The sequence below is a fragment of the Caloenas nicobarica genome, chromosome 15, assembly GCF_036013445.1.
Source record: "Caloenas nicobarica isolate bCalNic1 chromosome 15, bCalNic1.hap1, whole genome shotgun sequence".
NCBI classification, from domain to species: Eukaryota; Metazoa; Chordata; class Aves; order Columbiformes; family Columbidae; genus Caloenas; species Caloenas nicobarica.
The window spans coordinates 9,120,547-9,180,154 of NC_088259.1; the positions used below are offsets into that span (position 1 = coordinate 9,120,547).

Genomic DNA, 59,608 nt, shown 5'->3' on the forward strand with positions numbered 1-59,608 from the left:
GCTGTTGGCCACTGTTCCCGTCCCCTTCAGGGGCTGGGGACAGCTGGGTGTGGGGAAGATAAGGGGGGCTCAACTGCTCCTGCAGCCCTGGCCATGAGCCGGTGCAGAGCCGGGCTGCCATGCCCAGTGCCGCACAGGGGGATGCGGGGGTGATGCCATGGTGACAGCCAGTGTCCCTGTCCCCTTTCAGCAGTACCTCATGGACATGAGGAAAACAGGGAGGCGAGAGGGATGCTGGAGTTTTAATACATTTATTTGGTATTAAGCAAACGGAGGAGCTGCTGCAGCAGCTTGGTGTCAGCCCTGCAGGGTCTGTGCAGCCCCCGCAGCCCTGACAACCCCCCCTGACCTGGCTTCCCCCTGCCCACTGCAGGGACGAGGTGTCTGACCCCAGAACACCCCCAAATACAGAGATGCCTGTGGCTGGGGCAGCAATTTGCACCAGGTGACATTTATGAGGGGCTGCGGTGGGTCCTGGCCGGGGGATGCAGGAGGCAGTAGCATCCCCTGCCCGGGCTCCAGCAACTGCAGTGTGTGCACCCCTTGTCCTGGACCAAACCTGGCCAGAGCCACGCCGGTGGGGAGAGAAGCTCCTCCAGCCCTTCTGTGAGCCTGAGGACGGCAGGATTTGGCGCACGGTTGTGCCATTGAGCACCACGCTGGGCTACCATGACCGATATCATCATCCCCAATTGGGTGTCAACTCTGGGGGTCCCACCACTCTTCGTGACAGTGGCTGAGGATGGGGGACCCTACCCAGCACCCAGAGCAGCTCGGTGGTACCCCGTGCACCCCAGCACCCCTGTGCAAATGGGGCCCCATGGGGACAGAGCATCTCTCAGCCCTGGGGGACAGTACCCAAGCAGAGATGGGGTCCGACCCCGGGGATCAACCCCCATCCCACCCATTCAGAGCAAGGGAAGGGACTGAGAAGGCTGGGGGAGAAGGAAAAAACAACAAACACAAGAAGCCACCCCTTCCCCGAGCCCCGAGGCATCGCTTTGGACACTGCAAATTAGATTTTCTGAAAAGGAAATGTTTTACAGGCCATAAATTGTCTCAAAAGAAAATGGGAGGGGAGGGGGGAGAAAATTGTGCAATTTTTTTTTGTGGATGGAAAAACAAGGGCGATGTGGCTGGGGTAGCATGGTGGGAGCTGGTTGGGATCTCTCCATGCCACCAGCCAGTGGCACAGAGAGCTCCCAACCAGCTCCCACTGCGATTCCCCGGCTCTCATGCTGGTTTCGCTAGGTACCAACATGCGGTTCTGTCTTCGGCTTCTTCTGCCGCTTTTTGCCTTTATTTTTGGGTTCGGTTTTCTCTGGAAGAGAAGAAAAGGAGGAGAAAAGGAGGGCTCGCTTGTCGGCTGGGCAGCAGGATCCATCCTGAGCCCCATCCACGGGATGCGGATCCCGCATCCTCCCCCGGGTGTTAGCACAGGACCCGCTTCTTGATTTGGGGGACCCCAGAGCCCCCCTCCAGGTCACCAAACAGCAGCGTGCGTCTGCGGGGGGGCCAGGAACACTGATGCATTGTTCTCCCGGCTCCCATGGCTGGACTTTAAATCCTGATACTCCCCAAATGTCCAGGAATGGGCTGGGGCCACCTCAACCAAACTGAGGGGGCTGCCCGGAGATCCCCCAGCTTCTCTCTGAGTGAGGACTGGGAGTGTCGGAGCCGGACGGTGGCTGCACCAACACCCCAAAGTGATGCTGCGGTGATGCCCGGCTCTGCCCCGGTGCGGGGCCATGCCTCCCTCTGGATCAGCTGGTGCTGCCCACCACCGCGGGCTTGTATGGGACCCAGCAGGGTCCCCAGGAAGGTTTGGGTACGGTAGGAGGTGGGGTGGCCATGTGTAGGTGGGGATGCTCTCCGTGGGGATGCTCCCGGTCCAGGCAGCGCAACCCCAGTAAGGCCTTGGGACCCAAATCTCTGCGCACCCCAAGGGGCTGCCCCGAGCACCCTCCAACTCCCAGCTCTGCTGGCCAAGGGGTCAGTGTTGTCACCAAACAGGGACACAGGATGAGCCCCGCTGTGCCACAAGCTCCGATGGGGAGAGGAGCCCCTGCTGGGGAGCGGGACAGCTGCACGAAAACCTGCAGCTTTGCCTCCACTTCTACTCCTGTGCCTACTATGCACTCTGCTCACCCCCAGCTGGGTGACACAGGGGTGTCCAGTGCCACTGTCCCTGTATGAGGGGTATAAGGACAGCGACCGGCCGGTGTGGTGTGTGCCAGGGCTGGTGTCACTGATCCTTTCTGAGGGCTCCAGCTCTTTTCCTGCCTGGCTCTGTTTTTCGGCTCTGATCTCCAGACAGTTGCCACCCACCACGGAGAGGGCACAGCACAAATGCCGAGCGTCTGGAGAGCGCGGCAGACACACAAGGCAGATTTACAGCAGCGCATGGGGGTTTGTGCCCTGGCCAAGCGCGGGTGCTTCTCCCTTCCAGCTGCCGAGGACAGCTCAGAAGTGGTGGCACAAATCTCTCATCACACGCTTGGGTCCTTCCCCAGCTCGTCTCGGCTGCATCAAGTGAACTTGCCATCCTCCTCCAGCATCTGGATCCCATAAGGCAGCACTTGGTCGGGCGGGCAGGAGCCGGGAGCGAGGGCAGACGCAGGCTGTGCCACGGCGGGGACGCCCGGAGCTGCCAGACACGGAGGGGCTGCCCTGGCCGATGGGACAGTGGGGGCTGCTTGTGGGGCATGGATGGGATTTCCCTCTGCCATCTCAGGGCCAGACCTGGCTCCAGAGCTGGTCCCCAGTGAGCAGCTTGAGCAAGGAGCCCTGCCATTCCCTGAGCCCATCACCATGGCCTTGGGGCTGCGCACAGAGCGGGAGACTGAGCGCTTAGCCAGGGTGCCGTTGCCTTCCCAGACACCCCATGAGATGGGACATCGTGATGCGCCAGCGCCATGGTGCCGGCAGGCCCCGCCATGTGCCAGACCCGGCGCCACAGGCACCCGCCCGGCACTGCGCCGCAGGACACCGCGCTCCGGAGCCGCCTGTCCTCGTCCCATGCCAAACTTGCCACATCAAACTGTCACCAGCTCTCCGGGTACGGAGCCAGCGCAGCCCGGCAGGGAGGGGAACATCCCCAAAATCGATGCCACCTGGCGCCCCGAAGCTGCAAATCGGGGCCAGAGCAGGGATGGAAATCAGCTCCTCTCTGCTGTCAGCGGGAAAATATGATTTATGACTGATGGTGCTGAGATCGAGCCGCTCTCCTGGCTCTGTGGCCTCCGCCCAGCACACACGCCTCCTGTTATTGCCCCCCTTTCTCCATCCCTTTTCTATCCCTCCCAGTCCCTTCCTCTGCCGCCCTTGGCCCCCGCCACACTGGCGGTGCCGGCCGGCACGTCCCTCGGCACATGGTGTCCCTCAGCACACGGCAAGCCCGCAGCTCCGCACGGCAAAGCCCTGCTCGGCCGGGGCAGGCAGCTCAGATCTCCTTCCAGGCCCTACAGCTCTGTATCTCATGCAATTCCCCCTTTCTGCCAGTTCTGGAGTGGAGATTTATTAGAACAGCTTCGGTCCAGCCGCCTGTATCCAAAAATGACATCAGCCGCCTCCTGGTTCCCACTGCCAGCCACTCACCCTTGCCCGAGCTGTGGAGAGCAACCCTGCCCTGGGGGTGTCCCCCAAAGCTTTGGCCACCAGAAATCCCCCGGGTGATGCCCTCCAGCTCCGCGAGCACTGATGGTATTTTGGGGGCTCAGGGGTTTTTGTGGGCGGGTTTCAACCCTGGTTATTCGCAACTGGGAGGCACAAAGCCCTGGCTGTGCCTTTCCGTTCACCGAAGCCCAGCAGTCCTGTCCCCCTGCGGTGGCTGACGCCAGCGCCCGTCCCAGCTGGGTGGCAGAAGGGGACACCGGCCGGTCCCAGGCAGTCCCAGGGGCTGCTCAGCACATGTGCCTGGGACGGCGGCTTTCTCCAGAACTGCACGGTTACAGCCACTGGCCTCAACATGCCTGGGAGTTGACACCAGGCTCGCCAGCCACCGTCGGGCTGCCGCCACCACCCCCTCCCATGGCACGCCGTGGGGCACGCTTCGGAGGGACACGAAGCCACCCCCGGGGCAGCGGGCAGGGGGTGCTCACCTCCTGGGCAGTGCTTCCTCATGCGGCACCTCCTGGTCTCCAGCAGCGCGGGGCAGGAAGCCCCCTCCTCCCGGGCAGCCCCCGGCACCTCCCGTACCCGCGTCTCCACACCCCACTTGCAGCCACTGCTCTGGCTCTCATGGGTGCAGGCGCTCCACTGGCTCCAGGGCCCCGGCACGCACGTCTCTGGGGGGAACAGGGGTGCATGGGGGAGACGGTGACTGTGCAGCACCCGGCATGTCCCCAGGGACCAAGGGCATGGGGTGCGGGTGCTGCTTACCTTGGCACTCGCGGGTGCTGGGCTGTGCTGCGGTGCTGGGGGGGCACTGCCGAAAGCACTGGCCCTTGTGCAAGTAAAACTTGTCTTTGCACTTCATGCAGAAGTCTCTGCTGAAGCAGCTCTCGCAGCTGGGAGACCTGCACTCTGCCAGGAAGGAGGGCTGGTCAGCCGCACCCGCCGAGAGCTGGCAGGGAGCGAGCCAGCAGCCCCGGTACCCGCCGGGGAGCCAAAGCCCTTGGCAAATGTGCAGGGTCCAGGCTGCAGCTCTGGACAAAAGGGGAGGCAGCCCCATGGCCCGGCTGCCCTCACCAGGGATGCTGCAGGAAATGCAGCCATCGCCCTTCCCACAGCGCTGGGACCGGTGGGGTGGTGAGGGGACACAGGGACACAGGGACAAGCCAGGGGGCCCCAGCTGTCGCAGGACGTACTTGTGCATCTGTTGACCTCCAGCCCCCGCACGCCGAAGTAGCCGGGGGGGCAGGTGTGGACGCACATCCCGTACTGGCGGATGCCGTCCCTCCAGATGAGCAAGAAGAGCCGGTGGTGGCAGGTGATGCAGCCATTGTCCTCCGAGCACAGGACGCAGCCCGTGCAGTTCTCCAGCAGCCCGGTGCTCGCTGTGGGGACAAACGATGGAGAGCATCTGTGTCACACGTGCATAGCACGGTCGAGGCTCTGGGGACAGTCTCAGCCCCATAGCAGCCCCTCTGCCACCCACGGAGGTGACAGCAGCGTCCCATCTCCCTGCGGATACGTCCCCACCTTCCTCCACGCCCCAAATCCCTGCTTCTCCCCGGGCTGGCAGCAAGGGGGTGCACAGAGCCATCGCTCCCCGCTGCACTCAGCTTGGGCACTGTCACCTCTGTCACCCTGAGAACCAGGTCCAGGGGTTCACCCTGTGCCCAGGGGTGCCAGCCTGTCCCTGTCCCTGCGCCAGCCGTGCCCATCTTGTGCGAAGCATCCGAACAGGAGCTGGGCAACAGCTCATCAGCGGGCAGCAATCTGCTCTGACCTGGATTAATTAGTTGATGCCTGTTAAGTGTCAGGGGACAAGGAGCCTTTTGGGAAAGCTCAAGAGGAGCCAAGATAAGGATCTGTCTGGTTGCTCAAGAGCCTCCTCTGCCTCCCTGGCTGCCTTTGCTGTGCTCGGGACCTGTGTGACGGTCTCTGCCCCGAGGTGGGCTCTGCTCCCAGGGACCAGGGACGAGGACGGGGCACCAGCCTCCAGTCCCTACCACCCGGTCCTCTCCCCTGAGCCACCTCCCTGCGCCCAGGGAGATGCAGCCCAGAGAGATGCTCCTGGCGCAGGGACACTTTGGGACCGCAGTAGCTGAGCCCCCAGCACTGGGGGTTACCTGCACCCCATGGCCTTCTGCACCCCCAGCCTGGCTGGGCATCTCTGTAAGTGGCCACCAAGCTCCTACGCGCAGGTGGCCGATGCCTCTGCTGCGCCCGGCCGCATTGGGAAGCGTGTGCTGGGTGCAGGTTCCAGCTCTGGGCAGTGGTGACAGTGCCAGCAGTGCCAGAACTGCCTGCTCGGGGCCCAGGCTCCATCTGCCAGCAGACTTTACCGTATGAAGGCGATTTTTTGCACAAAGCCAAGGCCTAAGGAGGCGGCTGCACCATGCAGTGCGGCTGAGAGGCTTCATTAGGGCTGCAACTGCTGGGAGCGTGCTAACAAAGCACCTTGGATCCATTAAGTTGTTATGGTCTCCGTTACATATTTACCAAACGCTGACAACATTTGTGTTCCTGGCTGCAGCTGGAGCCGCTTCCCTGGAGACCCAGGGATTTACGAGCCTCTTTCCCTTCCCTCATTCTTTTTGATGATTTTTTTTTTTGCCGCGCTCTCTCCAAGCCCCAGCTGGGGCAGGGAAGTTGGGGAGCCCTGTGCAGGCTGCGGGACCCTGCGCTGCCACCGGCCGATGCAGAGACATTCCCGTCACCAGCTCTGCCATGGGGAGGAACACTGAGGAGCTGCTGCAGAGATGGCTGTGTCGCGCAACGGGACCCGGCTCACACTAACACGGTGGTGCTGGCAAAATTAGGGACACCTGATGGGTTTGCCTCCCCTGATGGGTGCTGATTTCAGACCCAGGGTGCAGGGCTGAGCTGGGATGGGCACTGGGCAGGGGGCACAGGGGGTACAGGGGTGCTGGATGCCAGCGTAGCATCACCCATCGCTGCCCGTCCTCAGCCCAGCTCTGCCGCTGCGGGCTCTGCAGGCACCGGGAGCCCCCCAGACAGTCCCTCTGTGGCAGCAGGACACGGCTGGAGGCAGCTCCCGGGGTGGCTGTAGGGTGCTGCAGCATCTTCTCTCAGCTCCCAGCCACCAGAGGCGATGCTGGCCCTTCTGCACTAGTTATATAGGAGATACAACACACATTCCAGGCAGGGAGTTGTGGCCAGACTCCTGGGTGCTGCCAGGACCTGTGGCCCCTGTGCATCCCGCAGCATCGGGCCGCTCCGCATGGAACGGCAGCAGCCAGAGCCCTGGCACCGCGGCACCCGCAGCCCCTCTGGGTGCCTGGCTATTTCCGATCGGGGGGTTTCAACAGCCAGCCCAGCCACCGCGTAACCACACATGCTCACTGACTCCATGCATCTTTAACATGCACCAGCCACAGGGAAACTGTCCGGGCTTCAGCCTCCAAGGTCCTTGGTCCTGCCAGGTCCTGTCCCTACCCTGGCATGTGCCAGTTCCAAAACCAACCTGCTCCCGGTGCAGAGCCAAGCACCAGCCCCGGCCCCACTCCTGCAGCCGACTGGCTCTGCCCAGTGTGGGGACACAAGCCAGTGCCCAGCGGAGGGTGTGGGTACCTCAGCACAGTCCTGGCGCACACCCTGCCCTGGCCCTGGCACCGGGCAGTGGCTTGGCTGGTGCCTCTGCTCGGGGAAGGATGGGGCAGGGGAAAGGCGATGCCTGCGGTGGCTCTGAGCATCCTTCCAGGAGGTTTTACTCCTCAAGCACTTAATGTGTGAAGCAGAGGAGAAAAATATTGGAAAATCAGCTCATTCTGTACTATCCCCACTGCACTCACTGCTCCTGGAGTTTGTACAGCTCATACCAATGCCAGCCAGTGTACCCCTGTCCCCTGCCAGCCCCGAGGGCAGCGCTGCGATGGGGCAGTCAATGCCATGCGGCTGGGCACTGCCTCCTCCACACTCTGCTGATCTAGCCCGGGCCGTGCACCCAGAGGGTAATGCGGCCAGGTTAGGGATGCTGGTTCCCAGCTCCTTCCAGCCCCGGGTGTCGATCAGCCCCGGCGCACACCTCCTGCGCGCTCGGTGCAGGCAGCACCAGCAGCCCCAGCACTGGCAGGGAAGGTGGGGGCCGGCAGCCCCATGTCCCCAAGCTGCCCCACAGCACCTGAGCACGATGAGCCGGCCACACGCATCGTACCTTGCTTCTTCCATCGGTTCTGCGTGAGCATTTCCATGGAGCTGATGAATAACAGCAACATGAATATTATCCACTGCATCTGGGCAGGAGTGATTTCGGGCAGGGAAGAAATCAAATCATCCAAGCGGCTGGCGGGTCCGGCTCCAGCCAAGGGACGGTGGGTGGGGGGGAGGAGAGCGGCTCACACCATCCCACCCCGGGATGCAGCTGTGCTCCACGGTGCCATCAGCCGGGACCCCCGGGGATGCAGGGGTGTCAGGCCAGGGCAGCGCTCATGGTGCCGGGGAAGCGTCGGCTGCTTCGGGGAGCTCTGCCTTTATAGCCGGTGCCAGCCCCCCCCTTGCCACCCCACGCTCTTCAAAATAGTAATAATAATAAAATATCCCCCAGCAGCAACAAAGCGACTCGCAAACAAATTGGCTGGAGTCTCCTCCCGCCGGAGCGCTCCAGCCGCCACCTCGGCTGGGGACCGTCCCGCTGTCCCGCCGCGGTGCGACTGTCCCGCTGCCATCCCAGCGCCGGGGTCACGGCGAAGCCCCTGCCACTTTTTGGGGGGGTGGAGCCAGGTGGGTGACGCTGCCTGCGCCAGCCCCACCCGGGCTCGGCCCCCCGGCTCGGCCCCCCTCGGCTCAGCCCCCGCTCCGGCCCCGGCAGCCCCGGGCCGGGCTGAGCCCCCCGGGCCGGGATCCGCGGAGGGTCCCCGGCCGCTCCGGCGGCGGCTGCGGATCTGCCCTCGCTGTCCCCGGGATCGCATCTGACTCTGATTTTCCGAACGCTTCGTAACTCACCTCCCTCCGAGCTGCCGGAGCTGCGCTGAGCTCAGCCGAGCTGAGCCCAGCCGAGCTGAGCCGAGCCGAACTGAGCCGAGCCCAGCCGAACTGAGCCGAGCTGAGCGGAGCTGTGCCCAGCCGCACTGAGCCAACCCGAGCAGTGCCGAGCCGAGCTGAGCTGTGCTACACTGAGCTGAGCTGCACTGAGCCCTTCCCGGCTCCCACGCAGGCGCCCACCCCCTTGCCCCATGCAGGGCTCCCCAAAGTGCCCCCAGGGCGGCAGCACCCCCATGTCCCCTGAGCACCCCCGGGGCATGTGCTGAACCCTCTGCCGTCCCAGCTGGCTGCAGGCACAGGGAAATAAAAGGGCCAAGAACTGGTTCCCATCTTTTGTGGGAAAACCCAGCGTTTCTTGAGCTGTGCTCGGTGGCTCTGCCAGCTGCTGTGTCCCTGCTTGCTCCAGGGAGAGGTTTGGGTTTGGACCTCGGTCCTGATGGCTTCTAGTCGACCAAACGAGAGTTTCTGTCTGCTCCACTCTTGCAGGCTGCACCGATTTTATGGGATTTGCTCCTGCAGACAAGGCTGAGGGCAGCCGCAGAGGGTGCGTTCCCACCTCGGGTACTCTGGGTCTACTGTACTTTGGAGGAACAAATGCATTGGGGGATTGCTGAGCACCAGCAAACTCATTGCACTGGGGTGGGCTGCCCGTGGGGCTGCAGTGGATGTGCCCCTCAGTGTCCTGGGGCATCTGGCCATGCCCAGGGAAAACACATCTGGGTTGCGCTTCCCTGCTCCCCCAGAAATTCCCCCCTCCTGCTCCCCCTCTCCCCACCACTCCCATCCAGCCTCACCGAGTTTCATTCCCAAAGAGTTAATGATTCAGACAACAAAGGAGCCGTTTCAGACCCCTTTGGCTTTGCTGTAGGAAATCGGGAGTAATGATGGTTGGGATCGCTTTAGGATTTTTTTTTTAATGCCAATGTGAAAGAAATTGAAAAATTACCCATAAAATGCAGGTTTTCAGCATCTGGCTCAGCCTTGCTTTCCATAAACAGCCAAGGCCACAACACAGCATTCCCAGCGCGGATCTACGTGGGCTGGGGGGGCTGCGTGGGCACAGGCAGGGTGGCATCATCCAGCACAGGAGCTGACAAAAATAGGGATATGAGAATGGCAGCGGAGATCCTGGAGTATCTAGAAATCATGGTTGCAGGCGGCTGTGCCGGCGCTGCCGGTGACAGGTGCCCGTGGCTGCGGGTGCCCGGCTGGGTGGCAGCCTGGCGGAGCTGGTGGCAGCTCCTGGCACTGCGGCAAGGCCAGCCCAGCTCCCTGGAGCCGATTGGGAACTGTCATTGTCCAGGCCTGGAAGGCAAACACTATGCGAGGGCCAGGGAAGCGCCTCATCCCCGGTCCTGCCTCTGGCTGCTGGCACAAGCCAGCGGATGTCGTCGCGAGCCCTGCCAGGGCGAGCCCCTTGCAGGAGGAGCGCACTAATTAGGTGGCTCTCATTAGTGCTGGGGCCTTGGGGACAGCACGTGGCAATTTGCTCAGCTCATCTCTGGGCTGTGCAATAGCGGAGCCTTTGCCAAGGCTACGGAGCTGCCGGTCCCGGCTCCTCGCCAGTGGGTGCTGGGTGGCCCCGAGGGAGCAGAGAAATCCTCTCGTTTGCCTTAATTTGGCTATTTATGACTACACCTCTGAAAACTGTGGTGGGAAGGGATGATGCGTTGTCTGTTGATTTACCAGGCGCCTGTGACCTCTCTGTTGTGCCAGGAGGTGTTTCGGGGCACCGAGGCGGGGGGTGGGGAGCTCTGCTGGCTGTGCCGGGGCGGCAACCGTGGTGTGACTCATGGGTAATGCTGGGGAGAAGCACCTCACACCAGTGTGGAGGGAATGCAATGTTCCTCTTCTGTCTTCCAAAAGAACCCGGGAGAGAGTGTCCAGGAAGATAATACGGAAAGTTTGTTTGACACTTGAGCACGCTTTCATCTTTGAAAAAAAAATCTTGGTGACCCTCCAAGGCAGCACCGCCCGCTTCCCGGCATGACCGGCATCCCGGATACGCACCCATGGCATGAGGGGCTGCTTTTGGGGTGCCTGGGGCTCTGGAGGGGACAGTGTGACCCTGACAGAGCTGCAGGTCAGCCAGGGATGCTGGCACAGGGATGCTGGCATGGAGATGCTGGCACAGCGATGCTGACACAGAGATACTGGTACAGAGATGCTCCTGGACCAGGCAGCAAAGTGAAAATGAAAACGGCTGGTGCTGGCTGGCAGCAAGGGAAGGGGACAGCAAGAGGCAGTGGGACGGAGGGAGCCCCTGGCCCAGGGTTTTCTCCCCAGGTACAAGGAGCTTCCCACAGCTGCCGGGAGGGAGATCTGCTCCAGAGCAGGCGCCCTCGTGCATCCCAGGGGGCGAACGTGGGTTTGATCAGAGGCGGGTTTGAGCGGATGGTAGTGGATAAGGAAGAAAAATATTTGGCATTCCTCTCCCATCATAACAAGCCCAGATGCTTGGACGGTGGCAGCCCGCTTCCCACAGGCATGGAAAGTCACAGCCGCTCCCCAGGCCAGCTCAGCAGAGGCCCTTTCCCCCACACTTACGAAATGCCGGCTCCACCTAACACTGCACCACGGCCATCACTGGGCACCCGTGGCATGGCCACCTCTGTCACCCGCGTCCCTAGCGGTGACACTGCCCATGACTCCCACTCCAGAAGGGACACAGCTTGGAGCTCGTGGGAAACCTGCTGGGAAAGGCCAAACTGCAGATTTGGTGTTGGTGCAGGAGCCCGGTGCAGCTGGGCACTGCTTCCTTCGTGCCAGCACTCTTGCTCTCCTCCTCCTCCTCCTCCTCCCACCACACCTTTGCTCATCCTGGGTCTGTGCCACCTGCCGATCCTGCTTCTCTTGGGGGGATGTGGCACCCCCAGGAATGGAGCAGAGATTTGCCTTAAATCACATCCTTCATCTCGAGGAGAGCACCGGGGCTCCCGCTCCCTCCCGCCGGCGCGGCTCCTTCAGCTCCGCTCCGGCCCCCACGGCGGCTGCGCAGCCTCCGAGCGCTCCGACTGCCAAAACAGAAGCAAAACCCAAAGATGGAATCGGCGTCGAGCGGTGCTGAGGGGCAGTGGGAGGAGAGGGAAGGCGAGAGGCAAGGTGGGAGGGAAGGTTTGGTGTCGAAAGCAGATTCCTGCTCTGCGCCAGTGGAGCAGATTTCCAGTGTTTATTTTATCTCTTTCGTCGAGCCTCTTTGAGGCAGAATATATTGAATGGCTTGACTTTATATAATGGCAATAATTGAAACAATACTCCTGCTTCCCAGCTGTGATTTGCCATGATTTCAGCCAAGACTGGCCAGCCTCCTCTAGGTGGTGGGGACAGCCGCCGCCGTCGGCACTTGTTCCCTGATTATTGGTGACACATGTCAGCGCCGCCCTCCAATTTCTGTACAGATGTCAGAGCGGGAGAACCAGCACAGCGGCTTGCGCAGGACGGGCTTGGCGCCGGCCGGCACCGCTGGGCTCATCGCCGGGCTGCGGGAACGGCATCGCCAGTGCTGGGGCTCGTCTGCTGTACCAGGGCTGGTGGTTCTGGCTGAGTCAGGATTTCTCGGGGAGATGTGGGGTTTGGGCATTGATCGCAGGGAGCCAGGGGATGAGGATGGCGGAATGGGATGAGCTCTGGGAGGGGGGAGGATGTGCTTGTGAACCAATGTGCCGAGGTCTTGGTATTCACCGGAGAAGGTGAAAGGAGATGGGCGTGGGGTTTGGGGTTGTTGAAGGTTCTATTCACCCCCTCCCCAGCAGCTGGTGGGTGTTGGGAACAGGGTCTCTCCAGAAAACCCCCCAGCTCCAGCATCCCCGTGGACGAGGGCTCACACCGACCTCCATCCTCACAGCTAACATCAATCTCCATCCCGCATGTGTCACAGAAACTGCCACCTCTGCTTGTCCCCTGAGGAGCAGCTGAGCTGGCTGGACAAAACAAGAGCAAAGATGATGGTGAGAAATCCCTGATGCTGAACTGGGCCATAAACCAGCTGCCCGCTCTGCAGCACCAGGGGGTTCCCTGTGGGAGCTGACAGGAGCTGAAACTAAAAGCAAAAACAGGAGAGCTCTTTGAGGAACTGAGACATGGCAGAAAAAGGGCTCAGAAATCTCTTCCTGCCGTTGCAGCCATTCCCTCCTCCCCAGCCCACCGATTCCCACAGCAGGACCAGGCTGCGGACAGCCTGGAAACCTGAAATTGCAGCATTTCTGCAGATTATTTTGGGAGCCGGGATTCCCCAGGGGAGGCGGGTGCTGTCACCATGTCCCTTGGCCCTGGCACAGCCGGCACTGGTCCCACAGCAAAGCCAGAGCATTGGTGACCGCGGAGCATCCTCCTCACAGCTATCAGCTGGCTCCAGCTTTTCTAGCGGCGCAAATCATGTGTTTGTTACTGGATGGGTGCAAGCCAGTGGTATTTTAATAGCTGTGCCTGTTCTGCTCTCCTAAGAATCATTCATGCCAAATTCCAGTTGAATTTCTTTTAATATTTGCGCTATTTAAGGAAACTATTGAGAAAGACAGATGGAAGCATCAGTCAGATGGATGTTCCTGGCTCCACGTGAGACAGCACTTAGAACTCCCATCCTTTTTCAAAGAATTCTACTGTGACTACATGGTTCCCTCTTGCACATCATTCCCCAGGAGAGTAAATCCTCTGACTCCTTGGGATGAGTCTTACTCGCTGGAATTCAGCAGAAGACAAAGGCTTTGGGTCAGCTCCTGGATGGGGAAATTCATTCCCCCGGCAGCCATGGCTCCCGGTGCACGTGCCACTGGCGAGAGGACGTGGTGCAGGGGGTGACGGTGCCTCGGGGAGGCAAGCGGGTGCCCATCTGGGTGCCCATCTGGTGACAAATTCTGGGTGTGTGGCTGAACCTGCATCCCAGCAGAAGCCAGGGCTGAGAGCATTGGTGTTGGCATCGCCTGGCTGCCACTCAGCTGCCGCAGGCTGTGCTGGCTTGTCTGTGCCGAAATGTCTCTGTGCCAGAGCTTTGTTTTAAACCAGTTTGCTTAAAATCCAGCCTCCCTGTGTCAGCTCTGGTCACCACCGTGGGTCCTGCTGGCAATGGCTGAAGTCGGACCCTGCTCAGCAAACCCTCGCGGACCTGCTGGATCCGACTTGTGCCGTGACCGAAGCTGACGGCTCTTCCGTTCCCGCCCGTCCTGACCAAAACTGCTCAGGTGTGCTCCGGCTTTGGGCAGCGAGCCAAAGGGAAACGGCGTGTCCTGAGGGCTGTTGACAAGTCCATCCCTTGATGGTCTGTGCTGCATCAGCACATGGATAAAAGGCTGGATTTCATGCAGCTGAGTGAAGAGCCCAGCACCTGCTCTGCCATCGCTGTAAATGATGAGGGACATCTGCCAGCGTCCCTCAGCAGCAGCAGCAGAGCCACCCGGCACATCCCCTGTCCCCAGCTCATCCCCTGTCCCCAGCGCATCCCGCTCCATCCACAGCAACAGGGCTTTGGGTGTCTCACGGGGACACAGGTCCCTCCTCACCCCGCCAGTCCCAGGCTCCATCCTCACCCTGGTGACATCCCAACTCCTGGTCCCTGTGTCCCCTGGGCAAAGCCTCCTGTCCCTCTGGCACAGCCCGGGGATGTGCCACAGACCGTGGTCACTGGCTCCGCAAAGGCTCCCAGGGACACAGGGACACAGGGGCAGGAGCCCGTCACCACCGAGGGGCTGGCGGCCGTGTGTCACGGTAACTTATAAAGGCTTTTCCCAGAATTAATGACAGGAGGGACAAAAATCTTTAATATTCTCAAGTGAAAATAGAGTGATAATTCTATTTAGCTGACATTCAGGAAAATTATTACCGCCTGGCAGGCGGGTGACGTCAAAGAGCACCATAAACCACCGTGGATTTTGGAGAACACCATGAAAAAAAAAAAAAAGAAGGAAAGAGCAGAAGTTGCAAAGGGCCAACCTGTGTGTCCACCAAACCCCAAGGGTCAGGAGCCGCCCCGGGATGCTGGATGGAGCCGCTCCCTGGGGTCTGTTTGCCATTAGGGAGGAGTTTCACTAATGAACCCAAGTGTGGGGATGTGGTCCCACAGGTCGCTTCCTCCATCACCAGCAAAGCCATAGACAAAAATGTTCCCCTCTCCTTTTTCTTTTTTTCTCAGCCTTTTATATCCTGTTTATGCCACTAACAAATTAAATTTTCAGGAGCTGGAATAACGACAAAGCCTGAGCAGTTACAAACACTGTTGGGTTGCGGGCAGCTCTGATGTCGAAGCTTCAACATCATCCCAAAAAGCACCAGGAGTGGGAGGAAAAGGGGGTCGGGGTGAGCAAGTGGAGCCAAAGCCCGGCCCAGGGGGTTCAAGAGGGGCTGATGCTGCCCCGACCCTTGCGCTGGTCCCCGAGCATCTGGGGCTGGAGGAGGGATGTGAGGACACGGTCCCCGGCTGGTCCCCAGTGCCCACGGCTGGGCACAGAGCTACAGCACATGGAAAGAATTCTTCACTTGAGAATTTGAGCAAAAAAAAGATTAAATGAAGGCAAAATATACGCAGAAAAAGTACATTTCCAAATACCCCCGGCCTCCTCCCAGCCCCGCACGCACAGTGTGCCGTCTCTCCTCCCCATGGCTCAGGGATTTACGGCTTGTCGCCCAGGGGGACAGCTCTGTCCCAGCTCAGAGGGGACACCATGACTTAGCACCCTTGTCCCAGCTGCTCCGTCCTTCCTGGCTGTCCCCTGGCTGTTTGTCTGACAGTGCAGAGCTGTCACCCATCATGGGGGTGAAGGTCCAGCACCTTCCTGCAGGCAGAAGGACCCTCCTGCCATGTCTCCCCCACCAACCCAGGGATGCTCGAGGGTGCAGAGAGTGAACCCACTCCCAAGGGACCTGGTGATGCTCAGAGCAGGCACAGCCCCTTGGGGATGGGGACAAAACTCATGTCACCTCTTTTCAGAAGGAGGGATGACTCTGTGCTGGGCTTTGGTTCGGCTTTCTCAGACACCCCCAAGAACAGAGGTCCCACGAGCGCAGCTGAGGTGACACCCAGGGGTGGGGGTGTCTGGGGTCCTGACATGGTGGCACTTGCCATTGAGAGTTCATCTGATTCCATTTATTTTGGGGAAAATACCATCATATTGTGATGAAAGAGTGATGTGTGGCATGGCCTCCCCCGGGTGCAAAATGCCTTCTCCCCTGGGGAAAGGGGCTAATTAGAGGTTGCCGATGTTTTCAGCTCTTTAGCAATGCTGCTTTGCTAATTTGAGCCCCCCCCCAGAAGACCACACAGCAAAGCTGGAGCTCCCAGCAGGCACCCCCTACACCCTCAGCCAGCCCGGCCAGAGTGGGACCAGCACCCAGTTTCGGTGGAGACATGGGGACATCCATCTGTCCCCACGTGGGGATGAGCCCCAGCTCATGCAGCTGATGGCAGGGCTGGGTGCCCCCGGATTTGCAGCAGATTTGGGGTGTGCACAGTCCATGATCATCCCAACAGCATCACGTTGAGTTCCAGACTCAACCAAACAACTGCAGACCACTGAGACCACAAACAAATAGGATATTATTTGATTTTTTTTTTACATATTTTTTTCCTGAATAAAAAACAGAGAGAAGCAGAGAACTCATATTTCCTGTTCATGTGAAAGGAATTTGCTGGAGTGTGGTGGAGACAGTGATGCTGGGCATCCCTTAGCCCGAAGAAGCCATCACCCTACATCTCCAGTGACAAAGAGGGGCCAGGAGGTGTCTGTCAGAGGTGGCTCTGCACCTGGACACCTGCAGAGGCACACAGGACGGGGACACCGAGCCACGGCAAAGGCTCCAGCTCCCTAAACCAGGGTGCTGGGAAGGACAGGATGGCATCGCCTGGCCAGGGCTCGAGCCCCAGCGCTGCCAGGTCTAAATGCCTCGGCAAAGAGGCAGCAGCTTTCGGCCAAGGATTTGGGAAGGAATTTCAGAAAGTTCTTGGTGTGGCCTCCCTTTTCCTAGAACAGATCAAGAGCTGGGCTCTGCTCGGCTCGGTAATCCGCTCCCGTCACTCTGCCAAGTTCCTCAGTGGGGCCAGAGGAGCTGAGCGGAGCGGAGCTGAACCAAGCTGAGCTGGGCTGAGGAGGTCTCAGCACCCTGGGGCTGGGGAGAGGGTCTGCATGGGCAGAGGGGTGTGCTGGTCAGAGGGGCCATCAGGTCAAGACTTGCATCCCTGCATCCCCGCATCCCCGCATCCCCACATCCCTGCATGTGTCCCAACAACCCTGCATCCCCGCATCCCTGCATCCCCACATCCCTGCATCCCCACAAGTCAGTGTGCCGAGGTCCCATGACAGCCAGTGCCATGGACCTGGGTCCAAACGTCCCCATGGAGCAGTGGCAGGAGGCCGGTGCCACCCTGGTCCCTGTCCCCATCCCCGAAGCGGGGCCCTCCTGTGTGTCCAAGGGCCACAGGCAGCTGCCGGGTGGAGCGGAGCAGCAGCGTCAGTGCACGGCCAGTTCCCAATTTGCACCAGCCTGAAACAATGACGATGACAGTGGCAGAAATAAAGAGATGAAGAATGTGTCTGTGATTTTAACAAGGTGGAAACACCCAGCGCAGGGGACGGAGGGATGGGAGGGCGGCTCCAGGCCAGCCATCGCCACCACGCCTTGCGCCCCGGCAGTGAAAGGGGTCCCTAATGCTTCCAAGATGTGGAGCCCTTTGTGGGGGACGGCTTGGCTTTCCACACCAGTGGCAGCTCAGGGGAATAATTGGGAAGATTATCGCATTGGAAATTGCTCGCAGGGAGGGTGGTTTGCTAGCCTGGCCACAGGTTTTCGTGTTGGCACCGAACAATTGCTCTAGGTTGGAAACGTGGGTGCGGGGTCCCCCACAGCCTCATGTGAGGGTCCCTGCCCCAATCCGGCACCGGGAGCAAAGGGAAGGGAACAGTTGGGATGTGCAAATGGTGGGAACAGACTCGGCAGACATGGGGTGGCAGGTCCCGCCACGTCTCTCCCAGCCCCAGTTCCCTGGTGAGTGGTAGGGCCAGGACAGAGGGGACCAGGAAGGGACATCTGTGCCAGACCGTCCCCGGCACCTGCAATAACAGAGGTGGCAGCGGCTCGTCACCTTCTCAGGCTCTTCTCTTTTCTTCCTTGGGATTCTGTCCCACTTTTTTTTTAATTTAAAATTTTTCATAGTCTTTTAAACGCTGTAAAAATTTAATACAAAGGAAATTAAAAAACCCAGAGGAACTATTCTCAAAATAATTTCACAATCCGCACATATCCCTCAGCAAATTTAATTTGTAGGAAATAAAGAACAAAATATGACAATAAAGGGCTTCTAAACAAGTCCTAATGCTTTACATGTGTAAGTGCAAATGCCGTGCCTGTGTGCAGGCGCCCGGCGGAGGTGGGTGGCGTGGGGGGCTGGGGGCTCTGTCACCCCCAGCCTGGGCCCTGCTCCCCAAGGGGGGCTGGCAGGAGCCAGGGGGGGCGGTTTTGCTGCCCCAAGCATCACATCAAACCACGGCCCCCGTCTGAGTGCATCTTCCTCATGTCCCTCCAGCTCTGGCGGTGATGCTGAGAGTCTGTCCCACTTTCCCAGCCGGGATCCTGCCCAATTTGGGGCAGTTTCCTACCAGTTAATGGGGAAACCTTCGAAGGATGCGGATCAGCCCTGCCGGGGTGTCACCCCACCAGAGGATGCTCTGGTCACATGGGGTGAGCTGGGGACCTCCTGCCCCACAGTGATGCCCAGGACACGGCTTCCTGGGGGCCATGGGGACACAGGGGTCACTGCAGCCCCTGTCCTCACCGCTCCTCAATGCGCACCCAACACTGCCTGACCCCACAAATGTGTCTCCTTCCCCATCTGTTCTTTGTCCAGCTTGTGGCCCTGCCTCTCGCCCTTGGTTTTTTTCAGCTTCTTTTAATAAACCCAGCACCTGGAAGAGAATTTTCCTTTTAAACACCCAGCCTCACATTTTAGTGACTTTTATTCTGCGTCTTAATTAGCGAACTGGAAAAAATGTCCGTTATGGGCTGCCACGGGCACACATGCACGGCCGGCTGTGATGGCAGACCTGCTCCCGCAGTGCTGGTCCACATGCCCTCGGGGACGGTGAACGCTGGTGGCACAGGCTGCATCCCCACCCTCAACCCAGGTGACAAACCCCCCGAGATGGGATTTTGCTGCCTCCATCCCCTTCCCAACAGGGCTCGGTGTCTCTGGGCTGCCAGGTCGCTACTCTCCAGGTGCCCCGATGGCTTTTTCCCGGCTGCATCAGTGATGCTGTGGTGTCGGTGGCCTCGCAGCAAGCCCGGGAGCAGGGCCAGAGAGGGGCACAGACCTATTTTGGGGCACAGGGCGGGCTGTGGGTGGTGGGGCTGGTCGCTGGGGCTCAGCGTGGCTCCCTGCACAGGCAGACATGGTCCTCCCCGCTCTGTCCCGTGCTGAGGGTCACAGCACAGAGTCACCTCAGCCCTTTGCTAGTGGAGAAATATTTGGAGTTTTGCACCCAAACTGCTGTTGTACTTCTGCACGGGCAGCACGTTTGCTGATTCCACTGGGGGGATATTCACCATTAGCTCCTCAGAAGAATGGTGAGTGCTTACCCAACAGCACTGGGAAGCCGATACTCCCCGAGAACATTGCCTCATACCATCCGTTCGTGCCTGGGATATGGAGAAACGCCGGGGAGCTGCAAACACCATCCAAAAAATAAATGTACTGTCTGCAGCAGCGGCGCGGCAGCAGCCCGGGGGAAGCGACCGCCGTGTGTCATGGAAGGAACTGCAAAGGAAAAGGGTCTTGTGAGGATAGTGGGGGCTGCGCTGCGGCAGCACGCTGTGCTGGCCCCGCGGCCCTGTCAGCTTCGCGCAGCCTCTGAAGTGCTCCAGGACAAGCTCAGGATGGGACCGGCTCGTCCTTTTCCTCCTCCTCCTCTTCCCCGCAGAGAGAAGATGCTCCCGGGATGCTGGAGCAGGATCCTGGCCCCAGGGCAGCATCTGCTCGCTCTTGTCTTTGATGCTTTCTGCAGCCGACGTGGCTGCAGGCATCCCCCATTGTACCCCAAGCAAGGAGCAGTTTTGCATCCCAGCTTCGCTGCCTGGCCGCGGGCAGCGGGCGCAGGCAGGGCCCGCGCAGGCAGCACAGACAGGCAGCTCGTGGGCAGGGCGCTGCCTGTCTGGTTCCCACTTTGATGTGGGGTCCCTCCGGCTCCGCACAATGCAACCGGGCTAGGGCTGCAGACTGGGGTGGGAGTGAAGCAAGGGTGATTGATGGCCTTGTTTTTGTTCCTCCAAGGCTGTCCAGGGCCGCTCAGATTCACATTCGAGGTCCCCCGAGAGGGAGGGGGGACAGCAGCATCCACGCAGACTGCAGGGATGGGGCTGGTGGGGGGCAGGCTCTGGTCGGGGGGTCCGAGGTTGCTGCTGCCCTCCAGGCTGCTGGCATAGGTGGTTCAAGCACTCTGTGCCTCAGTTTCCCCATCGCCACTGTCCCTTAGGAAGGTGTCAGTGTCTCTGGATGACACACATCCCATGGAACTGCCCCATGCTAATCTTGGGCGTGTTGGGCATCCTCTGAATTCAGGGAGATGAAGGGAGCACAGGAGCCCCACTGAGGCTAAAGCTCATCAGGACTCGAGTGTGTTGACCTCTGAAAAACCGAGTTTCGCTCCATCCAGTCGATGAGTCACGACTGTGTTCGTGCATCACGCTCCCTGCAAGCAAGGTTTCCACTGCAGAGCTAACGGGCTTTTCTGGGAAGCACAGGGGCTCTGGCCTTCCTCATTATTTTCAAAGCCTATTGGCAGCCTCGCTCCGACGGGGATTATCCCTGCTCGAAGCACAGCACTCAAGCATGTTCTGAGCCCTGAAAGTGCTAATTGACTTTACATTTGGCCTCGCTCATGGGCCACTCTCTCACAGCCCCAGTCCCTCCTCCTGCTACTGCGGCGAGCCCATCCGCATGTGGTTTGAATTTCTCCCCTGGAGAAAAACCCCCTTTCTCCTGCCTTGGTGTCATCTTTCCCTGGAATTGAACTTGGGAGAAATGAAGAGGAGGCCAAATTTTCACGGAGTGACTGCCTCCCCTCTCACAGCAATGACGGAAGCCCCATGAAATTGAGTGGCGAAGCCAGGAGCCAGCAATGCCTTGTCTCACCCCATGTCCCTTGGCATGGTGATTTCGGTCACCTGCAGGTGGCTCTTTATGTGTCACTAAGCCCCGGGCAGTTGAGCAGAGCATGGAGGAGGCTCCGCTGGGGGATCCCTCCATCCCTCCAGCTGTGCTGGGGAAGCTTGGATGGGCTTTCCCATCCATGGGCAAGGACAACAATGAGCTGACCCCGAGGCAGGGACGATGCTCTCAAACAGCCTGTGACACATGAACACTAGCCGGGGATTATCCACGTCCCTCTCTGCCGTCTCCTGCCAGGCCATACCTGGTGCACATCTCACGGCACGGCTGTGGCAGCTGCCATTCCCGGCACGGAGGGGCGGGCAGTTGGGAAATCTGTTTCTTCTTCTGCTCGTTACAACACCACCGTGGGCTCGTCCACCGGGAGCAGTGAGGCAGCAGGAAAGTATGAAGGTCAGAGGAGGCTGTGGTTTGTCTGACGGAGGTGATGCAGCCTCTACCTGCTCCAAGCACCATGGCCCTGCCGGGGTGGCTTCAGCCACTGCCACCCCGGGATACCGTCCCTGTCCCCTGTGGGGAGCCGCACGGCCCCACCGATCCCATCCCCTCATAAAAGAGGGAGGAAAAAGGCCACATGCAGCTTCTCCTGCATTTCCACGGGCAGGATGGTCAGCACTGTCTGCTGCAAGAGCTGGGCTCACATCCTTATGAACGTGTGCAGGCATCTGGGGCTTCGGCTGCTCTGGGGATTCACTCGTTCTCACAGCATCACCCGGCTCTCAAGGCATCGCTCCTCTCCTGGCTTGGCTCTGGCTGCTCCGACAACAGCACCGGTGTGCCCGGCAGCCAACGTGACGCACTTGCCTTGCAGCACTAATGAGCTGGTTCTGTAATTCTCGTCACCTCGTTACTGACTTGGCTGCTGCATCCCAGCCGGGGCCGTGCTGCCCGCTGCCTCCCACGTCGCCTGCAGACCCCCAGCTTGCGCGAGGGGAGTCACTTTCATGTGGCCAGAGGTTTTCATCATCAGCGAGCCACAGAGCGAGCGAGAGGCTGGAGCAAAGGAGCCGATGGGGAGCCAGGCCAGCACGGCGAGGCACCGCGGGCAGCTTTGATGTAGCGGCAGCCAGCCCTGGGGCCGTGGGCTCAGGTACAGCGGGGTCCCAGCTCTGAGGAGGGTCCCGTGGGGAGGGGACACATGGAGACATCCCGCTGTACCCCGTGATGTGCCCACAGAGGGGCTGATCGGGCCAGGGGGTCTTGGCACCACAAGTCACCCCTCATGTGTGGTCTGAGGCAGCCGGCGCGACACGGAGGAGGGAAAATAAACTCAGGATGAGCAGAGGTGAAGCCACAGGAGGATGAGCCAATGGCTGGATGGGAGCGCGCGGTGATGGGTGAGAGGGTGGACAGGGATGGCAACAAGTTGGATGGAAAAACAAAAGCTTGGTAAGAACTTGGCACAGCTTGTGTGCAATTCCTGTTGCCTCTTGCCCCACCGAGACACTGCCGGCTCCCGTGGTCGCTGATCCCAAACACCCACGTGCTCCTGCACCTGCAGTGGGGCCACAGACAGGCAGGGGAACTCTGTTAGCGGTGCTGGGATACAGGATTTAGGATTGGGTTTCTGGAGGAAGACCCACAATTTCAAATCCTGCCTCAGGAGGGGTGATTCAAATGAAGCTATCGGTGCCCTCCTCACCCGCCCAGGGACAGGCTGTGTCGGGAAAGTGAAATGTGGATGCCGTCAAAGCCTGCAACTGCGGCTGCCGCCGCCGGGAGCGAGCTGTGGGGTGGAAACGCTGCCTGCTGCTGTGAATCACAAGCCTAGCACTGGAAAAGCTCCAGCTGAGGCATTTCCTGCTGTTCTCATCACATCCCCATCCCATGCCTCTCTCGCAAAGCTCCCGTGCCGAAATCCCAGCCCCACGGAAAATCAGCAGTAGCTTTCCTGCCGAGTCCGGCACGGCCAGTGCGGCTCACTCGGCTCTCAAGCTGTGGCCGTTTTCCTTGGAGCTGGAACACTGGGAGATGTGGCAGCTCCCCGGCCAGCGCAGCGATGGTTCGTGCGAACGGGCAGCGCGGAGGCGTGGGGGCTGTCGGTCTGTGGTCGATTGTTCAGCCTCAGTGACTTCTTGAGGGGGAAATGGAAAGAGCAGACGGTGCGAGTTAATTAATTGACGCATAATGAAGTCAAGACGAGCGTCCCCAAGGAGCTGGCGCTCGGATTGGGAAAGCAGCAGATGATGGTGTTCCCCGGCATGGGGCTGCTTGATCCTGAGCCGCAGCCTCCCACCAGCACAGAGAGCTCCGGCTCAGGGGCAGCAAAAAAAAGCCCCTGAGTACCTCCCAGTGGCAGCTTTAACAAAATTTAGGTGTTACAAATACTGTCGCCCAGAGAAAGGAGCTGTGCAAGGAATGAAATACCCCTGCCAATGGCCATTCTGTGGTTTGGTGCCTTCGGTACGGGGGAAAAGGCTCGTTACGGCAGCGCACGCAGACCCTGCCCCAGACCTAACGCTTTTCTACCCGCTGCCGAGGAAGAGCGGGGGCAGGCGGTCGGGCAGACCCCAACCCCCGGGCTGCCGCTGGGTAAATGGCCCCGCACGGGGGCTGCCGGCGGGCGGAGACCCCTGAGCGCTGCCCGTCCCCCCCGCTGCGGGAAGAGGCGTTAAATCCCTGGGGGGGGAAACTCGCCCCCAGCTCCGGCCGGAGCCCCCGGCCCTCGGGGGAGGCGGGCCCGGCGTTGCGCAGCGGACGGGGGCCCTCTAGTGAGGGGCGGCCCGGGCTGCCCGGTGCGTTGCTCCGCTTCTGGCAGCGGCCCCGGCGCGGCCTTGGCGGCCCTGCCGCCCGTGCCCGGGCGGTTCCCGGCCCACCCGCGCCTGCTCGGTGCGGCGCGACCATGGCGGGGCTGGAGCTGCTCTACGCCTGGGCGCGGGCCGCCGTGTCCCGGCCGCAGGACGCGCTCATCTGCGGCGTCCACTGGGAGCTGGTGCGGCACGGCTACCGCTGCCTCGGCGCCGGAGACCAGGTACGGGCCGGGCCCGGCCCCGCCGAGCTCCTCTGCCGCGGAGGCCGAGTAGGCCGCGGTTAATCCCCGGCCTTTCCTAGCTTCGCTCGCCGGCGCCGCTCGGCCGAGCCCGGCGCCCGCTGCCGGGGGCGGGGGGCGAGAGGAGCCGTGCCGGGTCTGAGGGGCCTCAGTGCTGCTGGGGGAAGACGGAGCGAGGGGCTGCGGTGCCGGGGGCCTCGGGGGGTGTCAGTGTGATGTTGGGAGGTCGGGGGTGCCAGTGCTGGAGGAACGGGGCTGCTGTGGTTCTGGGAGAAGCTTGGTGCTGGGCGCTGGAGGGGAATTCTATACCAAAAGGTGGGTGTCCAGTGGAGCGTTGGGGTGGAAATGTGGCGCCAGGAGGGGTCTCAGTGCTGGAGGGGTGTCCAGTGCAAGAGCAGGGAGGGGGCCAGTGTGGTGCTCGACCCAGTACTAAGGTGGGGGTCTGGTGGATTGGGAGCCTGATGCAGTGCTTGGGGGCGGTGGGGCGGGGGCGGGACACTGTCTTCACAGACAAACCCTCCAGTCCCAGGGGAGGAGACAGTGTGGGGCAGTGCCCCCAGCAGCACTGCTGCAGGGCTGGGACAAACAGGATGACAGCCTTTCTCTTGCCCCAGACAGCTCTGTCTCGTGCTGGGGAGCTGGGAGGTGCCAGGCAGGGAAGAGCATCATGCTCCAGTTTGGGTCTCTATCTCCTCCTGCTCAGCAAAGGGTGGTTGTGTTGCTCCTGTTCCAGCACAGGGACCCTGTGCCAGACTGGCCAGGCCTGCCTGTAGAAAATAAAGCCCTGCTCCTGCAGCTGAAACCTTGAAAGCACTGAGAAATCCCATCCTGGGGACCTAGATCCCCTCCTGGATCTCTTTGTGCAGCCAAGACAGGTCTCCCTGGCCCCGTGGTGTGCTGGGCTCCTGGGCAGGGTCTCAGCAGCACGTCTGTCCTACTGCAGCCAGGTCCTGATGAAAAGAAGTCAGAGCTGCTCCCCACTGGTTGGGAAGCCAACAAGGAGGTGTATACGCTGCGCTACAAGTCCACGGACGATGCCCGTGAGCTGCTGCTGAAAGCCATCATGGTGGAAGACAGTATGATCCTCAATGTCATGGTGAGCACTCACCGGGTCCCTGCAGCTTTGGGGTCCCTCAGGTGCAGTGGCTGCTGCCACCCAAAACAGGGCCCATCTCTTAAATTTTTGTTGGTGCTTGTTCTGCCTTGCAGTGGTGTTTGTCCCTCAGGGTGGGGCAGGCCCGGGGGATGTTTGGGGCTGCAGACCTGCCTGTGCAGCAGCAGATGTGAAGCTGGTCAAACACCAGCTGCATTGGGGCAGTGACGTGGTTTGCATTGCATGCTCTGGCTATGGAGTTGCCCCTTTTGTGTCCCCTTCCCAGCTCAGGATTTTTCTGCAGATGTCTTCTCCTGTCCCTGACAAGCACCTGCCCAGGGTGTTTTCACTTTCACCCTTGGCAGCCCTGACTGGGGGAGCGAGCAGGGAGAGCCTCGCTCTACACTGGAGTTTGTGTGCTCCTGGGGTTTCAGGCACAGCACAGGGATGTGGCAGGAAGCAGGCAAGCCCATTCCTTGTGTCCAAGCCCCTGGCTGTGGTTATACCTGCTCCTTCCCTCTTTCCCTGCTCTGCCCCGCTGCTGACTCCATGTTTCACCTGTCTTTTCCCAGGATCGCAGTACTCAGAAGGTGGCAGATGTGACCTTGTCAGTGGCCGACTACATCAACCCGGAGCACCTGGATGATTTCCACAAGTAATCTCAGTTCCCCAGCATTTTCTGCAGGAGAAAATGTCCCAGTGGCGTGGGGAGGGAGGCAGAGACCAGGTTAGGAGGAGCCTGGAGGACTCTCTTGCCCAGTACAAACCCCAGGGGCCGTCCAGCCAGCCCTGAGATGCAGCCAGAGCTCCCTCCTCTGCCTCCCTCTGTGCCGCTGCCGGGTAAGAGGGATTTAAGAAATGGTTGGAGCCCCAGAGAGAGCCACCCCACCTGGGAATGGGCAGCACTGTTATTTCCGGAGCGCTGCCTGCCTCTCTGGGCTGGGTGGACACTGCCTGGTGGGCTGGACACGTTCAGCTGTGGCCTAGACACCCTGTGGCCTCACTAAAGGCCGGTGCTGCTGTTTCCTCCAGCGCAGAACTCATCTGGTCATGGCCACAGCAAGGGAGTCCCTTGGGCCGGGTTGCACCTCTGCCCTCTCAAATAGGGTCAAGGTTTGGTGCCACTGTGTGCTGTTACCCCTTCCTGTCCCCTCCCTGCTGCCAGCTGGGGACATGTTTTGTGCCAGGGACACTTTGGGCATGTCTGTCCCCTCACCACCCCTCTCGCAGCCTGTCCAGCACCTCGCACCTGGCTGCTGTAGCCTCCCCAGCCCATGGCCTCGCCTTCCTCCCCACAGAGTGTACAAGAACACCGAGGAGCTGAGGACAAGGATTGTTTCAGGCATCATCGCTCCCCTCGGGGCCCCCGCAGAAAAGGCCAAAGAGGAGCCTGAGCCTGAGTCTGAGCCTGAGAGGAAGGATCCGGACTTGTCCCGGGATTCCGACCCTCTCCGGGTCCCTCCCCGGCAGCCGGCGGGCACGAGGGCACCATCCTGGTGAGTAAAGAGCTGCCGATGGTTCTCTGCGAGATCTGCTTCACCATCTCTGCCTGGCCCCTTCATACCCAGCTACCCCTCGTGTGTGGCAGGTGGGCTCCCCGCTCTCCCCCCACGAGCTGTAATCCCCTTTGGCTGGAAGTGAGAGACACCACAGTGGCTCTACCATATCTTGGAGACAAGCCGTAACTTCTGACTTACGTGTCACCTCTTGCTTTTATAACCCCACCTCTGTCTGCTGGTGCTGAGGGTGGGAGGTGCTCCCTGGGGAGGCTGGGGAAGACAGGCTGGAGCTGGGCACGGCTCGGAAATGGTGTTGTTGATGCATAGTATTGGCAGGGAGATGTGACAGCTGGCTGCAGGCTCACTGCCCGCTGTCCTTGCGCTCCTGGAAGCAGGACTATCATTGTGTCTCTGACTGGGACATGCTGGAGAGCCCGGCCTAGCCCAGCACTGCTCGGGGAGCCCCTGGACTGGAAACTCCTGGTATCCACAGCCAGCTCCAGCCGGAGCAGCGTGCACAGCAGGGCTCGTTTATCTCGGCAAGCTCCCCGCGAGCCTGCAGCACACACCCATGTCCGCAGCCAGCTGCACCGCAGAGCAGGGGACACTCCCGCCCGCTCACACGGTGTCCTGCAGGTCCCAGAGCCTTTTGGGTGCTGCAGTGCTTGCCAGGGCAGAGCACCCATGAGCAGAGATGGCCCTGCCTGCTTGTTCCTGCTCACTCCACTCAGCCCTTCTCCCTTCTCTGAATGTTTCGCTGTGTTCTTTGCTTCAGGCCTTCCCCTGCAAGCCCCTTCGCTGTTGGTGGGGAAGACTTGGACCCTTTTGGGTGAGTATGGTGGGAGAGGTCATGCTTTGCGTGCCCGGGAAGCATCTGCTGCTCTGCCCATGGGGTGTTTGGGGGTGGTTGGGGACCTGGAACAGCTGGAGTCTGCCTGGCTCAGGCGTCCAGCAAAATGTCTCCAAATGTGGATGGCGGTGGGACAGTTGCTCATTGCATATTGCAAGAGACCAATTGACAGTTGCTAAACCTCAATATGGTTCTAATATCGTAATAAGATCCTGTCTCTTGCATAGATGATAGGTTGCAATCTGTGTCTGTTTAATAATCAGCTTGTATTCATTTAACATGCAGTAATTCCTTCACTAAATCAAAGCTGAATACATCGTTAAGTGAATCTAAGCCTCTAATTTAAAATGTTACCAGCTGCTGCGTCTACAGACCAGCAGTCTGGAGAAGGGGAGGCTTAAAGCTGAGTCCACAGATTCCCAAGTCCTGCTTGTGAGCCCCTGGCTGTCTGGGGCACTCAAGAGAAAGCCTGGGCAGAAGCAGGGCTGTCTGGACTCTCATCTTCACAGATAGATCTCTGCGTCTTTGGTTTGGTTGGGCAAGGAGAACCTGTCATCTTCCATTCCAGTTAAAAGCACATAGTTAGACAAAAAACAGCTCTTGGAGTCATTGCAGAGCATCCTGCGGCCCAGGGGAGTCCTCTCTGGAACCACTCTCCTGTGGGGATCGCATTTTTTCCCCTCTTGAAAGACTTGTTTCTCCGTGGGTTTGGCTAGAAAAGGACCAGCCAAAAGCATCGTGCCTGGCTGGGAGGAGAGGCCTGGAGCCTGGGCGGCTGGAAGGAAACCCAGTAACACGAGGAGAGGGGTTCACTTGAGGGGGGACATGACCCTGTTTCTCTCACTGCCTCCAGCTGTTCATCAGAAGTTTCTCTGTAAATGACAAAAAAAGATGGTAAGTGGCAGCAGATTTGTGTGCTGACACCTGCCAGCGCCAGGACTGGAGCCCCAGACTCCCATGCGTATCTTCATGGGGCCCGGCTGTCCCGGGGTGCCTTGGGCAGCCAGCCTGCTGTCATGGAACTCATTAACGCCCTTGTTAATGACTTGTATGATGGCAGCAGTGTCCAGAGGCTCCAGCTGGGTTTGCACAAAGCCAGCCATTAGGAATGGCACTCGCAGCATGGGGCAGCTCTGAGGAGCCACCGTGTGCAGCGAATGACTTCCAGGCAGTGCTTTGGGATGGCTGGCGGGGACCCAGCTGGGGCTGGGGGCTCTTGCAACACCGCGCAGGGCAGGAAGAGCAAGGACAGGAGTAGGAGCTCGCAGAGAGGGCCAGTGGATCCAGGGGACACCGAGCAGCCACCAGGACTCACCAGCCGTTGCTGGTGCCCGAAGTGGCTCCTTGCAGGAGCCGAGGAAGGGAGAAGCTGCATCTCTGCTGCTGCGAGTGTCCGTTTTGGCGCTGGCTCTGGGGAAGGCAGCCGGGAAGCTGGTGCTCCCAGTGCATCTCCAGCCAGTCTTTGGGGTGTGCTGGCACAGCTGTGCCCCACACCTGGGTGTTTGCTGCTGCCTGGACTCGGGCACGGGCTCTGCAGCACTGAAACTCCCACCTTGGCATGACGGTGAGCCATGATTTGTGGCCTGTCCCTGGCTTTGTGCTGTGGCGCGGGCAGGGCTGGGGGCTGTGCCAGCCCCAGGCAGGAGCCGCGTGTGCTGCAGTTGGGTCCCCTCCTGTCACAGCCTCTGAGGGACAAGGAACAGCTTTAACACAGCACTCTGACAGACACACGTGAAGGTGTCTCTGTCTCGCTGCCGTGATCTCGCCCCACTGGCTTGTTGTGGCCCATGTTGCAGTGGGTTGGGAGTATTTTCCTTCGCACGTGCCATGAGTCGGCTTAACCCCATGTTTCCGTGCTCGGCGTCCTGCAGCAGAGGTCTGGGACACGCTCTGCTCCTCTCTCACCAGTGCCAATCTCACCTCCTCTGCCGTTCCTCTCCCCAGAGGTCGGAGCGGGGGAATGATCCTGGATCCTCTCCGATCTGGCTTCCCGCAGCGCGGCATTGACCCATCATCAGGCATCCCCGGCCGCCTTCCCCCGGGAGCCGTTCCCCCAGGCGCCAGATTCGACCCCTTTGGCCCACTGGGAGCTGGCAGAGCCGGGTAGGTGTTCACCTGTGCCCGTGTCCCCAGCCGGCCCCCTTGTCCCTGTTGCTGCAGGACTGAGCTCTCGCTCCTGCTTTCACTCTGCTCTGAATTTCGTTCCAGGCCAGATCCCGACCACCTTCCTCCTCCAGGTTATGATGACATGTTCATGTGAGGAGCTGCCACACGCTCCTCCCGGCTGCAGCCAGAGCAGGCTCCTGGGAAGCAGGAGATCTTTCACCTCTTTGCTCCCTGTTTGGTGGACTTCGATCTTTTCAGCAGCGTTTTTCTTCCCCCGACTCGGGCCCACCTTCCTGCATCAGGCCAGCTATAAAGGTTTCCCTGTGTGCGGAATAGAAGAGGGGGCAGTAGGTCCGTTTCTTTCCGTGCTCCTCTGAGGGTGCCCAGCTGTTTGGGGTGAGTCCTGGCGCCCCAAGAACAGCCCAGGAGCTGTGGGCTTTCCTCTTCTGCTCCAGGCTGGCTCTGCCTTCTCTGCTGCGGCTGCGCCAGGGGCCAGTGCTGAGGAGGGAGCCGGCTTCTCCCTGCTGCCCTGCTGGGAGCTGCAGTTGCCTGGCTGAAGGCGGCAGACAGAGCTGCTCCCTGTGCAGAGGTGGTCTCTCTCCTGCTCTTCATCCAAGCGAAGGATGAGAAGGCTCATCCCACAGGCCTCCATGCGCAGAGCCCAGCAGGGCTGAGAGCAGCTTCCGCAGGGCTGAGCCCGCTGGCTCTAAAGAGCACGAAGAGCAAAGCCTTAACATGCGTGAGAAGGGACAGATAGCAAATTCCCGGCTCCACCTTGCCCCTTCTTTCCCCTGCAGCTGTTGGTTTTTATTCTGGGGGGCGTGTGAAGCCCCACAGGCAGCATTGTGAGGGCTGCGCCGGCACTGTGCAGGGCTGGTGCAGGAGGGAGGGTGCTTGGTACCTGCACAACCCGTTGGCTCCAGCATTGGCCCTAGCCTTGGCTCTCTGGGCACAGCAGAGCTGAGCCCGGCACCAAGCTGGGGATGCTTATGGGGGGCTCACTTGGCTGTGGGGTTTGCTTTGCAAAAGGGGTTTATAGGAATATTGTTTCCCTGCCCATCAGTCCTGCTGCACCACGCTGGTGTGGCTCTGCCTGGCTGAGCTCTGCCCAACAGCTTGGGGAGGACGGGTGAGATCTGTGGGGCTCAGGCTCCCAAGCTTTCTGGAAACCCCCTCCCTTCCCTGCAGCAACCCCATCAGTCAGTTTTGGGGCTGTAGCTTGTGTGTTCTGTTGGGGGTCACTACTATTTTTTTTCTTATCATGCTTTGATTTCTTGGAAGGATGTTCATGAGACTGAAATAAAAACCTGACAGCAGTGTTGTGTCAGTGCTTGCTGGAGGTGCCGCCCTTACTCCCCACCATGAGAACAGAAACCCCAGAGCTCTGCCCAGCCTGCACCTGCCCTGGGAACCCACTTTGGACCTCAACCCCTGAGCAGCAGCGCTTTTCTGAGATGATGTGACTGTACTAAGAAAATGAAGTGGAGAAGAGCCCGGCGTGGCTCCGGCTGTGCTCCTTGCAGTAATTGGCTCTCTGGGGTATTGAATGCTGTTGGAACGCTGCACGCAGCCATGCTGGCATAAATAAAACGGGGGGAAGTGATCACTCCGTCTATCTCTTCCCAAAGGCTTTTTCCTTTTAAACTGCCTACAAAGGCAGCTGATAAAGCTGAGTTATGGCCTGTGCAACTCTGGGCTGCACACAGGTGGGAGTGGGGAGGACCAACCATAGAAATTCGGCACTGGGGGCAGCTGGAGCATCTCCTGCATCTCCCCAGGGCTCAGGTGTGACCCTTGTGTTTGCCTGAGCTGGTGTCAGCCCAGAGCTGGTAGGGACAGGCAATGCCCACTGCATGTTCCTGGGGTTTTCGGTGCCCATGAGTGGAGCAGACAGCAGCTGTGCTCGCAGTACGCATGGGATGGGGAGAGGGACCCAGGGCTTGGTGAGGCCATCGCTCCTGCTGGTCCTCTCCAGCTCCTGGGACAGCCTGGGCCCGTCCCCAGCTTTGCCCCAAGAGAACGGAGCCCCCAGCCCCGCTGTGCAGGATTGAGAGAGGAAAACGGCTTTGGCCTTATCAGAGGGGCCCCTCTCTGCGGGAGGCGGCTGCTTTCTGTGCCTGAATTAATCATGTTCTGCAACCTTTCAGAAGGAAGAGGCGCAGCCGGCTTTGATGGGGCTAATTAAAGCGAGCCAGCGCCAGGAGAGGCTGCGCGGGTCCTGATAAACAAGCTTTTGTCTGCAGCGCACAGCCCCAGCGGGTTCACGGTGCAGCTGGGGAGCAGGTGGGAAGGAGTGGGTGTCAGAGCGGGCGAGTGCCTGGTGTGGAGCTGTGACCGCTGTGGGCCCGTGCCGGAGCTGTGCAGCTCCTGGGGCTGTGCTGTCTGTGCTCCGGAGAAGATGAGGAAAAGGACACGAGGATCCTCCTCTGTGGGTCAGGGGACGGTGGGGACAGGAGACTGTCCCTGCGGCTGGCTCAGCTCACACTGAAGAGCAGCTGTGGAGCTGAGGTGGCTCCTGGGGACCCACGATCCTGAGCGTGTTCCTTGGTCCATCCACAGGCACCAGCCCCTTTCCCCAGCGTGGTTCGGGCACAGCCATCCCCGCTGCAGGCTCGTACCACGGTGGCTGCGAGGGCCGGGTCTCCTGCCAGCAGGGTGGACAGTCCCTGGCCGTGTGTCCCCATCCCTGGCATGGCTGCTGCAAACGTAAGTGATGGAAAGCATTAACATGCAAGGGAGCGCATCAAGCCACGCACCTTGAGTTAATTTTCTGGAGAGGCCATGAGAAGCGGCGGGAGCTGGCACGTGTGGTTTTGGCACAGGCACAGCCCCCCCTCCTCCTGCAGCACCGGCGAGGGGTTTCCACGGCTGGATTATTGGTAATGGCTTCAGATCCCTGGAGAGTCCTTCGGGCCATCTGCCAGTGTGCCCAGCGCAGCGGCACCTGCCCCGCGTGCTCCCAAAGGCAGAGCCCCCGGCGCTGCTAATTACCCTGCAGATGATGCTCTGTCCCTGGGATCCCACGTGTCCCATGCACAGCACAAGGGAGGAACCGGCGCATATTGCACAGACGGGAACACAAAGCAGCCACCGTTCCATGGGACTGGGACAGGCGTGCTGGGCCGTTCCCTCTTTGCTCACCCCTGGCACTAGCCAGTGCCCACTCTGCACCTCCAGCCTCCTCCAGCAAAACCAGCTTCTCCCACTGAAACTGGATCCAGAAATGGCATGTAGGGGTGAAACGCTCTCCCATCAGGCTAGTTTTGCTGTGACTCCAGGGATGGGGGGGACTTTTTCTGGGGTATCTCAAAGCTGCCTCCAACCCACCCACCAGCACCTAATTCCTGTGGGAACCTACAATAGATACAGAGCCTGGACGGGTGGCATGGTGATGAGGAGAGGGACACATGGCCCTTTGCAGCAACAGGAGGAATCAGCTGCAAAGTGTTAGAAATGAAATTAGCGTTAGAAATTAAAACAGCAGGTAGAGGCTGCGATCCCCAGCATCTGAGGGAGACACTGGAAGCCCTGAAAGAAAACCTGACCCAGGCAATTGCCCCATGTGTACAAATGACTTTCCCCTTGTGTCAGGCTGTCTGGAGAGATTTGTCTCTGCCTGGAAACATTTGAAGTGAGTCATTTATGGGATGGATTCAAGCCTGGTGGCAGTTCATGATAAACACCACCTTTTGTGGGTCTGCATTTTCCTATGGGATAATTATTTCCCTTTCTAAGCATCCTGCTCCTACCGATTTTTCTTTCCACAGAACATTGTGCTTTAATGATGCTTCATGTTTAATTCCCGAGATGCGATTTTACCTTCACGCCGCAGACAATGTCCCTCGCGATCAGCACAAAGGCTCACATGTGGGCAGCCCATTGGGCAGAGCTGCCCATCTAACATGGGAACAGAAGAACCACATTGTTTTGAGGCATTGGGAATCGTCCTTTCTCCTCCAGACAGAGCACCATGATTTTTGAGGAGGCTGTTCCGGGGTTGCTGGTGAGAGCGGGATGCTCGGCACGGTGTGGGCATGTGTCCTGGCCCCCATCCTGCTCTCTGGAGTGGGGCTGGTGGGGTGCGAGGGCTGGGGGGGCTGGACTCTGCTGCATGGTCAGTGGTCATGCTTGCTGTCCTCTCTTCTGCCCAGAGCAGTGCAAGTGCCAAGTCTACACCACAGAGTTTTACAAGAAACTATTGCTAAGAAAGGTCACTGACAGCAAAAAATGAGAAGCTCCATCCCGAAGAGGAGCAGCTGGTGCCAGGCTGGGAACAAGCTGGCTGCCGCAGGAGCTCGGCCTCCCATCCAGCCCAAGCCGCGACTGGCCATGGCACCGAAATCCCACGGGTGTCTTGAAGGTGCCATTGCCACGATGCTGGAGGGCAAGACTCCATCTGGGAAGGTGCCGGGGAGGCAAGCAGGGTGTCGGACAGCCGCGCTGCTCTGGTGCCGGTGGTGGGGAACAGCCCAGGCAGAGGCTGTGCAGTCCAGCGGGGCATCACAAAGCCACATCACTCCAGTGCTGCCAGATGGGACCCCCATCCCAGAAAGGTCTGGGGAGGCGAGGAAGGTGGCTGAAGGCTGCTGGGCAGGTGTGGGCGAAGCCTCACCAGGCAGTATTGACATCAGAGTGTGGTGAGGAGAGCCCCGCTTCTGCCAGCAGCGCAGGGTCCCCGGGGCAGCGTGGGGTCCCCAGGGCAGTGCAGGGTCCCCGGGGAGTGCAGGGCTAGGAGCCCGGCTCTTCGGGGGGCTGGGGCGGGGGGCTCAGCTGGCTCTCCAGCAGAGCCCGCGTCCCCTCGGTCGACACCCTCCGCATCCGCAGGCGCACCGAGCCGTAGGTACCGCCAGTGCGGCGGGCGGCCCGGGCACGGCGGCGGGCGGCGGCGGCGGCCAACAGCAGGGCGGCGAGCAGGAGCCCGCCCAGGGCCAGCAACGCCAGCCCGGCCACGGTGCAGCGGTCGAGGCGGGCGCGGAGCCGGGCTGCCCGCGCCTCCAGCCGCTCCATCTGTCGCGCCGGCACCGCCGGGTCGGGACGCGCCGCCCGCGGAACGGCCCCCGCCAGCACCACCAGCGCCGCGCCGCTCAGCGCGCAGCCCAGCGCCAGCGCCAGCCCCGGGCCCGCACCGGGACCCGCCGGGCCGGCCCCGCCCGCCGCCGCCGCCGTCTCGCCCGGGCTCTGCAGCTCCGCCGCCCGCGGGGACGCCATGGAGCCGCCGCCGGCCTGCGCGGCCAGAGGTGAGCGACGGAGCTGGACCGGGATGCCCCCCCTTCCCGGAGCTTACCCCTCAGACTGCCCTGTCCCCCTTCCTCGGAGCCGGGTCCCCGAAACGGGCTGTCCCACTTCCCCGGAGCCGCTTCCCCGGATCGGGCTGCCGCCCAGGTCCCCGAACCGGGTTGCTCCCCCTCCCGGGATCCCGCCTACCCGAACCGGGTTGTCCCCCGTGCCCGGGTTGCAGCACCGGGCTGCTCCCCTTCCTGGAGCCGACACCTGCCTCTTTGAACCAGGTCCCGCCCCGGCTCTCCCCCTCCCCGAACCGGGCTCCCACCGCGCAACTCGCCTCGCCGGACCGGGCTGACCCCCCGCGGGGACCCGTGTCCCTGTGACCCTGCCGGGCTGCCCCTCCCGGACCCACTTCCACCTCCGGGCTCCCCCTCCGTTTCCCCGGAGTGCGATGCCTCCCCGGTTCCCGCACCCAGCCGCTCCCCGCCCGCTTCCCCCGTTCCCCGCACCGGGCTGGGGCCCCGGTCCCCACGCCGGGCTCCGCTCCCGTTTCTCCGCTCCCGCCTCTGTCTGCCCGCCCCGCACCGAGCTGCCCTCCCCGGTCCCCCGCACCGAGCTGCCTACCCCCGCCGCCTCCCCGGCTCCCCGGGCCGGTGCCGGTGCCGCGGCGGCGGGCGGGGCGGGCGGTGGGTGCCCCGAGCTGACGGCCCCGGGGGCGCGCACAGCGCCGCACGCACACGCACACACACACATTCACCGGGCTGCCCCGGGGGACACACACATGCACACACGCCCGGTTGCACACCTGCACCTTCTGTGCGCCCCCCGCCTGCAACCGCAGCCCCTCTGTGCACCCCCCGACAGCGCCGGGACCCTCTGTGGGCACCCCGGGGTGTGTGTGGGGGGCACGAGTGGAGAGGACAAAGCAGCATGGTGGGTTTTGCGCAGGGGACAGCCCGGGGGACATGCCCTTGGGGTGCTGGCTGGGCACCCCACAAACAGCTGTCCCCGTCGGGGACCCCGGGGAGAGCTGGGCTGGGGACATTGGGGCTGCACCCCGAGTCCCTGCAACTCCCAGCCCTGAACGCAGCAGGGAGACCCCCAGCCCGGCTGCCCACCCGCGGAGAGCCCCTGCAAGGGCTGAGCCCCCAAATCCAGGGGGAAACGTTCAGGGCTTGACCTGGGTTTGGGCCAGACACAAGATGCTCCAGCCTGGGACACAAGAGCCCGTGGCGGTGCCCACTGCCCAGAGCCATTCCCATGGCCACAGTCCCACCACAGCCCCACGGCACAGAGGCCCCCCCGCACCCTCACCTCTCACTGCGCTATTTATTCCATTTTTCAGAGCACTTGTGTTAGCGCCTGCACTTGGCTTCTCACTGACCTGAAACTGGAGCAGGGCCTGAGCCCCAGCAGTGACCTGCTGGCAGCCACACGCTTTCAGCTCCTTTGTTAATCAGCCGTGTGCTATTTCCGCATTTGGAGCGGTGCCTGGAGATGGGGTTGTGGATGTAAATCCTGAGCGATAGCGGGTGGGCTGCTGAAAGCTGCCGGGAAGATTTGTCCATCACATTGTCATTCCCTTCAGCACTTTCGCATGCCTCCGGCATTTTCACAAGCTCACCCGTGATCGCACTAGATGATGTGCTGATACCAGTGCTGGGTGAATTTGCAGTGCCAGGGCTGCAGGGATGCGTGGCTGGTGCCCCAAGCTCCCCATGCCCTGACCCTCCAAAGTTTCTCTTAAAAAGTAGCCTCTGGATAATTTTTAGCCATTTTGATGCATTTTTAAAAAATCATCCTCCAAGTGTCCCAGAAAAGTTTTCTGTCTATTTTAATTGTTGTTTAGCTTGGCAAAATGGGTTTGCAGCTTCCCCAGCTCCCTGCTGCGATGTGCTCACATTGTGTCTGGCACCCTTGGGGGTCTCGTGGCATTACCCAAAAGGGACCCAACCCACAGTGCCTCCAGACCCCAAGCATGGCCAGGGGCTGCGAGGTGGGCTGGGGTCTCCCATCATCACCTTTTGCCATGTCAGGGGCAGGCATACACATTATTTTATTATTTTTTAAGTTTGCAGTGGAGGCTGTGCGTGCTGCGACCTGCCCGCTTGCTGCTCCCATCTCCTCTTGTTGTGCTGTGTTGAAATGCAGAGGTTTCCCAGCACAGCGTCCCCAGGGATGCATCCAGAAGTGGGCCGAGAAAGAAGCAGAATTAAAAATAAATGTAAGTGCATCCTGACACGTTAACCACATTTAGAGAGGCTTCAGAACCAACCTACTCGGCAGGAAGGCAGAAGATGCTTGGAGACAAGTAGGTCATGGGACACAGATTGTTCCGAATCAGCAGGAAAAGATGGATCTGGAGCAGGAGAGCGCATCCCTGCAAACAGCCGGGCAGTGGGAGCAGGGCAGGAGGAGAGTGCCAGCGCCGGGCACCGCTGCCTCTCACATCGCCACATTCCTTGGGAAAAAGCAAAACGCTGCTGGGCTGTGCCTGAGCAGAGGTCAAGCACCCAAACCCTGCGGCTGAGGATGCACCCAGGGGTGCCCAGGGTCCGTTCCATGCTCTGCCCTGGGGTCAGGGTGCTGTGCTGCCGAGGGGGCTCCTCCTGCACCCCAAACCCACAGACATGGCCCAGAAGGTGCCTGCAAAGGCTGAGGTGGAGGGACGCATCCTGTACACGTTGCTGCTTTGCTGTGCTGCCCCAGGTCCCTCTGCCTTTGCTGGGTGGGAGCTGGGAGGTGGCCTTGGAAGGGCCGGAGGGTGTGGGGTGGGCAGTCCAAAAACGTTTTCCAGCCCGGTCCTGAGCCGTCTGAGCCTGGGGCTGAGGGCTGGCAAGGGCCGCTCCGGCCCCGAGGCGCTGGCACCGATGGAAGGGGAAGAGAGATCGAGACAGGGAAGATTTATTCTGTCAGCGCAGGAGCAAAGAGAGGAGAGAGATAGCCAAGGTCAGAGACAGCACTGCCAAAATTCACAATGAATCTGCAGGAATGCTGGAGGGGAGAGACTGAAGGCTTGGAAAGAAATGGAAGAGGAGAGAGGGAAGGAAAGAGAGAGGGGGTCTGTGAGACAGAGCAGGGTGAGGGAGCAGGACAGGGCTGCTGGGGACAGGGACATGCTGCTGCCCAGCCAAAATGATTAAATGAGGATGAAAGGGACAGCAAACAGGAGCCCCGAGCCCGCAGAGGACACTGTGTGAATGGGAAGGAGCCGGGAGGGCTGTGGACACATCTGTGTTCCTCCAGACCCCCCCAGCGCACCCCCCGTGCAGCACAGCCCAGTTTTGGGGTGTGCACGGCTGCCCGGTGCCTGCTGTCAGTGCTGACCCAGACCCAGCCCCGCCGTGGAAGTTTCATTCCCGACTCCTTAGTATTCACAGCATCCTGCAACAGAGCGAGCGCTTGCAGCCAGCACAGCTCAAGGTGACTCAGAGGTCAGGGAACAAGCAGCCAGCAATTCGGGAGCAGCCACTGGCTCCACACCGGCGGGTTTGTGGGACCAGAGACTGCTGGCACATCACAGCCTCCCATCCCAGCACAGCCACGGACATGCCACTCCAGTGTCCCCATGCCCACAAGGATGCATGCACAGCATTGGCTGCCCAGGGGGTTTCTGACCCTGCAAACTGCCCCCCCCGGGAGCTGTTGCCACCAGCCAGGCTGGGCTGGATCTGCACCCTGGGGCTGGACATCGGCCTCGGCATCAGACAGGGCTGGTGCTGGCACGGCTGGGCACCAGTGCAGGTCGTTTCCCTCTTGGGGGGTGCTGGGTGCCAGAGCAGGTTTGGTGCCCTTGCAAAGGCAGCAGATTGCTGCTCCAGGGCTTGTGGGGGGGTCCTCCAGGTCCCCATTGGGGATGCATCACTCTAAGGGTGTTTTACAGCAAGAAACCCCTCTCCCTCCTCAGTGACACCCCAGCCCAGGGTACCCGCTCTGCCCAAAGGCAGCTGGATGAATGCCCTGCCTTCCACCAACACCAGCAGCAGGGCAACACTGGGAAGAGGCTCAAAACTTCCCTGGTGTTAATTGAGGTCTAATTATCTTCGGCTAACACCGGGCGAGATGGGAATGGGAAAACCACAGGTGCCTTGTGATACAGCAACAGCTGATGCGCTGGGCTGTGGCTCAGGAGCACCAGGAGACTCGCTGTGCTCTGCCCGAATATAAAGCAAAACATGGAAAACGTGAAGTAGAGGGCTGAAAAACTTTTTTTTTTTTTTCTGACTGATGATATATAAGTGTGTAAACATGCTGCCTTTTCCTCTCAATGCTGGCTGTGGCTGATGTGGGCAGGTGGCTGCACACCTTTCCCCTTATCCCTCTGCACAGAGATCACATCTGAAGCTCAATTTTTAAAATTTTTTCTCCCTTCTGCAGAATCCCTTCACCAACGCAGTTTTATCAAACGTGTTTGGAGCTGTGCAGGACCTGCTCACCTGCAGAGAAAGCGATGGGGTGGTGCCCCCCAGGCGGGCTCCTAAAATGTCAAGGGCGAAAGAGGTCGGGAGGAGGAGCAGGAGCGTGCTGGGGATGCTCTCCATCCACAGGAACCTGCAATGAGGTGAGCATCGTGCTCCTGGAGATGCATGCACGCTCCCTGCACACCCCAGGAAGGCGATGGGAGCCCGCAGCCGTGCAGCCGCCAAACCGAGCACGGTCCCTGCAGAGCCGGTGACCGGGAGCGGCCGCGCTGCCCCCGCAGACAGCAAGGGGCTTCTCCAGGGACCCCCCGCCCCGGGGCTGCGGCCGGGTCCGGGCACACGGAGCCGGCCCGGAGGGGACAGCGAGGCCGCGCAGCCCGGGACCCCCCGGGACCCCCGGGAGCAGCCGCGGGGTCGCTGCAGGGACCGGCCCGCGCTCGCTGCGCGCTCCCGCCGCCGCGCGCCCCGCTCGCCCTTGGCGGGAGCGCGCAGGAACCGCCGCCAGGGGACCCGCCGCTCGCCGACCCCCGGCCCCGCTGAATTCCCCCGGCCCCTCAGCGCCCGCCCTGGTCCCCCCATCCCCTGCGGTCCCGCTAAATCCTCCCCGTACCCTCAGCGCCCGCTAAATCCCCCTGCAATCCCCTCAGGGCCTGGCCGGGTCCCCTCATCTCCTCAGGGCCCCTCTAAATCCCCCTCCATTCCGTCAGCGCCTGGCTGGGTCCCTCCGTCCCTTCAGGATCCCGCTAAATCCCCCTCCATTGCCTCAGCACCTGCCTGGATCCCACATCCCCTCAGATCCCACTAAATCCCCCCTCATCCACTCAGCACCCAGCTGTGCCACCCTGTCCCCTTGGGTCCCCAGAAATCCCCTTGTCCCCTCAGGACCTGGCTGGGTCCCCCATCCCCTCAAGCCTCACTAAACCCCCACACCCTATCCCCTCAGGGTCCCACTAAAGCCCCCCATCCCCTCAGGGTCCTGCCAAATCCCCCCTGTCCCCTCAGAGTCCCGCTAAATCCTCCTGTCCCCTCAGCACCTGGCTGGGTCCCCCTCAGGTCCCCATAAATCCCCCTGTCCCCTCGAGGCCTCGCTGGGTCCCCTCATCCTCTCAGGCCCCGCTAAAACCCCCTGCCCTGTCCCCTCAGGGCCTCACCAAATCCTCTCATCCCCTGAGCACCCCCTTGGTCCCTCCATCCCCTCAGGGTCCCCCTAAATCCCTCTCCCCGCCCCAGGACCCCTCTCCCGTGGGAAGAGGAAGAACCTGTGGAGGAGGCGGCAGCAGCGTTGGCCCCTGAGCCTCAGCCCCGGCGCCATGTTTTACATGCATTTGCTCATCAACAAGCGCGGGCCGTTGGCCAAAATATGGCTTGCTGCCCACTGGGAGAAGAAGCTCACCAAAGCTCATATATTTGAGTGCAATTTAGAGACTACTGTTGAAAAGATCATCTCGCCAAAGGTATGCTATGGAATGAGAAGGTGGCTTCTGGTATGTTCTGGGGCAGAGGTGTTCACCTTCAGTAGGGAACAGGACTTGATATTGTGAAGACTTTGCTAATCAGAAAAATTTGTGGCTATTTCAAAACCAGTGTGAGGTAAATTCCTACTCTGATTTTATTCAGATCTCACTCAGATAAAAGCTCCATCCCATTAAATGACAGTAATATAAACATTTTACTTGCTATTTTACTCCTGGAGATCTGTGGACTGCATTTATGTACAGTGTAAGAAAATGTTACCACAATATATTAAAATGTGTTTCTCCACACACCAACAGAGCTCCAGGGAGGGCTCTGTGGGCAGCGCTGCCCAAGGAACCACGGGACATGGGTTTGAGCTGCTCGCAAGGCAGCACAAGACCATTGGTGCTGGCCTTTCTTCAGAGGCTTAGAGTACCGGCTGGGGGTGTTGTTCAACAGAATTTGGGAAATGCTGGTATTTGAGGAAATTGCCAGAAAAAGATTGAAAAGTCAGCTGCTCAACTGAAGTCAAGGGACTAAGCAAACTGCCGTGAAATTGTACACAGACCATTTGAGGAAAATGCTGTTGCTGATATTATAATAAATAACTTTTGACATATTGTAACCATCCTTCCACTTTCAGTGGACTTCTTCCAGGCCCCTTATTATAAGCCAATAAATCTATAATTAAGCCTACGTTGCACTTATGAGAGACTCTGTGCGAGCAGCCCCGGAGGCTGGAGTCCCTGCGTGTCACAGGGACGGTGACTCAGGTGGGCGAGTGGCTGTGGCTCAGTCCTTGGCCTCGGCTGCAATCACATCTACTGGAACAGTGAGGAACGCTTTACATGGTCACTGATTGATGGCTCAGGAGATCCAAGGCTTTCAGCAGATTTTTAAAATTTTCTCCATGAAAACACCTGTTTGATATTTGGCTTAGTGCAGGAAGACTTTGCATACATAAGGGCACAGTTATGGCCTTTATTTGCATAAATAAGGGCACAGGTGTGGCATTTGCTCACCTAAATAACCAAAGTGTCAAATACTAGGATGTGTGCAGCTACTTTCTGTTTCAGGACATGTTACGCTGTTCGCTGGCAGTCAGCTGAGGTGTTTTAGATAAAATAAGACCATCAATTCAGGACTTGTGCTTCAGCATGGTGACATTTAGGAGCAGAAGCAACGAGAAGTTCCTGGCTCTGAAAATTCTTTTCTATGATCCCCTGTATCAGTACAAAACCCTGTTGATTTTTGTATAGCTCTGCATTGGTGTATGTTACTGGAACTCTGTTATGACTCTTCCATGTTTTCATTTTTAATGTTTTTGCCAAAAATACTAACTCCTGAACAACTTTTTTACATCCTCAAAGTTTACAATAGCTCTGCGAACCTCTGGACACTTACTCCTGGGAGTGGTGCGGATTTACCACAGGAAAGCAAAGTACCTCTTGGCAGACTGTAGTGAAGCTTTGACAAAAATGAAGACAGCCTTTCGCCCAGGTATGTCCAGAATTTGGCATTTTTCCATCTGTCTCCTTTACAGCTCTTGTTTTAAAAGGTAATTTTGGATATTGCTGTTAAATACATGTTACTGGTCCCAAAGGAAACTGAACATACTAGTGCCTACTGCTGATCTTTAGTCTGACTTAATTTAATGCCATTTCAGGTCTTTGACTCCTTTAAGGGAAGCAGTATCTTAAGTAGTCTTAGGAGAAGATGCTTGAATTCAGCCTCTGTTGCTAGATAATTAATTTTAATTTCTGTTGACACCAACAACATGCCCAACAGTGTGTTAGTGCCAGGTCTGACAGAGTGTTTTGAGCTCGAGCCATGTAGACAGCGAGAAGGAGCAGAGATGACTGGGTCCTTTTCCAATGGGCTCCACATTTGTTGTACTTAGATGCCAAACAGGGAGGCACTGTTGGCCAAGAACAGGACACTAGCATCTATTCCCAGCCTCCATGCGCTTTGTGACCTGGTCTGTTTGCAGAATAGTGAATACCCACTCTACGTTATTCTCAAGGATATGAACATGATTAGTTAGTTAATATTCGTAAATATTTGGAAATCTCTAGAAGAAACACTTATCTTAAGTACCCAGTGCTATCTATTTTGACGAGATACTGTAGTGGCTTACAGAAGACTGCACCGCACAAGAACAAGACACAACAGTCACAACTGCGATGAAGGAGGCTCCAACTACATATAAAGGGGGAAAAAATCTCAGTGGAAGTGGTAAAATGCTGAACCAGACTGTCCAGGGACGCTGCAGAATCTCCATCAGCAGAAATAATCAAAAGTGAAAGTAGAAATGAATCCTGTTGTGAGCAAACAGTTGGATTAGATGACCTTCGTGAATCCCTTCTCACCCAAATTGCTCCAGGATTCTCTCATCACTGGGTATTTGCAGTCTCGCTTCATAATTATTTGATGCTGGAGAACAGCGCTGTACGGACACTGGAGAGAAAAAGAAAATGCAATGATTCATTTGAAGTGGTATGAATGACTCCAGGCTAAATGTCAGCTGTGAGAATCTTCCAGGGACTTAAAGGAGCTGTTCATAAACCTGATGTATTTACAGTACTTCAGGTACTGTAACAGCATATTCTTCTGTATCTGTCCATAAAAAACATGGCTTCTAAAGCACAGGTAAATTAAGGATTTTAATTTCACTTTGGAGTCCTGTTGACAAAATGCCTGAGTTTTACCTTTCTGTTATTTAGAATGGCAGCCCTTCCTGACAGGTTTATAGTCTTATTATATGTATTTAGGAAAATATTACTTTTATTTTATTGATACTTACTTTGTTTTGTTGTCTGTTTCTTTTAGGACTCGTTGACCTTCCAGCAGAAAACGTTGAGGCTGCTTATCAGTCCATCACATTACCTGAAGAATTTCATGATTTTGAAACACCGCTACCTGATTTAAAGTAAATACTTCCCTAGTTTAAACTCATTATTTTCGTATTTTCAGAAGTAAAAAGTATTCTTGCTATTATCTGATCAAGACTCAGATGGAATAGTTCGATTTGATAAGTGAATTCTCCTGAGTTCTGAGTTGGCTTTCCAAGGCTACACTTACAGGAGCTGTGCTTTTGTAGAGTTCATCCAAATATGTTTAATCAACAGACCTTTACAATGAAATAATGTACTGAACTCAGACTTCAGGATTTTCTAAATTAAAATTGTGTCAGTGAAGCCTGCAAACAACTTGCTGGCCTCAAGAGCAGACATAAAAGTATAAATCCTGTTGTAAGACTGTGGAAGTTTGGCTAGTGACCTCGCAACGTTGTCCTGTTCCATTGTGTGACTGCATTTCATTTCTGCTCCGTTGCTCTTTGGGCCAGGCTATTTTATCAGCAGTAGTCAGCTTGGCTCCCGATGAAAAGCCACCATATTTCCTTGGCTTTTCTGATGCAAAGCAGCATTAATGTAGAAAACTGATAAAAAGCAGGAACCCAAGACATGTTTCTGATGGCTCCGATGCCCCGAAGGGTCCAGATTTCCACTAGGGCTTCCTCTGTACATCCTCATAAATACAGTTTGATGGGATCTCTAAGTGTTCAGTATTTTGCAAGTACAGCTGCGATGTACAATAATACTATTTATTCAAATACCTCGGTGTGCTGACTCTGTGAATCGTGCCTTTTCTGCCTGCCCAAAGAGTCCATGGGGTTTGATTTACGGATGATGGCGTTAATTAGATGCCTTCTATGTGACGAGTGTCTGGTAAATGGCAGGGCTTGCATGTGAGCAAACTCACAGCAGCCCAAGTTCACTGGCAGAAAAGATCGGAGAAACATGAAATGTGGAGAGGAGGAAAATCAAAGCAGTGAATTTTATCAATAAAATCTTCAATGGCTTGAATGTAAATGGCTTTGGGAAACAGTTGTTCTCTCTCCACAGAAGTGTGGACCAGCTGTGGTGCTTTCAATGCCATGGAAAACAGAAGCTGTCTTTTAGGGGCTTACAATCAAACGTCAGGATTGTTTAGAAATAAGTTTTCACATTCCAGCTAAATGGCCAATGGGTTTCAGTTCACCCTATATTTTGTATAATGTTTTTTTCGTCAGGGCCATTGATGTTGCTGAACATTTTACCTTGAATCAGAGCAAAGCTGAAGACATCACACTTACAGAGGATTATGAAAGCGATATACTTCTCTGTGATAGAACCTTTGGTGAGAGAAATTGCGAAATTAGCAATATTCCATAAGGAAAAGTGTGTCTTATGCAACATTTTGTACAGTCTGAGTCCTTTCCACTTGTGAAAAAGCTGTTATTAAAAATGCATTTGCTTCATACTTGTGCTGATTGGCCTGTCATACTGTCTTACGCTTAAATTTTTGTGTAAGTACTCTGCCTAAGTAATCTGATATTGGAGACTGAGAATCAAACCCAACATTTTCTGCTTTTTACTGAATTAGCTACAATTGTTTATTGTTTATTCCTTTTGAGGTATGGGATCTCTTACACTCCTTTAAAATTAGTTGAAAAGCTAGGAAATGGATAAATATTTGTTTCAAAAATTTGTGCAGATGAAGCATCAGTAATTCTGTGTTTATCCAGATGAAGAACCAGATGCTCTGAGAAAACAGAGCTTTGATGGCAGCACCTTAATGAGCAGCAACAGTCTCGGGGCAGATCGCAACTCTATGAGTGTGAGCGGAGACAAGTCTGCGCTGCACGAGGACACTTACTGCTTCCAGCACGACTGGTTTGGAGACGAGGAGAATGCTGCCGATATGATTGGTAGGGTTTGCCACAGATAAACAGAATTAATTTCTTTCCAAATATTTTTATTCTGGCAGGAAAACAAACAAGTGATTGTTTCCAAATGTAAATTCTATATTTCTTGTTGGTTTCATACTTCTTTGTTTTTTCCTACTTGTTGCTAAATCTATGATCACTTAGACATTGCCAAGTAAAATTATATTAAAAGAAATATTTCAGTTTTTTAGAATTAAAGACATTCAATTTATACTTAAGGTTTAACAATTTAGTTTATCTTTTCAGACGTGAAATACTGCAGCATTTTAATCTTTGTAGTAACAAAGGCAGCAAAGTAGCTTCTACATCTTTATGGTTTAGAGTATTTACACAAACCTTTATAGATTTGTACCTTTCAAACAATATTAATATAATCCTTTTCAAAGAAAAAGTGGAAATCTCCAAATGAAGACTGATCTCCTTTTTGTGCTGTTGAAGGCAGACGTACCGTTGCCAGCCATCTGTGGCAGCTGAGCTTTTTATGTTCGCACAGAATTAACCTTCAATAAGTAACATCAGGCTGTATAAGGCTACTTCATGACTACTAAGGCTTCGAATGATTAAAACTATGCATTTTGTATTTAAGAAATCCTGTTGAGGGATGAGCAAAATGACCTGGATAAAGACATTCTTGATATGGAGGAAGAACATCCTTTGCCACAGGATCTGCCAGAGAACAGCACAGCCTGTGAGTTCACAGCATCTGCTCCATGTTCCTCACACGAACCTTCTGTTCTCTATTAATGCCTAAAGTTACTCGCGTTCCTTCCTACAATACCTTGTGTCTTTTTCCTTTGGTTGTGTCTTTTGCTTTTTTCTAATGTGCTTCACTGACCATTTTAGGTATAATTTCATTTGATCTAGGGATTCCAGATGTGTAACTTGGCGCTGCTTACAAACCCTTTTGTGTGCTCCCCTGTTGGACACACTGTTGATCTACCCTGCTGCTTAGGTAGCACAATACCACTTTTGTAGGGAAAAAGAAACTGAAAAAGGGTCTGCCATGACTTTGAACTTTACCTATGAGCATTTCTGGCTTCTTATTTCAGCAACACATGACGCCTTAGTAGTTCATAAAGGTGTTGTTGGTCTTCTTTTGATTTGATATCAATGAAATTAATCTTTGAAGAGGGTTTCTGGATTTTTTTTCTATCTTAAGCCCTTATACCTCCATCACACGGTTACTTTATAACTGAGTAGTCTGTAACAGCTTTAAGGGAAACCAGCGGCACTTGCCACTCCTTGCGCTAGTCCTGTTCACGTTGACAGAAATGTCCACACTGCCATGCGGTTCCCTGGAACCAGAAACAGATACATGCTGAAACTAACCAATTTTCCCCCCAAACCATGTTTTGTCAGTTGGGTTTTCCTCCAAATCAGTTCTCATACAAGTTCTGGTGTCAGCCAAGGAAACCAGGCCACACAGAACAGGAGCAGCAGCAGTGCCAGTTAGTCCTGGTTCATTGTGAGATTATAGACAAAATCACAGTTTTTTAATTCTGATCATTTTTGTCTGATACCATTCTATGTCATGAGATTGAGACATTATTCCATCTTGTAAACTGTTTTTGTTGTTTGTGTTATTTGCTGTGTTTTCTTATAGTTGAGTCCAGCTGTGCAGACACCACCATTAAGAAAGTTAACCACTTAATGAATGAAACGATACTTCTCTTGAAAGAAAATGAAGAATTTGTACTCGAGCCAGTTGATGATACAGGTCAGAACTTTACCAGTTTCTTGCTAAATGTTTGCGTTACTGTGTTTGTTTTTCTTCTTGTTAGTGAAAATATTTATAAGACAGATAACTCTCGCTTTAGATTTCATCTGCTCCTCCTGTCAGAGTTCCATTTTACAGCAACTATTGCACAAAACCAATATCAGGTTATTCCTCTGATCTGCCTAAACCTCTGCTTACATTTTCTTTCATATACCAAACCAAGCTTTTCTGCTGTGCAGTTCTGGTACTGCCAGCCTGGCCTGTTCATGAGTGTTACTGAAGTTTCACCTGAAGAGCTTCTATTGCTGATGACACATACATCTGTGATTTTTATGTATAAACTAACAATCTTAAAACTTCTAGACCTCTATAAAAATTTATTTTGTGAACTTTAATAAGATCCAAAGAGAAAAATGTTTCATTTATTCTGTGGGTAAATACAAATGTCGCATTGGTGACTGTTAGCAAATAAAAAACTTCATGTTGACACTATTATTTAGAGTATCGGAATTTTCCAGCCTGTCAAAATAAAATTCAGGAAGTTATGGCATCATCAACCTGTGGTTCTCTTCTGCACTTACTGTGTACATCTTTATTAAATTGCTAAAGGATTAAACTGACAAGTACAGATATTAACTATGAGGTGATGAAACCTGTTGAGTACATCAGCAGTTCTTGGAACAATTAACTTCCTGATGGATTAAAGACAGCTTATTCAGTTGTGTTGGTATATCATGTGTTCTCATTAAGTCCTGATGTTCCTGGTTCTTTAGTACAACAGTCATACGTCTTCCGCAATTAAACATATGTGAATTTCCTGTACAAGAATACAAAGGGGACACTTTATGAAAACTTCGGGAGCAATGGCCCATAGACTTGTACTTTGATTTTCAAGTCTGTGCGATGTTTCAGGTCAGCAGCCTGTCTGTCTGATTCACAGTGCTTTTTTTTTGTGCTTACATGTTCTGTGAATAGACCTTATTGGACTTTTTTGGGTTTTTTTTGTTTTTTTAAATACTTACTCTCTTTAGCTGTCACCCAGAGGAAAAAAAAGAAAAGGAAGAGGAAGTTGCTTGTGGATGTAGAAAAGGAGCTCAGCTGCAGCACCATATACAACCAGCTAAACAACTGCACGGATATCCTTACTACGTTAGACCTTGCACCCCCAACAAAAAAAACAATGATGTGGAAGAAATCAGGCGGCGTGGAAAACCTCCTGTCCCACGCTGCGCAGCCTGTGGTGCATGTGGAGCTGCAGAAGGTAAAGCTCAAGTCCTCATGGCTTTTATGTCACTGTAGAGATGGTGGGACTGTTGCACATGCAGGGTTGAACTGGGAGAAACTTTGCAGACCTGGTGGTACGTGAGCTCCTCGCAAGCTGCAGGTGCATCATTGAACGTGTTGCTTTGCAGTACAGTTCAGCTGGAAACCTGATGATTATTTGCATACTTGCCACTAATTGTTTCACCAGTGAGACCATCTGTAGAGCTCACACTTTAATCCCCAACACCCCAACAACCAGTAAAAAATGACAGAGAAACTTGAGAGCTGATGTTTCATTTCACATACAGGCACTTGACTGGACACTAATACACAACTTTTTAGATTTCTGTCAAATTCTTTGTGACTTTCTACTTTATTTTCTATTTTGTTTCTGCTCTGCAATCAATACGAGACCGTATCTTTCTTCTACATTTACTTCAAAGTTTGATGATGATGATGATGATGATGATTATTGTTATTATTTCATTAATGGTTTACAAAGATGGTATGCTGATTTCTTTTGTACTTTCCCCATTGGAGACTAAGCTCCAGCTGGGGAGCAGGCAGAGACTGGCCTGTCAGAGGACCAGGAGGGTCCTGATCACTTGCTTTGGTGAGAAGCTGGGCCAGACCACCTGTTACTGTGGCTGTGGACCTTAAAGCTTCCTTTTACACAAGAAAGATGTATTTGTTTCATGGCAACATGATTATCAAAGCCTCTCCGGTCCCCAAGTATTTTCTGACAGATCATTCAAAGAAGCTGTAAGACTAGAGCTGGTGATAAGATAAAAAAAGGAATGGATGTGCACACAGGTGATGCAGAAGCTGTGGTGAGAGCTCCACGCAGCAGCCGGGTGCTCCCTGCGCTCTTTCCTCTGCCGTGCAGCTTGGAGACATCTGAGTGGCTCATCGGGTTCCCTAGAGCAGCTTCACCCCTTAGAGTCGAGCTGCAGAATTACAGCTCCTTTATGAGAATAAAAACCACACGGCAGAACATGGGCAGAGAAATCCACACCCAGATAACTCCAGATGTTTCTTGCTTTCATCCCTCCTTACTGTCTGGCTTCAAGGAAAAACAATCCGAGCTGTTCCTAAGACATTTTTTCATGGAGTTTACTGACAAAGTTGAAACTGCAGGAGGCTGTTTAAAAAAATAATGCAGATTTTCAGAATGACCTGATTCAAATCTCTAAATTCTAGGTTGCAGTAATTAATATACAGCTCATACTCATACCTTCATCTTGATGTTTGCAGATAATCTGACATGATTTTCTGAAAGCAAACCAATAAAAATTATTTGTTTTAGTTGTTTGAGAGATGCTTCAAGAGTCACAGATTTGAGATGAAAAGAAATGGAATACAGAGGGAATCTGAAGTGGAAGAAACAAGAAAAGAACAAGATACCACAGGTAATACTTCAATTCTGTTGTTGCAGAATTAGCCATTACAAAATATTTTTTATTTTAGATAATGTTTCAGAGACATGTGCACAGTGTTTGTGTGCAGTGTTCTACAAATCGAAGGCCAAAAAAGTTAAATGTTAAGGAAATTGTTAATTAATTTTTTTTTAAATTTGTTTTTGTAAGTACTTTGCTGTTCCTTTATTCCTTAGATCAGAAGTGAAGTGCGAGTCTTTTTCTTCCTTGTGGCATAAGGAGGGATTTTTGGTTTCACCTTTTGTTTCTCCAATTCTCTGCCAAGTTGCAGATTTGGGGTTTTTTTAAAAGGAAAAAAAAAAAAGCTTCCCACTTATTCTCAGTTCAGTCAAACTGCTCTTTAAATTTCCAAATTCATGTAAATTACTTCTGTTTGTATCTTGGAAATTGTATTTTGGCTAATACCAAGCAAGAAGAAATGATCCATTTCAGATCTCCCAAGGAGGTGATGGATCTGCTTTCACTCCTTTGCTCCCTTAGAAATCTAAACTGTGCAGCTGCCCCAGGAATTAATCAACAAAACCACCTCCTGCAAGCCCAGAAAGCTCAAATTTTAGAAAAGGAAAAACTCTCTGGGAAGGTTCTTCTTCTTCTGGGGCCCTATTGGGAATGATGTTTGTTCTATATTTACTCATTCTGTCTCTTGAGCTCAAAGATTGCTAGACTAGGGTGTGATTTTTGCTTTTCAATTATTATTTTTTTTAAGGATAGAGATTCGCCATAATTTCCTCTTAAATCTTGTTTTTTCTGTTAATACAGAGATGCTGATAGTAGAAGAACCAAGTTATCTGCAGGAGTCAGCTCATTCAGAGACTGAAGGAAAAATTAGAAATGATTCGTTTATGTTGACATCACAGAATAACAGAAATGAAACCCATGATAACTGTGGTGAAACTATAGTGAGCGGTTTCCTTCAGTTTTAGAAATTTAAATGTATTTATTGGTGTCATTCTATGCCAGAGTCCCATTTAAAACACAACAAGGAATTACTAATAGATGTTTGAAAAGGATGTTAGAGACAGCCGATAGAGCATTAAGTAGCTTGTGTCATGGAAGTTTATTTATAAGCACTTTGGAAGAGTCTCGCCACGAATTGAACTATTAATTAAAATGTCTATTAATCAGTATAGATTACAGTCTAATGACTAAGTATAAATGGAACCTTAATATGAAATATAGCCTCTGTGTACTCAAGAGATAAATGTAATCATCTTTATAAGGGATAAAAATTATCTTTCGTGTCTCCAGTTGAGGAAATACTCAAACAATAAATGATCTGTTTCTGCCATCTTTATTTAGGGTAATGTGAAAGGGGATTCTTTAGAGAATATGAGGCTCATTAAAGTTGAAAAAGAATGATAAAATTGGACCTAACAGCAGCAGAAAATGTAGAACTGAATCCACCCGTGTAGAATCAGCTGTAGGACAAATCCTACAGCAAAGTTCTTTCCTCTGTGAGGAGAAACGTGGTAGAAATATTAACTACAGCATAATTTTGGAAAATTTTATTAGAATAAATTCTTTGAGCAGACTTATGTAATTGCAAGTTACATCTCATGGATAAATTGTAACGCCTGTTGATGGTCCTTGCTGTTCTCCAGCAGGACGGCAGGGCTGGCTCTGAGAGCTCCTCGGTGCTCAACAATTCACTGGACCAAGAAGCCGAAACCCAGCGAGCTGAGCTGACAATGGTACGTGTGCCCGAACCTGGCAGCTCTGGCTTGTTGCACAACAGAGCTGTGCTCTTTCTCAGAAATATTAAAAATAAAGTGATGGCATCGTGAACTTACAGTGAATTTTGGTGTATTAATGTCATCTTTAGTACATTTTTTTGCCAGTCAAAACCATAATAACATTATTTTCTCTGCTTCATGAAGCCTGGCATGACTGCAGAGGTGTCAGGGGTCCCAGACATCCCCAGTACGGCCATCAAAAAGCCTAGTTCCAGCTGGATTTTCAATTAGGCCACAGTTCTTGTCCTTTTTATCATCATGGTGTGTGACTTTTCCCCAGGCCATCTAACCTTCTGTTCTTTTTCCTCTCAAGGAGCAAACAAGGAAGGATAAAGATAGTGAAGAAATAAGGTGGAGCAAAAGAACTCTTCAGTTATTAAAAACTTTACAGGTACCAGTGCTGGATTTTATGTGAACATATTTCAAGGGTTCTGTGCAATGCCCATAAATAAACACTTACATCTAAGTGTAGCCATTAAAAACCAAGAAATAATAACACTTGGTTAGCAGTGACTGAAATTGCCCGTGATACAGCTGGTGCTCCCTACCCAAAGAACAGGGTGCGCAATGATTTTTATTGTTTTGACTCATGCAAACCACTCCAGATGCGCTTAATCTCACACCTCAGTGCGGTTCCATTGAAGTCAGTGGAACTACGGGCACGTGTAGTTTTAGTAACATATGTAGGTGCTCGTAATATTATGGCAATAAAATGTTCAGAGCCACTTATATAAATGCAAATGCCAAGATAATGTTCTGTTCAAGGCGTTCAGGCAGGAAGTTCTCACTCCGAGCAGCTCTCAGAGTTCAGACTTGACAGGATCTGGTTTTACTGGCAGCCAGGTTGACCTGACTGATCTTCTCATTCCCTCACGCAGCACCTGCAGAGATCGGGCACGCACACTTTCAGTTTGCGGGAGCTCTGCCAAAAAAACAACCGGAAAGAAGCTGCCGTCAAGTTCTACATCTTCCTCGTTCTGAAGAAGCAGTCGGTGCTCGAGCTCAGCCAGGGCACTCCCTTCGCCGACATCACTGCCACCCTCGGCCCCATGTTCCACACCCACTGAAATCACACAGTATTCGCATAAGGTAATAAAAATAAATCTTAGGATAAGTCCTTCAGCAAAGACATTTCCTGGAAAAATGACTGAATGTCTCATCAGACCGTGGTGACTGTGCAGAGCTCTTTCCTCCTCACATCTCCGCCAATGCCAGAGACCTTGCGCTGCCTCCATGGTAGTCACACAGGTCACAATATGTTTATTTTTTATATATATGTTTATACAACGAGCAGTTACTTATTCTGTTAATAAAATATCGCTAAAATACATATTCTACATAAGAGATTTAGAATGTGAGGGATTTTATGAAAGTCCTTTAAAACCTTTCTTAGAGACAAATTTTGGAGGTTAAATTATTTTTTTACAGGGCTCGTGCGTTAATTAGCTAACGCTGTTAGGAAGAGAAGGCTGTTAAGCTCTCTTCATCATAAACTTTATTCTATTTCACATTATTCCTTTCAAAAAATGTTCATTATTTGATATTTTAAGGTCTAGGAAGGTCTCCAGCATTGTTTTTGTGTGTTCAGGCAGAGAGAAGTTACGCTGTCCCTGGCAGAGCCATGTGAATTTTAGGAAGAAATCCTCTTTCCCAGAAATCCTGCAAGCTTTGATTTCATGGAGCATGTTCACTTAAAGCCTAACACTTTTATTTATATGTAGACCTATTTAAAAACGGATGTTAAACTGAAATATTATTAGGTCTTTGCTTTTTTAGCTAATTTAGGACAAGTTTTAATGCTTTTACTGTCATTTTGCAGTAGTGTTTCTCAGTTGCACCAGACCTGCCAGGTCATGTGTGTTCAGCGCCAAGTGTTGCAGTGTCGGGGTGTGTTGAAGTCTCTTAATATGAAATCAATAAAAACCACAAGATGATGTTTCCTCACCTCGTCAGTGTTTGTTCTGAAGGATCAAAACCAGCAGCCACCTGAGCCATCCTGTGGGTTCGCCTTCTCAGAGTCTGTGTTTTTGGCAATTTTTCTTAAAATGTGAAAGGCCGGATGATGTTGTCATCCTGGCTTTCCGGGCGTTCACTCACCTCAGCTGCACCTTCGTGTCTGTCCCTGCTGACACGTGCTGTTCCTGCTGTGTGCTGGTTTATTTCTGTGTGCGCGGTTTTGGGAATGTGAGGAGCTGATTCCAAGGGGCCTGTTCTGAGGAGCAAAAACGCTTTAAAATGACTGGAGACCCCACGTGGGATGGGCAGGGCTGGGGGTTGGCCTGGCTGGTCGCGGGGTTATGTCAGCTGTTTTTCTTTTTTCCATGCAGGAATAGTTGATAAAATGAGCAATAAGAAGCCTTTGCTACTCTTCTCCAAGGGGTTACTTTTCTGTGTGTGAGTGACCCTATTTGGTAAAAACCTTTTGATTTTCTGCAGGAAAAAAAAAAAAAAGTATTTTCTGATGCAAACAGGAGCGAGAGGCCAAGGCTGTAACCGGGAGCAGCTCGTTTCCCTCTCTGGTGCCAGGCCTGGCGGTTTGGTACCAGCCCAGGGTTAGGAAAGGGTTTGGTTCTCCAAATCTCGTGCTCGGCAAGTGAGAACCTCTCCCTCCCTCCCCGGTGCGTCTCCCGGGGAGCCCCCTGCGCCCTGGGTCTGCGCTCTGGGAAGCTGAGTGCTGTGGAGGGAAAGAAAAAACATTTTTCTTCCCCCAAAGCCATTGGAAATGACTCTGCATCTTGCACCAGAGCTGCTGCCTGTGCCGCGGCTGCCGCTGCCACATGGTCCAAGCAGCTCCAGTGGCAGCAGCGGCGATAACTCGTTAATTTTCCTCTCAAGGAGAGAGGCCGTGTCGTGGATTCACCGGGAGAGAGGGAACAAAGGAGGCAGGAGGCGGGCAGGGAGGGATGAGAGGCAGGACACAGGCGCATTGAAATCTGTCTGCGTGTCGCAATAAAGCAGGAACAAATCTTGCAGGAAATAGTCCCAGAAGAAAAACTCGCGCTTATTTACAAAACAGGTTTGTTGGAGCCCCGAAATAACTGCAGGGGAGACACAACAGGAGCCTGCAAGGGCTGGGGCAGCACCTTGTGTCGCGCGGCGAGATCTCTGTGTGTGCATGCACATGTTACATGTACATATGTCACACAGGTGGGACATTATGTGTACATATGTCACACAGGTGGGACGTTATGTGTATATACGTCACACAGGCGGGACATTACGTGTATACATGTCACACAGGTGGGACGTTATGTGTATATACATCACACAGCTATATGTTACGTTCTCCCCAGCTCTGGAGGGGTGGCTGCAGCCAACCCCAGCCCTGCTCCTCACCACAGGGACCCCAGTACCTTGCCCAGTGCCTCCCAGTAAGCGCCCAGCAGCCCCACCCTAGACGTCTGCTCGTTCAATAATTAGCAAAGGTTAAGCTCGAGAGATACAGAAGATGTGTAGGTAGAACCATGAGTAACCACAACTGCGTTTGAGAGCCCAGCCGCGCCGTGCCAGCGATCACAGCGTGATTTCCCACCGAGCGAGCGGGGAGGGCTTGGAGCGAACCTGCTGGACTGATATTTGCTGCTCTTCAACCCTGGCCTGGCAGCCGCCGGACTGACCGTAGGTAGTTAATTGAGGCAAACGCTCCTATTTATTTATTTATTTTCCTTTATGAAAGTGCGTCATTAATTAGGCGCACGGATGTCCTCAGAATTTGACTAATTAGGTGAAAATTACAACCGTGGGGGGACTCCGAGGGCCGGGTGGCCGCAGCGCGGACCTGGCCCGGGTTCCTCCCCCCCGCCTTCCTCCTCCTCCTCCGGGGTTACGCGGGGAGAGGAGCCCAGCGCGACCCGGCCCCCGGGCTCTGCCGCCGGGGACCAACCTCCAAAACCGGATTTTTAAAAAAAAATTTTTGCAGGGCTGCGCCCCGGCAGAAGGGAGTTGCCATAGAAACGGGGGGAAACCCGGCGGGGGGGGCACCCGCGCCGTCGTCGCTTTAAGAGCGCAGAGGAGGGAGGCAAATTACGCAGCTGCGAGGCTCATCCCTCCGTCCCTCCCTCCCTCCTTCTTTTCATCCCTCCCTCCCTCCATCCATCCCTCCGCCGCCGCGCTCCCCGGCCGCCCCATCGCACTCATGGAGGCCGGCGCAGGTGATGGAGACGGGGGAAGGGGTCGGGGGGACTGGGGGGTTCGTACCGCGCCCCGCTCCGCGCAGCCGCCGCTGCTCACCGTCCGCTCTCTCCCTCCCTCTCCCGCCAGGTCGCTGAGCCCCCCCTCGCCGTCGCTGCCGCCCCGGACACCGGCGGGGCCCCGCGCAGGTGAGCGGGGAGCGGGGCGGGGGGCGGCGGGGCCGCCGTGACTCATCCCTTTGGGCTGCGGACTCCGGAGGGGGTGGACCCGCAGCACGGGGCTGCCAGCGCTCCCCATCGCGGGGCGAGGGGGGGCAGAGGGTGCGTGGGGTGGGTCAGACGTCGGGCCCGCAGCACAGGCGCCGGACCCCACGGAATGCACCAGACACGCATCACACCCGCCAGACCCGCAGTGCGTGCACTGGACCTGCACTGGATGCACCAGACCCATGGCACACTCACCAGACCCACATTGCATGTGCCAGGACTCACATTATGCACACTGGACCTGCATCACGAGCACTGGACCCATATTGCACACACTGGACCCACAGAGCATGCATCGGAACACAGCACATGCACCGGACTCTCCCTGCATGCACCAGACCCACATCACGTGCACCAGACATTCACCACACGCACCAGACCCTCCCTGCATGCACTAGACCCACATCACATGCGCTGGACCCTCCCTGCATGCACCAGACCTACATCTGCTCATAGAGCATCCAAACGTGTCTCCCAGTACCACGGGCATTGCAGGAGCCGGAGCCACTGTGCAATTGAGATTTTATTATTTAATGGCTTAATGCTCCATCTCCAAAGGGACACAGAAAATCCAGGAGCTGATTGATGAGACGGGTGCTCCTTTTCTCTCCTCCCCGCAAGGTCAGTGCTGCCTCGTTGTCGCACAGAAACCTGCTGCTGTGTGTTTGCTGGGCTTAAAATATCAGCATCTCCCCTCTCCAGGCAGTGGGTGTGTTGTGCCGCGACCTTGTGCAAAAAAAGGTGCAAATTCTGGTGTCTGGGGCTGCGGAGGTCCCTGGCAGGGGGGTCAGGAGGGGCAATGCCTCGGCAGCGTTGCAGCAGCTGGGGCGGGAGATGTGACATGTTGTTTGAGTAGGCCATGCCAGGGATGTGGGGACTGATCCCCTGTGACCATCGTCGCTCCCAGCCCTGGTCCATGGCGGGTGGTGGTTGGGGAGACCTGGTGCCGCCGTGCAGGGCTGCGGAGGGAGGAGCAGCTATTGTGCTGGAAGCAGGATTTTTCTTCCATCTTTTTGCCTGCGTGTCCCGAAGGAACGGGCTCCTCTTTCTGCTTGCAGGTCCTCAGCTGGGCTGCCCAGTGCAGCAGCAGCAGCACAGGATGGGCTGTGGGGTGTGATCCCAACCTGCCAACCCCCCCAGCCTCGGGTGAGACCACGCACTCTGTATCCCGGCTATGCTGCTCCCACTCTGCTGCTGCTGCTACAGCATTTGTCACAGAGCTCTTTTCCCTTTCCCCTTTGCCTGCAGAGGCCTCAGCAAGAGACCAGCCTCTTCCCTCTGGTCAGGCACCTGATTTTTAGCTAATGAGGGCCAGGAATTGCCACCTCCCTATTTGGTGCTGCAGCCAGGTCAGCTGGAAAAGTGATGAGCTGCATAACCCGATCTTTTCGAATGGTCTCTATTTTCCTGTAATCTCTGGGTGTCAACTCAGCATTTTATAACAAACAAGAGAATAAAAGGAGATGCTCTTTCGTTATGTGATACAACAACTCTTAGCAAAATTGGTTTTTCTGGTGCTGTTGCATAAACATCCTGCGTGTTTTGTCTCTGCTCCTGCCCCAAACACTCTGCTCTGGAGTGAACTGGAGCGTCTCCCGCTGTCCGGAACCAGATGAAGCTCTGTTTCCCTTGGGATGAGCCCATCTCTGCTGGAGCAGTTTCCCAGCCCCTGGAGATATTGCTGCTCCCTTGGAATCTCCCGGGAAGGAGCAAAGCAGCCCCTGCCTCCCCAGAACTCCCCGGCGGCAAGAGGAGCACAGACACAGTCACCGCTGTGCACTGGGCAGCTGGTGTTGGCCTCTGGAAGTTCCGATGGTGCCTGCGGTGCTGACTTGGCCAGACTCTGCCAACTGCACTGCCACCCACTGCATCCCAGTCCCTTCTAAACACAAACTGATCCCAGCATTGCCGTTGTTTTGGGGACACAGCACTCTGTCCCAGACCAGGTGGCTGCTTGTTTGCTGTGTTCAGTGCTTTGCTTATTTTAAGTGTGAAGGAAAGAGCAGAGCTGGTGTCGGAAAGGCAGGGATGTCTCCTCGGGAGGTCTTTTTGTTCCCTGGAAAAATGAAGCTGTGATTTCCCCCCCACACTTTGCTGTCTGCTTTTAATCTTGTTAGTACTGGAAGGCTGAAAATCCAGGAAAGGACCCGCAGGGAAGGCGCCTGCCGGCATGTGCCAGGCGTGGTTCTCCTCCCGAGGTTTCTGCAGAATCAAAGCTGCTCTTAGACGCTTGGGCTTGGTGCCACCATTGCAAAACACTCCTAATGCAGGATGCGTCAAGGGAAACAAGGGAATCCGACAGTGGGCAGGGTGATGGGAACCTTGACAAAAGAAGCAGCAAGTGAGAAATCCAGGGAAACGCAGTGAGCGGCTGCGTGCCGAGGGTTGGGGCCGCCGGCTCCTGCGTGTCCCCGCAGGTCGGGATGAGCTGGTGGGGCAGCCCGGGCCAGCGCAGCAGCCGGTTCCTTCTGAACCCTGCAGACGTCGAGCAGAGAGAGATGCCCTGGGAGCGAGAGCCTGCGGTGGCGAAACCTCCGGAGGAACAGGCTGAGGAACCATCAGCGGCCTCGCCAAGCTGGTGGCGAGGGGCTCTCCGGGGTCTCGTGGCCCCATTTCCTGTGGAAGAAGCTTCCAGGAGAAGCAATTCCTGCCCAGTCCTGTCTGCCTGTTGGGGGATCCAGCGCTGAGTGGAGAAGCATCAGCATTCAAAGCAAAGAGGCAGCTCAGCAATCCCAAAATGATGGCTGAACTACAGTTCTTGGGGAAATGCTCCCCTGGGGCACTGGGCTGAGCCTCAGGGTGCTCTGTCACCGCTCTGCCACCCGTCTGGCTTTGCATTGCCATCATGGTGTGACCCGTGGGGTGACGGTGCCCCAGATCCCTGCTGCGGCTGGGTACCATCGGGAGATGCGGCTCAGGACCATCCGGAGCCCTGTGGTGTCACCACCTGGGTGGTGGCAGCGTGGGGGGGTCTCCAGCCCTGGGGGCTCCTGTACCCGCTGTACTCCCCCCTGTGGGGCGTCAGCTCCTTGTGCTGCGACTCCGGCTGTTTCCTTACCAAGCGTCGTCGCTTTTATTTAGCGTGAATTCCCTGGGCTGATGCTGTTGCCCACAATAAGCACTGTTTTGTGCTGTTATTTTCAGGAGAGCTGCCTTTCCGTTCCATGATGGGCTGGGAGATTTGCTTTTTTGTGGCTGCAGGAGAGAGCGTTCGCCCTTGCAACAGGCAGCATTCGTCCTGCCTGCCCCCCAAGCTGCATTTTGGGGGTGATTTGCAAGTTGCTGGAACAAATATAGGTGGTTTGCAGTGTGATCTCTGGATCTGGTGTAAGTTGGACCATCAGACCCTGCCCTGCACCAGCAGCCCTGGGCAGCAGGAGCAGCAGCAAAGATGCTGCACTGAGCAGGGTCCCACTGTCCTCCGTCTCGGGGACAAAGTGATGCTCCCCGAATCGCCCGGACCTTGCCCCAGTGTCTGTGCACTCACACGGGCTGTGGCTGTTAAAATCTGCATTATTGCACACCTGGGCTGCACTGCGGGGCTGGGACTGTGTGGAGATGCGCTCTTTGGCTGCGGGAGCAGTGTTTGCCGTCTGTGGCGTCGGGCTCAGTGCCGGGTTCTGGTGCCAGGTTCACACTGCTCGGGGTCTCGTTGGAGCCTGTGCTGGCTACACGTTCTCTCCTCTGGGGCACAAACTGGTTTGGTCAGCTCTGTAATCACCAACCCACAGGCCAGGGATTGTCCTGCATTTCTTCTGTGTCCTGCAAGACATTTCCCATGTTCCTCACTCTGCAAAGGTGAAAATAAGGTGGAGGAAGGTTCCTCTCCTGCTGCTGGGGCTCTCGGTGTTCGTTTTTGGGGTTTTGTCCCCGTGTTGAGCAGGAGCCACCTTCCCTGTGTGG

At 55.8% G+C, this 59,608-nt stretch overlaps 3 protein-coding genes across 4 annotated transcripts; 2 read left to right on the top strand and 1 right to left on the bottom strand.

Annotated features, from left to right (window-relative positions):
- Positions 1 to 1,232: 1,232 nt before the first annotated feature.
- On the bottom strand, positions 1,233 to 8,249 carry RSPO4 (R-spondin 4). Its single transcript, XM_065645837.1, has 5 exons — positions 7,784 to 8,249; positions 4,809 to 4,997; positions 4,381 to 4,524; positions 4,101 to 4,286; positions 1,233 to 1,321 (listed from the first exon to the last, which is right to left on the bottom strand). Exons 1-5 carry the CDS (start codon positions 7,860 to 7,862, stop codon positions 1,248 to 1,250), a joined length of 672 nt encoding a protein of 223 aa, XP_065501909.1. The 5' UTR covers positions 7,863 to 8,249; the 3' UTR covers positions 1,233 to 1,247.
- Positions 8,250 to 23,525: 15,276 nt separating this feature from the next.
- Positions 23,526 to 30,608, top strand: PSMF1 (proteasome inhibitor subunit 1). Of its 2 annotated transcripts, XR_010607056.1 has the most exons (8): positions 23,526 to 23,726; positions 24,688 to 24,840; positions 25,410 to 25,492; positions 26,136 to 26,333; positions 27,112 to 27,165; positions 29,131 to 29,289; positions 29,395 to 29,643; positions 29,748 to 30,608. XR_010607056.1 is itself a non-coding variant. In XM_065645901.1 (7 exons), the coding sequence occupies exons 1-7, from the start codon at positions 23,598 to 23,600 to the stop codon at positions 29,444 to 29,446; spliced, it is 828 nt and encodes a 275-aa protein (XP_065501973.1). In that variant the 5' UTR covers positions 23,526 to 23,597; the 3' UTR covers positions 29,447 to 30,608. The 2 variants fall into 2 exon arrangements, 1 of the variants encoding a protein (XP_065501973.1); XM_065645901.1 differs by having other exon boundaries at positions 29,395 to 30,608.
- A 9,638-nt stretch (positions 30,609 to 40,246) lies between these two features.
- RAD21L1 (RAD21 cohesin complex component like 1) lies at positions 40,247 to 52,376 on the top strand. The gene is made up of 13 exons (XM_065645841.1): positions 40,247 to 40,390; positions 41,762 to 41,891; positions 43,221 to 43,320; positions 44,464 to 44,570; positions 44,959 to 45,141; positions 45,746 to 45,847; positions 46,763 to 46,876; positions 47,908 to 48,137; positions 49,446 to 49,548; positions 50,335 to 50,474; positions 51,177 to 51,266; positions 51,622 to 51,699; positions 52,187 to 52,376. The coding sequence occupies exons 1-13, from the start codon at positions 40,247 to 40,249 to the stop codon at positions 52,373 to 52,375; spliced, it is 1,710 nt and encodes a 569-aa protein (XP_065501913.1). The 3' UTR covers position 52,376.
- The last annotated feature ends 7,232 nt before the right edge of the window (positions 52,377 to 59,608 follow it).

Excerpts from the sequence above, each read along its gene's own strand:
- PSMF1 (XM_065645901.1), top strand. The coding sequence starts at position 23,598 with ATGGCGGGGCTGGAGCTGCTCTACGCCTGGGCGCGGGCCGCCGTGTCC. Across the intron at positions 25,493-26,135 it reads CACCTGGATGATTTCCACAA|AGTGTACAAGAACACCGAGG; the intron begins GTAATCTCAGTT and ends TCCTCCCCACAG. Across the intron at positions 26,334-27,111 it reads GGCACGAGGGCACCATCCTG|GCCTTCCCCTGCAAGCCCCT; the intron begins GTGAGTAAAGAG and ends TCTTTGCTTCAG.
- RAD21L1 (XM_065645841.1), top strand. The coding sequence starts at position 40,247 with ATGTTTTACATGCATTTGCTCATCAACAAGCGCGGGCCGTTGGCCAAA. Across the intron at positions 40,391-41,761 it reads AAAAGATCATCTCGCCAAAG|TTTACAATAGCTCTGCGAAC; the intron begins GTATGCTATGGA and ends ACATCCTCAAAG. Across the intron at positions 41,892-43,220 it reads GAAGACAGCCTTTCGCCCAG|GACTCGTTGACCTTCCAGCA; the intron begins GTATGTCCAGAA and ends TGTTTCTTTTAG.
- RSPO4 (XM_065645837.1), bottom strand. The coding sequence starts at position 7,862 with ATGCAGTGGATAATATTCATGTTGCTGTTATTCATCAGCTCCATGGAA. Across the intron at positions 4,287-4,380 it reads CAGCACCCGCGAGTGCCAAG|AGACGTGCGTGCCGGGGCCC; the intron begins GTAAGCAGCACC and ends TGTTCCCCCCAG. Across the intron at positions 1,322-4,100 it reads GAGGAAGCACTGCCCAGGAG|AGAAAACCGAACCCAAAAAT; the intron begins GTGAGCACCCCC and ends CTTCTCTTCCAG.